The sequence below is a fragment of the Mesoplodon bidens genome (genome assembly GCF_964165515.1).
Source record: "Mesoplodon bidens genome assembly, chromosome: 3".
Taxonomy (NCBI): domain Eukaryota; kingdom Metazoa; phylum Chordata; class Mammalia; order Artiodactyla; family Ziphiidae; genus Mesoplodon; species Mesoplodon bidens.
In genome coordinates, this window is record NC_138178.1 from 24,649,514 (window position 1) to 24,721,602 (window position 72,089).

Sequence of the window (72,089 nt, forward strand, 5' to 3'; positions counted from 1 at the left end):
TGCCAGCTGTATGACACAGCTACTGGCAAAACAACCAGATAAGGAACTAGACTGCTCTCCCCCAAGAAGTTCCCTCTTTCAGAAAGACCTAGATAACTGACCACTTGAGTGACCCTACTTCTCCCTTCTCGCACCCTAATTCCGACTTTCATGCTTTAAATTAGCCAATAAAGAATGAACCCCCAAACCCAAGACACCCCACTTTTTGAGCCTAATAAAGGCAGAGTCCCAGGTCCACACTGTCTCTGCCTGTGACCTCACTGTGTGGTCTCTCCAGCATGACCTATACCCTCCAGGACCTGTGAGTAGTAAATCTTGTTGCTCAAAGCCCCCTAATAGTTTCTTGCTGAAGTGCATCCTTTGATCATAAAAACCTCAAGAGTTGGCCCAGCCATAAATAGTGGCCCCAGTGGAAGAAATGTCAGTGGAGCTCCCTATGTGTAACCTGTGCTGGGTGAGCACCATAGGCCTTCCTAGCAAGGGCACTACCATCAATAGGCTCAGGACAGATGGAAAAGTAGGTCTTTTAACAAATGGTGATGGAGCAATTGGGTATCCACATGGAATAAAATTTATCTTGATACCTACCTCACTCTGCACTCAAAGTTCACCCAAGGTGGATTAGAGAACTAACTGTAAAAATTACAACTCTAAAACTTCTAGAAGAGTCATTGGAGACTATCTCATGACCTGGGGATAAAGTAATATTTATTAGACAGGACCCAGAAATTACTAAGTATCAAAGAAAATATTGATTAATTATATTTCATCAAAATTTAAAACTTATTAAAAACACAGGTAAGAATATAAAAGGGCAAGTCACAGACTGGGAGTATTTGTAATACTTACATCTGGAAAAGAGCCTCTATCCAGAATATGTAAAGCATCCCTCTAATTCAATTATTAAAAGACCATCTCATAAAAACGTGGGCAAAGCAATGTGAAGGGACACCTCGCAAAGGAATTTGTATGAATAGCCAGTAAGCATATGAAAAATGCTCACCATGCTGTCATTGGGGAAGTGTAAATTAAAGTCATGAAGAGATATTACTAGACACCCACTGAAAATGGCTAAAATTCAATCTACCGGGCAATCAGAAACTGCATGTAGTGCTGGTAGGTGTGTAAAATGGTACAATTTCTTTGGAAAATGTTTAGCACTTTCTCGTCATGTTTCTACCCTATTACCCAGCAATTCTGCTCCTACGCATTTACTCAAGAGAAATGAAAACATATGCCCACACAAAGACTTGTAAACAAGTGTTTATAGAAGCTTTATTCATAATAGCCCCAAACTGGAAACACCCCAAATGTCCATCAGCTGAGGAGTAAATAAACCTCAGCACGATTAAAAGGTTAGTGCATTCAATCACACAAAGGACCCTTTCAAGAGACAAGGTGTGCTTCGATCAAACCAGAGGGCCTCTAGGATGCTTTAGTGGGATGTCCTTCTGCCGTCCCCCCAGCCACCTAAGAGACTGAGATGATTATCCTGAAAACATTGGTAGGTGTGGCTTTTATCCAACGGAATGAAATCCAGTAAAATTCATGGAAGATCCACAAACTTCTTGAGAAAATTGTTTCAGCAGAAATGTTGCCAGCTTGGGCTAAAAGGGACAAAGATAACAGGGAATAAAATGAGGCTGTTGCACTCCCCAGATTCTCTGGCAGGAAGCAGGCTAATAAAACTACTCAGCTGCAAACAGGAGCCACCTTTTGTAGAAAAAGGATAATTCAGGGGGTGGAACCAAGAGCCCAGAAGGTGGATGCATCGGGGAGAATTATTCCCAGGCCTTGAAATCTAATCAGGAAATTCCCATTTGCTCAGCTGGATTTTTACCTTCCATTTTCATATATATATATATATATATATATATATATATATATATATATATTTTTTTTTTTTTTTCGGTACGCGGGCCTCTCACTGTTGTGGCCTCTCCCGTTGCAGAGCACAGGCTCTGGACGCGCAGGCTTAGCGGCCATGGCTCACGGGCCCAGCCACTCCACGGCATGTGGGATCTTCCCAGACCGGGGCACGAACCCACGTCCCCTGCATCGGCAGGCAGACTCTCAACCACTGCGCCACCAGGGAAGCCCATTTTCCTATTTTTTGAACCTCGATACCTGCATCTGTTGTTCTATGCCTGCCCCACCATTGTATGTTGGGAGCAATTGGTTTGTGTCGTTGGTTTCGCGTGTCCACAGATGGCGAGACATTGTGGCCCAGCAGCTATGCTCAATGAATTTCATCTAGTAGCCTCATTCCTACCTGGCGCTGATTCAGATTCTGGATTTGAGCTGATGACATTTAGATGAGATTTTAGACTTTGAATTGTTGCTGTAGTGGGATGAGACTCTTGGGAAGCTTCGGAGGGTGTAGATATATTCATATTTTACATTTGGGAGGGACGTAAGTGATGGAGAGACAGAGGGCGGCTGTGGTTGGCAGAAATCTGACATGGTCCCCAAGATACCATCCCGTGTCGTACACACCTTGTATAACGCCCTCTCCTTGCTTGTGGGCTCGAACTGTGAATATGAGCTGATATGCTCCCATGATTAGGTTACAAATCAGCTCACCTTGAGTTCAACAAACAGGAGGGGCTAATCTAATCAGGGGCACTTACAGAGAAAGGAAGCAGCAGTAACTATGATCCTGCTGGCCTGGGGGGAAGCAAACAAATGTCCATGTTGTGAACTAGAGCTACCTCTGGGGGCCACGTGACAAGGAATTGTGGGTGGCCTCTGGGAGCTGAGAGTGGTCCCTGGTAACAGCTAGCAGGAAAGGGAGACCCCAGTCAAACCACCATAAGGCAAGGAATTTTCCCAACAACCAGTGAGCTGATAGGACGACTCTAAACCTCAAGTGAGAGTAGCAGCCCCAGCCAACACCTTCATTTCAGCCTGGTGGGACCCAAAGCAAAGAGCCCAGTTAAGTTGTACCCATCCTCCTGACCCAGGGACACTGTGAGACAACAAATTTGTGTTGTTTTAAGCTAGTAAGTTTTACAGCAATTTGTTATACAGCATAGAAAACTAAGATATTTTTCTTAAAGAGATGCTCTTTAAAAAATAAATATGGAACCGCTTCCTTCTTCCCTGAAATCACACAAAACATTGCAACTGAGACTCAGACTGAGACAGGGATGAATGAGGTTCTTTACAAGCATTGACTCATTACTGAGAACGGTGAACATGCAGAGCTGGTGTGCAGAGTAGCTTTTTACCAAATTTTGAAATTCTAATATTTTAAGATAAACAGATGGAGGAATGGACAGGTAAGGGAGGCACAAATGTCTGCCCAGAGCTTTCCCCCAGATTGAACTGACATGCTGCTACCCACAGTATTTTCGCCGTTGTTCTCTACTTCAGACATATCAGATTCTCCACTTCATTCTTTTCAAATTTTCCATTCGAAGTGATGCATTCTTTGACAATGTTCAGGGAATGGAAAAGGTGAAGTAATAATATTAAAAAGTGTCACTGCTGCGGCAACCCCATTTTTTATGATACATGTGGGTTCTGAATATTCTTCAGACCAAAATATCATCATTCTAATGCTTGGCTTCACCCACAGGGGCCACCCCCATGGGTTTATGATGCCTTGATTAAGAGATGACACCAGACACCAATATTTTAAGTGACCGTTTGATTGAAGGCATAGAAGATTTTAGACCCCAGGGGAACACATCATATTAAGATCCTAGGTGGGTGAGAGGTGTCTCTGATAAAGTAAGAGAAGGAGAATTGTGAAGGAGATAAGGCCAAGGAGAAGAGCTTCAGAAGTTGCCCCAAGAGCATTGTCATACAGATCATTTTTAGGAAAACAGATACATGGAAGTCAAATATCTGGAAGTTGATTTTTTAAAAACTACCTGGTCCATGTACCACCTGGAAAGTTTTCATGTAGCCCTTATTACTTAGTTTGGAAATTGCAAATTCAAATATTCCAAAATAAAATGTCTAGGAGTATGACTTCCAAAAGTATGGACCAGAGCAAAACAGGTCTTCTCCAGTTCTCTTGACTTGGAAGAGACATTTTTAAAAAAACAATTACTGGAAATTACTGCAAGAAAACTTGATTCAAAACAACCAAGGTCTCTTAGTTTCATTTTGGCTACACACCAGAAAGCCATATGCGGTGTGTGTGTGTGTGTATGCTTTCTTCAGTGAGTCTCTATAACACATATTCTGAAAACCTAGCAACTTGAACTGATAATATAATACAACTGTGAATATTTTTGCATTAGTCAAGTCTTATCTAATATGATAGCTAAACTGGGGCATCCAGGCACAAAGACCCCGCTCAGGGATGGTGTTCATTCAAAATATCCCATTGCCCCATAGTAAAAACCTGAGCATAAAGTTTCGTATTACTTTATCACTCAAAGTATCATCATCCAGAAGACAAATGAATCCAAGGAGATGACCTCTATTTTGATGAGGTCTTTAAAAGTAACAATTAACATCTTTGTCCATTTCATTTTGTTCTTTGACTTACAATGTGATTAAAGTCAGGTTTTGGTGCATGTCAGTAGGAAGGTAATATATTTTCAGGATCCAAAGTGAAGTTATACATCTACTCTTTGTGGTGGTGTGGATGGAAAGAAGGGTTTGCAGAGTTTCGCTGCACCACAACTCTGTGAGCAATTCATTAACCTTCAGGGAACTGCCATTTATTATACCCAAAGACAGAGAAAATCAAAACTTAATCCATCTCAGGGGCAGCCGAGGTAATGAAGACAGGTCAATAATATTTTCTTGATTCCAACATAACATTTCAGCTCTTTGATACAAGGACCATAGCTCACTGAGTGAAATGTAGCAAGGAATATCCTCTATATGTTATTGTGACTCTCCCCTGGCTTTGCTTGCCAGAGATGACCCACTTTCCAGCAAGCATCTGGCAAGTCTGTTTAATTTAGAAATTAAGAGCAAATTTCAAAAGCCATGTTGGGGAATGGAAATGAGCCCTTGGAAGATGTTTATCAGCCAGCATTTTATTATATTCCATTCAAATCTGTAAGCAGCTATTACACACCAGTTTACACTTAGCACCAGCAATAACAGTTATAGTAATAATAATACCTGCCATTTTTGACTGTTCTGCACCAAGAACTGTTAACATACATAATTTTGTGCAATTCTTACGGTAATCCTGTGAGACCAATTTTTTTGTATCCTATTTTATATACAGAGAAAGTGGTAGGAGAATTGTGTTATCACAAGGCATCAAGGTATATATACATGCTGAAACAAAAGAATTTGCATCATAGCATTAACATCTTCATATTGAAAACAATTTGGTTTCAGTAAAATACAAGTTTAATCTGTCACATTTTGTTAATGTTGCTATTTTTTATCAGTTTTACACTTTTGCTTATTTTTAAATTCCAAGTTGCATGTTTAAGAATCGTTAACATAAGGGCTTTATACCCATTTATATTTTTATATTTACATGGGTTTAAATTAAAACTAATTTAAGTCAACAGTATATAATGTATTGTGTTTTCTTTTAAGGGATCTGCATTTTCTCAAGTTTGTGAAGCACTGGAGTACATTTGAGAGCTGTAAGAAGATTAAAAAAAAAAGCAGAACTGATAATGTTTACCCTGGAGGGAAGAAAATTAAAGGTAAAGAATTAAAGAAACACATGAAAAGAATCTTAAATTATTTAAAAGATTTTTGTCCAAAATAGCGAATGTTTTTTTCTTCATACTCCCAAGTGCTAGAGCTGCAATTAATGGGTAGAAGCTACACAAACAAAAAATCAAAGTCATGGCAAGAAATAATGAGCTACCTTGTGTAGAAATTAATTTCCTTTCATTGGGGGCATTTCAACATAGAATGCTAGTTTGGGTCTTGGGTGTAGACAGGAAAGGTAGACCAGAAGACCTTTAATGTCTCTTCCTGATTTGACACTCTGATTCTTTTTTTTTTTAATATTTATTTATTTGGTTGCACTAGGTCTTAGTTGCAGCAGATGGGCTCCTTTAGTTGCTGCACATAGGCTCCTTAGTTGTGGCATGTGAACTGTTAGTTGAGGCATGCACATGGGATCTAGTTCCCTGACCAGGAATCGAACCCAGGCCCCCTGCATTGGGAGGGTGGAGTCTTAACCACTGCACCACCAGGGAAGTCCCGAGACTCTGATTCTTAAGGAAAGGGCATTGAAACTAGGAAGACAGAAGACAGACTTCACCTCATCACTATTTCACCAGGACTAGGTCTGTTTGTGATGAAATCTAAAAACAAGCAACGTCTCAAAGACCAGAGACACCAATCAGGAGAAGGAAACAAAGTCGAGTAGTTGTCATCCCCAAGAAACCTCCTTAAAAACTGAAGTGGATGAAGGGAAGAAAACAATGAGCAAGTAGAAGACTCCTCTTCTTGGCTTGTGGAAGACGACCTTTCCAGAACCTCTTTCATATGTGTATGCCTTTTGATTGGAGTTCTGTCTTCCCAGACTTCCCTTCCATGACCCACTGCACTCCTAAGAAAAACATAAAATTGGCTCATTCCTCACTCCAGAGACGTCCTGATAGGAGAAAAAGTCTTCATCGACAGGAAGATAGTAGGTGAAGGAAAAAGAAAATGCAACAGTCTGCTAGTTTAAGAAATAGACATTAAAGCTGGCAAAGAACTAGATGAGTTTGGTGGAAATGTTCCCATCCATTTCAAAGTCCAACATCCATAACTTTTAAAAAGGGTCAACTGGAGTTACAGTAAATAAACAAATAGAGATCAATGGAGTCTCTTCCTCCTTTTCTGTGGTATGAAACTTTGTTTGCAGTTTAAAATTTTTGTAAAATGTAGATAAATGAGAAACATGCTCAAAATTATTTTCCATTTCTGTAATAAACACAGGTAATATTTCTATAAAGCCATATTAATTCAACATACCCAACTTGACCTCCAGTATAAAATAAATAAAACAACCCAAATCTTATTTTACTCTGGTTCATAGATCATCAAAGAAAAATGAGTAAAATATCCTGAAATTATGCCTGAGTGGTCATATATTTCCCTTACCTAATGGTTCCATGCTCTTCTAACACAGCACATTCTTTCTCCATTTGTTTATTTATTTTTTGGCCGCACCGAGTGGCATGCAGGACCTTAGTTCACCAACCAGGGATCAAACCCCCACCCCCTGCACTGGAAGTGCTGAGTCTTAACCACTGGACCACCAGGGAAGTCCCTAGCACGTTCGCTTTCTCATCCAATTTAATAACACAATCCACCTTCTCACTGGTCTCAATCCTCTAACCCTGTCTACTTTTCCTTTTTTCTATAATTACCGTTGAAAAAAATCAATAGTATACTTCTTCATTTTATTATTTATTGTGTCTTCCCCTGCTGGAATGAGGACACCACGAGAGCAGAGATCTCTACTATTTTTTCACTAATATATTCCATGTCCAAAACAGGGACTGACACACATCAGGCATGCAATCCATATTTGTTAACTGAATAAATGCCACCTGTCTATTTCGTATCTGTTTTTTCACTACACCGTAAGTTCCTTGATGACAGGAACCATCTCTAATTTGCAATGATATCCCAGCAAACAACAAGCAACAATGTTGAATGAGTCGAGAAAGGAAAAAGAACAGCCCCTGACATTCAGAAGCTGGCCTGACACTTCTGAACATCTAGGCCGTGTTATTATCCTACTAAACATAAACAATCTTACAGAATACCAACCTCAAACAAGGCTACTCTGAGACCATGATAAAATCAGATCAGGCAACTTCATAATTTTGTCTAAGCACAGACAAAAACGAGGTCACTATGCCATTTACAAATACCAAAACACCCCGGCCCCATCTCTTGGTCAAAATGGGTGATGCTACTTCTTTACCAATTACAGCTTTATTCTCATTTCACTCTCCCATCCCTTTCTTCAAAGATTTATTGAGATACTCATAGATATTATTCAATCTAGAGAAAACCTCTACTTCCTTAGATCCTCCCCCAACTCATCCTAATCCTATAATTTGTTCTTTTTAATACCTTCTTACTGGAACACCCCATTTTCCTGCATAATGTGTGTCCTCACTTGATGCAATAAGTAATTAGTCCAACTTGTTTAACTACTGGTGTGTTTTTGGTAGCATTTAGCTGAAAAGCATTGACAGAATAAATGAATTAATTGATGCAAACATTTCATAAGTTACCTGCCTAGGGATTCCTTAATATCTTAAACTTTACAACTTCCTGAAGCCATTAAAAGGAAAAGAGTTTCACACCACTTCTTCTCCAGCAGAAAAGCCATTCTCCCATCTCCAGGAAAACTTCAGGAGATGTATTTCAATACGATTTGGTGATCTAAAAGTAAACCCATAAATCAAGGATGAGGGATGTGAAAGCCTTTATGGATCATTTTTAAGCGATCATTTTAAATTATAAAATCAGGTACGTTACACATATGTTGTGTATTTATTCACAACCACGGTGTCATGACTTATAAAACCAACAATTTCCAGTTATATCTCTGATCTGTAGCCAGTTACTTTTCCAAAGTACCAATAGACCTTAGCAATTCTTTGAAGTACAAAGTAATAAGTATCACTATAAAAATCTGTGTTACATAAACCCAGAGAAACTACAATAAAGGGAGGAGAGGGAAGGAGTAAGGATTTGGAAGTCATTCTTGAAGAACATGGCGTCCAAGATAAATGCCTGGACAGTACATAAAGGTGATGAAAACAAATTTTATTTGGTCTGTTGCAGTAGAGAAGCGAGTCCAGCATATACTGATGTTTATCTTCCATCTGTGCAGAGATGACTGGGCATTTTAAAGGAGAATGCAGGAGTAGAGGTGGGGAGGAATGGGGTTGGAGCAGTGTTAGGGAAGTGGAAATTTACAAAAAGAGGGAAGAGGGTTGGTCAATGTGATTGGTCAAGAAGAAGGCCTTTGTCAAGGGTAAGACTGATGGAGCTGGTCTGGAGCTCTGTGTCCCCACACAACTGTCATACATGGCTTTTGCCAACACGGTGAATAGGGTACTGGTGTGGACGGCAGGAGAGGCTGAACTTGTCTCCATGATTTCCACACGTCCCTCCCTCTATGTGTAGCATCCAGACGGTTTGAGTGTCTGACCCCATTCTCAGCTTATGGGGGCAGGAGAGTGGGTGATGGGGAGGTTGGTGGGTCTGAGCTGGTCAGGAAAGTCTCTGCACTCTTGGTTCCAGCACCCCAGGCCTTAACCAGAGGGCACACACCATGCCCATAGTCACATGGATTCACAAGTGTGGGCCAATTAGTGAGAGCCTCACTACTTCTGCTGGACAGTGGTGAGAAGTCACCACTATCTTTGCAGGAGTGATATTGAGACAGGAGGGAAGGGGGCAGGGTACAACCTTTAAAAGAATGACAGCCGTTGGATACAACATAAACTGGTTAGAACCAACTAAGTCCAAGATGGCAGAAGACTCAACTTCCAGTGGACCTTGAGCCTCATGATGCCCTCATTTTAATACATTAGCTAAATGGCACACCCTCAGGCACCATGACAGTTCCGAGGCTGATTATAAAAGGCCAAAAGGTGGGCAGTGGCCCAATTCCTGGAAATCCCCGCCCCATCCCCAAAACAGTTGGAGTAATCCTCCCACTTGTTAGCCTATGACATCACCCCGCCCATAAAAACTAACCACCCCAGATACTGGAGCCCCTCTCACTTTCTGAGAGGGTTCACATTCTCTCTATGGAATGTGTATCTCTCTAAATAAACCTACTTTCACTTTACTAGGGCTCGCTCTTGACTTCTTTCCTGCACAAAGCCTAGGACCCTCACTTGGAGGCCCGTCCCAGGAGCTCGCTGGAGACCTGGGACGTGACCATTCTCTCGGCCCCAGTCTCGGGCAACAGCGTGGCTCAGCTCTAATTGTTACCAGCTCCCTCCCGTGGAGAGATCAGGGCTGAGGATGAACTGATATACAGAGCAAGACAGAGTGGAGAGAAACATCTGGAACTAGAACCAGAGCTCTGATTGGACAGTTGAGCCTGCGCTGCCTCTAGCCGATAAATCTCCCTTTTAGTTTACGACACTCTGGGTTTTTGTTTTTCTATATACTACTTTCAACTAAAAGCATCCAAACTGAAATGTAAATTTGAATATGCTCTTTGGGGGAAAAAATAGTACAACCACAATCAGAGGATAAACTCTTCATTTGTGTTCAAAGGGCCTGCTACTAGAAATAATAAATTCAGAATTGTTTTTGCAATTCAATGGTTTGGTGTTTCATATGTAAGAAGAGGGAAATTTCCAAGCCTATTCTTCCACGGGGAAAGATGGTGTGTAAGTAGAGGCCAAGTAGTGATAATAGACCACATCCTTTGTACTCAGTGTTATTGCTCCCTGGGTACCTTTTATTATGCCCCTGGCATCAATAGTTGGTTATTCTTAAGTATACGTTAAAATACAGTTAGTTAGTGAATGATGATCCCTTTTAAAATTCATGTACCATAATGATGGCAATTTATTTGAATAGTTGGGCTTAAAAAGTCACCATATTGAACTAGGCATAAACACATTGACACACAAACACCTTTTATACCCTTGTTTTCTCCACACTCTTATCAGCTCCTAATTAAACAGCAAAGTTCCCTAGAAATGCCCCAGTTAGACATCATTACTAAGCATTTGCCGTCATTTTCTAGATTAATGTGAGTAATTCTACAACCTGCAGCAATGAGTCAATATCTTGGTGAAACACTTGAAATGAGGTGTACAAATCCCTTTGTAAATTGCTTGAAATCAAAGCAAGCTCATCCCTAATGACAGACTAGATCACGGTAAAAGTCTCTCTCTTTTTCCTCCTAGTGATTGCATGCTCTAAAAGGAGAGTGGATGACTCACAGCCCTTGGGAATTAACTCTCTGAGACAGCGTTGGATCCATTTTCAGCTTTACAGCAGTGAGCATTTGGACCAGGTCAGGACACTGGATATTATGTTACGTCTTCTCCCGGTATAGATTAGAAGAAGAGACATAAGCAAAATGTACCTCCCATGGTTGAGAACCATCCATGTCTAAAAGGATTAGAAAGAAGACTTTAGTGGTTTCAAAGGTAGGCGCTAAGGATAAATCACCAGGGTTCAGATCCTGGCCCTTCTCCTTCTTAGTTGTATAACCTTAGGGAAATTATTTGATCCTTTTTAAAACAATATTTCTTTTTCAATATTGAGGTATAGTTGACTTACAGTATAGTTTCAAGTATACAACATAGTGATTCAATATTTTCATAGATTATACTCCATTTAAAGTTGTTACCAAATAATAGCTATATTTCCCTGTGCTGTACAATATATCCGTGTTGCTTCTTTCTTTCTTTCTTTCTTTTTTTATTTGTGGTAGATGGGCCTCTCACTGTTGTGGCCTCTCCCATTGCGGAGCACAGGCTCCGGGGATGCACAGGCCCAGCGGCCATGGCTCACGCGCCCAGCCGCTCCACGGCATGTGGGATCTTCCCGGACCGGGGCACGAACCCATGTCCCCTGCATCGGCAGGTGGACTCTCAACCACTGAGCCACCAGGGAAGCCCGCTTATTTCTTTTATACATAGTAGTTGTGTCTCTTAATTCCATACCCCTATCTCACTGCTCCCCACTTCTCCCTACCAGTAACCACTAGTTTGTTCTCTAAACCTGTGTGTCTGTTCCTGTTCTGTTGTATACATGTGTTTGTTTTATTTTTTAGACTTCACATAGAAGTGATAACTTAGAGTATTTGTCTTTCTCTGTTTGATTTATTTCACTAAGTATAATACTCTCTAGGTTCATCTACGTTTTTGCAAATATTACTCAGCCATTTCATTCTTTGTGATGGCTGAGTAATATTCCATTGTATCACATCTTCTTTATCCATTTATCTGCATCAAAGGAAACTATCAACAAAAGGAAAAGACTACCTACTGAATGGGAAAAAATATTTTCAAATGATATGACCAATAAGGGGTTAATAGCTAAATTTTATAAATAGCTCATACAACTCAGTATCAAAAAAACAAAGAACCCAATTTAGGTCCTTGTTAAATGTTTCCTGCATTTTCTCTATTCTCTTTCCAAGATTTTGGATCATCTTTACTATCATTATTCTGAATTCTTTTTCAGGTAGACTGCCTATTTCCTCTTCATTTGTTAGGTCTGGGGGGTTTTTAACTTGCTCCTTCATCTGCTGTGTGTTTTTCTGTCTTCTCATTTTGCTTAACTTACTGTGTTTGGGGTCTCCTTTTTGCAGGCTGCAGGTTCGTAGTTCCCGTTGTTTTTGGTGTCTGTCCCCAGTGGCTAAGGTTGGTTCAGTGGGTTGTGTAGGCTTCCTGGTGGAGGGGACTAGTGCCTGTGCTCTGGTGAATGAGGCTGGATCTTGTCTTTCTGGTGGGCAGGACCACGTCTGGTGGTGTGTTCTGGGGTGTCTGTGGCCTTATTATGATTTTAGGCAGCCTCTCTGCTAATGGGTGGGGTTGTGTTCCTGTCTTGCTAGTTGTTTGGCATAGGGTGTGCAGCACTGTAGCTTGCTGGTCGTTGAGTGAAGCTGGGTGCTGGTGTTGAGATGGAGATCTCTGGGAGATTTTTGTCGTTTGATATTACATGGAGCTGGGTGGTCTCTTGTGGACCAGTGTCCTGAAGTTGGCTCTCCCGCCCCAGAGGCACAGCACTGATTCCTGGCTGCAGCACCAAGAGCCTTTCATCCACACGGCTCAGAATAAGAGGGAGAAAAAGTAGAAAGAAAGAAAGAAAGAGGATAAAATAAAATAAAATAAAGTAAAGTAAGATTAAAAATAAAGTTATTAAAATAAAAAATAATTATTAAGAAAAAAAAATTTTAAGTAAAAAAAAAAAAAATACGGACGGACAGAACCCTATAGGACAAATGGTGAAAGCAAAGCTATAAGACAAAATCTCACACAGAAGCATACACATACACACTCACAAAAAGAGGAAAAGGGGAAAAAGTAATCTATCTTGCTCCCAAAGTCCACCTCCTCAATTTGGGATGATTCGTTGTCTATTCAGGTATTCCACAGATGCAGGGTACATCAAGTTGATTGTGGAGATTTAATCCGCTGCTCCTGAGGCTGCTGGGAGAGATTTCCCTTTCTTTTCTTTGTTCGCACAGCTCCCGGGGTTCAGTTTTGGATTTGGCCCCGCCTCTGCGTGTAGGTCGCCTGAGGGCGTCTGTTCTTCGCTCAGACAGGACGGGGTTAAAGGAGCAGCCGCTTCGGGGGCTCTGGCTCACTCAGGCGGGGCGGGAGGGAGGGGTACGGATGCGGAGCGAGCCTGCGGCGGCAGAGGCCAGCGTGACGTTGCACCAGCCTGAGGCGCGCCTTGCGTAAAGAACCCAATTTAAAAATAGAGCTGAATAGACATTTTTCCAAAGAAGATAAATAGACGGCCAACAGGCATATGAAAAAATGTTCAGCATCACTAATCATCAGAGAAATACAAATCAAAACTACTGTGAGACATTGCCTCACACCTGCCAGAATGGCCATCATCAAAAAGACTACAAATAACGAATGCTGGTGAGGATGTGGAGAAAAGGAAACCCTCCTACACTGTTGGTGGGGATGTAAATTGGTGTAGCCACTATGGAAAACAGTACGGAGGTTCCTCAAAAAACTAAAAATAAAACTACCGTATGACCCAGCAATTCCACTCTTGGGTATATGGCCAAAGAAAATGAAAACACTAATTCAAAAAGATGCTTGTACCCCGATGTTCACAGCAGCATTATTCACAATAGCCAAAATATGGAAGCAACCTAAGTGCCCATCACCAGATGAATGGATATTTGATCCTTTTTTTTTTAACTTTTATTTTATATTGGAGTATAGTTGATTTTCATTGTTGTGTTAATTTCAGGGGTACAGCAAAGTGATTCAGTTATGTATATACATGTATCTATTCTTTTTCAAATTCTTTTTCCACTTAGGTTAATATAGAATATTGAGCAGGATTCCCTGTGCTATATAGTAGGTCCCTGTTGGTTATCTATTTTACATATTTGATCCTTTTAAGCCTCATCTTCCCATTCTGTAAAATGGGTATAGTAATAGTACCTATCACATAATGTTTTGAGAACTCAGTGCTTATAAAGTGCTCAGCCACTATGGTTACTAATGGCCAATAAAAGCTTATGGTTTTACAAAGAGGAAAATGATAATCTGACATAAAAAAGTGAATATTAATATAAATGTTTATACTTATATTTATTCTTACTACAGTCTTAGCATCTCAGAAGAGGCACTTGGGACATTTCTGAGATTTTGAAGTCTGAATGAAGGTAGATCTTTCAATGTGGGGCTTAATTAGGAGTAGGCAAAAACCAAGATATGATAGTCCAGGATTGGAGATTATAGCAATGCAAGAATTTCCAGGCAAGAGGTTCAAATAGTCTTGGGGTATAAACTGTAGTCCGATGTTTTCTAAGAGTAGTCTATGGAAATTCTTGAAATAAGCAATCAGTTTATTTCAACTTTTATTTTTCTGAGTGAGAGTTTCCCGGAATAGCAAAATTATGTAAATGAAAAGATTGGAATAATAAAGTCACATTAATGTGGATGATGACTGTGTGGATTTCCATTTTCAATGTAAAATAAAATAGAGTTAACCCCAAATTCATTTCCATGGAAACTTTCGTATGATTAATTTTGATAGCAAATATCAAATTTTATTTTCTAAAAAGTTCTGCTAAACATCTTTGTATTCACTTAGTACTTCCCACCTATGCACGGAAGAAAAGGAACCATAAGGGAAAAAATTGGCCTTAGGGCTTCCCTGGTGACACAGTGGTTGAGAGTCCTCCTGCAGATGCAGGGGACATGGGTTCGTGCCCCGGGTCCGGGAAGATCCCACATGCCGCGGAGCGGCTGGGCCCGTGAGCCACGGCCGCTGAGCCTGCACGTCCGAAGCCTGTGCTCCGCAACGGGAGAGGCCACAACAGTGAGAGGCCCGCGTACCGCAAAAAAAAAAAAAAAAAAAAAAAAAATTGGCCTTAGACTACAATTTCTTTACGGAGAATCCCTATTTGCAGGATGGATAAGCAAGTTACCATAATGAACAAGAAAGGATTACATCAAAGTTGGGTCCCTTTATATAGGACATTCTTGAGGTTTAATCTGGGGTCACACTACTGAAATTCTTTTTTTTTTTTTTCCGAATGGGAAAAGCATTAAAGAGAACATGGCACCAATTTTTTCTCCTTATCAATCACCTGATTCCACCGTATTTTCTCAGCAGGTAAGCACCCTCCTGGCTTCCCATCCCTCCTTTAATTTATATTCTTTAGATCCATAGCACAATCAGTCCCATTGCTAACACTTCAAATCTCATGGCCCTTTCTTCCTACACCCCACTGACCTTGCAAAACACCATCCGTTGATGAACTCAACTCTTGCAAATAGAGAGCCATGTCCACCTAAACTTAACTGTGCAAAATTGTTGGTTATTTTTGATAGTTAACAGTAGTAGGGAAAGTTTGAAGTGGGTGAGTGTTGGCTACTTCCTCCCAAATCTACCACTTGGTTATAATAAAATCAGGTCACAGATCAAAGACCTCGGCACATGCGGACATTCTGTATACAATCACTTATTAGCAAGCAAGTGGGAAGAGTTCTGTAAGTTCAGCTCTCTGACCTTTTAAAGGTCTGTCCGCATCTTGCATGAAACTAACTTGATGCAGACAAAACATTGCAGAAAGAGGATTCTGCCACCCTTACATTTGTCAGACAATCCGAAAACCTTTGACCGATGTCTAGGCCCAGATCCACTTAGAGATATATTTCGCCCCTGTAAGTGTTAGTGATGTCTCCAAAATATTTTAGGCCAACCATATATCTTGAATACCACTGATCTCACCACTGAGAGCCCATTTCCAACAATGATGTTAATTCATAAGCCTCTAAATTTACAAATAAAAATGTGTCCTTAACATTTATTATGCTAATTAGAGAAAAAGCCTAGTGATGATCAGGGATTAAAAAGAGTGAAATTTCTTGTGGTATTAATGTTATGAAATGTGGCCTTTTTGACACCCCTGAAAGGTGAACGTCTAAGATGACAACTGACTACCCACCCAGAGCAGACTTTGTCAATCTTTTGAATCTGGAGGAACCCTTTAAATGATTTCCAGGATACTAGATGTGAAAGAGGTATGATATATGTGTCATATGGTAAATGTACATGGAAATTTGTTTCCCTTGTTTAAAACTAAAAATGACTTTTTAACCAATCTTTGCTGGAAAAAAAGGTAAGACAGGCAAGTTATGCTTAGTATTTAACCTTTCTCAAAATGAAGCTCTTCCTTTCCTTTTCAAAAAAAATTAAACCCTCATAAAGCAAATCTAATGAATTAATCCAAAATAGAATTTAATTTTTCAAAATTTGATAGGTCGATAGATTTTATTCCAAGATTATCAATTTACTTTAGTAAGGGTTATCTATAGCATGAACATTTATTGACAAGCAATAAATAGCAAAGCTTCTGAAACCACAAACCAAAGCAATAGGAATAAAAAGTATAGCTCAAGAAATGATTTGAGTTAACACTTTGAAAAAAAGACTTTCTTACTGAGTGATACAGTCAGGCTCAAATACAGACCCAGCAGTTACAAAGTTATGTGTTGATTTTTTCTTCTCTTCGTTAGGCCTATACATGCATTTACAAAGTGTTATTTTTGAAACTGAAAATAAAGAATGAAATTTACTTCTTTAAAGTGAAACCTGTGTTTGTTTGGTGCTGCATGAAAATTCAATTCTGAGCTTAATCAGATTTCATTTTCAACTGAAATGCAATGATTTTTTGCCCTTGGTGCTTGTGATACAAAACAAAGCTTGCTCTTCTATGTGAGGAGTTGGAAACTGCAGCAAAATATCCATTGTTTCTCTGTGACACGCTTCTTACACAGAAAAGGAGAGATCAGGAAACCTCGCCTAGAATATGCAATCGGGCTGCAATGCACGGAATTCTTTCCTCCCTCAGAACTGTGTCCTCACCCCAGCAAGAGAGAAATGCTCCTTCACCTGGTCATGCACTTGTGTTTAAGACAGGGAAAATAGGGTTCAATTTTATTCTTCATTCTTCCAGGTCCTTTTCAGCAAGATTGACATTTGTTGATAGCCTTAGACCCAAGGAACAAGGAAAACATCTCAAGATTTTCTTTTACAACATTATTTTTCCAAAAATTCAGTTTTCTTCTAAATCCCAAAATTTGGGGTGAAAACATTATCTCCAGCGTTTTTCAAAGATTTGTTCAGCTGATTCACATGATGAAAAACACCTTCCAATTTGGCTAGTGTCAGTAACCATCCTTCATCTTTGAAGCATTCTGCAAAATCTGGTCTTCTGTATTCTTCAGTTACCCCTAAAACACACTTGTGAAATTTCTGTTTGTAGGAGATACATTTTTTATTGGAGTTTTCACTCATTTTTTTAAAAAAAATCTCCAATTGAATTGATCTTTGCTTAATCAAACTAATCATATTTGTATCATCATCCAAAACTTTTTCCATTTCCCCTCCAGTAGTTTTTGACCCAAGCACGTGTTTACCAAATCAATGTGTTATGACGATGTCAGGGCATTCTTGCTTTCCTAAAGAGGGAAGCCTCTCACAGGGTGAACCATGAATAAGGTACTTTCAGTACAGACTCTAACACAGTTCTTCCAAATTAGATGCTTTGCTTCAAGATATGAAGACAAAACAGAAAATATATCCTGGCCTTGGCTTGTTTTGAGCAGGTTTTTGTAGTTGACAAGGTTTCCTGAACTTCATCATTATTTACAAACCTTGTGAATGACACAATTGGTGTCAAGCTAGATGAAGATGCTGTTTTCATCAGTGTATTATACAAAACCTTTTCAGCATCCAGTAGCTTGTCACCAATATGTCAACCGCTCATACTGTCTGAGATTGGAAGCTTATCCATTTCTTACACCGTAAATTGTCCTAGCATTTAACTCAGTATAATTTTATGTGCTGGTTCTCACCAAAGGCATAATTCATCCTTTTGGGGGCATTAAGTTCTGCTTCTAACAAACTGCTTCCTGAGCCATCTTACTGAAAGAGACTCTTCTTGAATGTTTTACACTGCTTGTTTTGAGATTCTGAAGGCTATTTAAATAGTACCTTTACTTTTCAGATTTCACATAAAGTATTTTTCAATTTTGCTGGAGTCATTTCTGCCTTCATTAGTTCTTTGCCACAGAGAACACAAAATGGGCCGGGGCACCTTGGATGACCCATAAAATCCATTGATAAGCAGTTTTCATTGTTCACACGAACAGACAGACTTCCTCTGTGCCCTTTGATGCGATGAAATGACTCAGAAGTTTGTAATTCATCACTTCATCACTTTATCGGAATTGTCTAAGTCTAGATCTGGAAATCCCTTCCATCTCACATGTCATTTTCAAAAATCACCACATGATACCTCAGACGTGTTTGAAAATATACATGCAATAAATTATAACCCAGGGTGCATGATGAAAAGCTGAACAAAACTTGCAAAAAATACAAAAATGTCACAATAAAATTCTCTTCTAACCCGTATAATCCACATCTCACAGTGTTTACAACAGCAAGACGGCAGGAGGGGTAGCTGGGTGGCAACACATAACAATTCCTTCTTTGCAGTGAAAAGTCCATCCAATTTCCTGTTTCTACACTGGGTACAATTTGTTTGCTCCAGTACATCAGTTGGGAGTAGGAGAGGTGATTCCTGAGGGAGAGGCTGATATCCCCAGTATAGGGTCCTCCACTACATGCAATATGGCACTAACCAATTAGCAACAGCCTCTCCAATTTGCATAGAAAATAAGAATGGATGCAAGCGAATAAACACAACCCCACTGTTACTGCTGTACAATAGGGCTAGCCATCACTCCCTAATCTCCCCAGCCCTCCTCCCAACCTGAGGCAGCCAATAATCTACTTCCTGTCTCCATAGATTTATCTATTCCAGACAGGTCATTTAAATAAAATTATACAATATGTGATCTTTTGTGACTAGCTTCTTTTGCATAGCATGATTTCAAAGTTTATCCATGCTGTAGCTTATATCAGTATTTCATTCCTTTTTATTGCCAAATAATATTCCATTGAGTGGACTTACCGTGTTTTATTTATCTTTTCATTTCTATTGGGTATATACCTAGGTGTGAAATTACTGGGTCAAATGCTAACTCTATGTTTTACCTTTTGAGGAACTGCCAGACTGTTTTCCAAAGTGGTTGTACCATTTTACGTCCCCACTGGCAATGAATAAAGGTTCCAGTTTCTCCACATCCCCACTAGCACTTGTCATTTTCCATCTTTTTGTTTATAGCCATCCTCCTGGATATGAAGTTATATGTCATTGTGGTTTTGATTGGCATTTCCATGATGACAAATAAGCATTTTTCATGCATTTATAGGTCAAGTTTAGATCTACTTTGGAGAAATGTCTATTGAAATCCTTTGCCCATTTTTTAAAGTGAGTTACTTGTCTTTTTAAACCTGATTTTGTGTGTGTGTGTGTCTGTGTGTTACGCGGGCCTCTCACTGCCGTGGCCTCTCCCGTTGCGGAGCACAGGCTCCAGACGCGCAGGCTCAGCGGCCATGGCTCACAGGCCCAGCCACTCCGCGGCATGTGGGATCTTCCCGGAACGGGGCACGAACCCGTGTCCCCTGCATCAGCAGGCGGACTCTCAACCACTGAGCCACCAGGGAAGCCCTACTTGTTTTTTTATGATTGAGTTGTGTTATTTATATATTCTAGATACAAGTCCTTAATAGGTATATGATTTGCAAATATTTTCTTGTGGGTTATTTTCTCACTTTCTTCATGGTGTCCTTTCAAATACAAAAGTTGTTAATTCTGATGAAGTTCAATTTATTTTTTTCTTTTGTTGCCTATACTTTTGGTGTCATATTTAAGAAACCATTGCCTAATCCAAAGTCACAAAGATTTACTCCTGTGTTTTCTTCTAAGAGTTTTAAGTCTTAACTCTTGCATTTAGGTCCATTTTGAGTTAATTAGTATATATGGTGTGAGATAGAGGTCCAACTCCATTTTTTTGCAGGTAAATATCCAGTAGTCCCATCATTATTTGTTGAAAAGCCTATTATTTCCCCATTGAGTTAATAGTTTTGGCAATCTTGTTAAAAACCAACTGACCATAAATGTGAGAGTTTATTTCTGGGTTCCCAAATCTATTCTGTTAATCTTTTTCTCATAACACCTTGTTCTCTTGGCTTCCAGACCATAACAATTTCCTGGTTTTTCTCCAAACTATCTGTCTCCCATGTAGGTTCATCTGCTTCTACCGGCCATACATCCAGGATTTAAATTTGTCTATTCACCTGCTAATGTGACATGTTCACTTAGGTGTCTCTGAGGCATTTCACACTTCATATGTCCAAAACTGAACCTTTGCTTTTCCCAGGTACCAAAGTTTTCTTATGCAAGTCTTCCCATCATAATAAATGGCATTTTCATTCACCCAGCTTAAGTTAGAAAGATGAAAATCATTCTTGTCTCCTTTTCCTAACTTCATCTGTGTCAGTTAGGATCTAGTCAAAAGACAGAAACCACATTAGTTATTTTAACAGAAAGAATTTAATATAAAAGATATTAATGAAATGTTAGATAATCTGGAAAGGAAACATAGAGTTATCACGAAGATTGTAAGTGAAGGAAACAGCTACTGCTCTAGGACTAAGTACAGGGATATGGGTGGAATTACTAGAAGTTTCAGATTATGAGAAGCTTGGATGGGATATTCCATGGAGCAGGGACTTAGACCTCTAAGGAGGAGTCCCCAGCTAGCTGCTGCTGGTATCTCAGGCGGGGGGTGAGGTGGAAATGACACTGAAATTCACGGTCACAAACTAGATGTAGAACCTTTGCTAAATTAATGCTGGCAGGAACAAGAAGGAACAGGTCTCTTCTTACCCTCCAGCTTTCCAATATTTCTTTAATGTCTCTTTTGGCCAGAGCCTAACAGGTTGGGAGCTGACAAAGCAGAAATGTGGTTTTGAAGAGTCTCCATCTTAGCATCAAAAAAAAAAAAAAAATCAAGTGTGTAAGGGTGGCTTTGGAGCTAAGAAACAATAGCTTAATAACCGGCACAGTCCACTATTTTGATTACTCAGCACCCATACATCCTATTGTTTCCACCTATGTTCTCTGGACCCTACTTGCCTCTCTAAATTTGATCCCCAGTTCTCAGTGCTTTGGCCATTCTAACTTTCTCTCAGATCCTCCGATTCACAAAATAAATTTGTGCCTTGGGATCATCACACTTTGCCCGGACCACTCTTTATTCCCATGCCAGATTTTTGCCTAGCTAGTTCCTTCTATTTTTAAGTCTTGGCTAAATTATCTCCTCTAAATAATGGGCTTCCTAGACCATGCAGTCAAAGTGTCAACTGACCTTTGTTCACAGCGCCTTGTTCTTTTCTCTCATTGCACATTGTATATTTTCATTATATGTTTATTCCTGTGGCTATTTGTTTTACATCTGTCGCCATCAATAGAATGTAAGTTTCAAACTTCCTTTGTGCATCACTTCTTATATAACACCTAGCACATCTCCTGACATTTAATAATGCCGAATAACTGCGGGCTGGATGGATACCATACTGAACCAATTCACTGTGTTACCAGAGCGATCATATTCACCCAGAAAATAATAAATTTTGGGTTGGTTAAGTGTTGGGTCAGTAAAGAGGGTGGGTGGGTGTGAAAAGCCTAGTAGGGAGGATGGTTTTCTCACCCCCATAGTAAGCATAGGGCACCAAAACCAAAGTTGCATTAAAAAAACAAATTCAAGAAACAGAGTCATAATCCCCTCGGGTGGGGACAAAATGCACACCTGGAAGAACTGGAAATTGGGAAAGGTAAGTTCAGATGATGAACACTGAAAACCAAGCACAATGTACGTAGCTATTTGACTTCCTCTAAGAACCAGGCAAAAAGGATTCACCTTCTGTTGCAATGGCACTAGTCTAGTTTAGCCATTAGGAAGTTCTTCCAATAAAAGCTGTGTGTGATTGGAATGGATTAACAAAGGGGCTGGTAACATATCTACTTAGTAGAGGGAAGGGAAAATTTGCAACCTGATAGTAAAGAAGAGGAATGAGGGAGTGAGGTTTCTCAAATTCCCATGCAGGTTCCCCCTTTTCTTCTTGTTTTTCACTGGCCCATCCTAACTGCCTCCAAACAAATCATTTTCACTACAAGGATTAGTGTCTGCCAACACCCTTCACCAGATTACGCGGGAAACTGATAATTTATAGTGGGAATGGCTTCATGGACCCCAGGCTCAGAAGGACAACACACGTGATGGAATGTTCTTCTGTCTCTATCTTGAAAGTCAAATAATTTTTGAACAAGGGATCCTGCATTTTTATTTTGCATTAGACCCTGCAAATTATGAAGCCAGTCTTACTCCCAGTATAAGTTCCGGGCCATGTTATGCTGAAACAATATCCATTTCTTCCCAACCCTGGGTTTCATTTGAAAACCTCATTTTATTAATATGAATTCAGAAGGTGCTGTGTCCAATCACCCTTCCAATTCCTGAGATTTCCACCCCTACCCCTCACTACGGGTGATGTCAGTACTGCTACACAATAAGCACAGATGGGAAATCACACTAGCTTGAATGCCCCAAGATAAAGCTCACAAACAAATAAATCCTCTAGAGATGATTTTGCATGTAAGTAAATGAGAGCAGAGGCAGCCTCTGCTTTGGGGACATTTAAGAAGTTGTACTTTAATGGAAGCTGCCTCTTTCCTTTCTCTATTACCTCAGACCCCTGGCCTCAAACCAGCTGCAAACAGTGTGAATTATCAGTGCATTATTACCAATCCTAGTTTTCTTCTTAAAGGTTTGTATAGTTCTAGTTCTCCAAGTGTTTTCACCCACCGTGTATCATCTGAACGTCACAATATCTGTGCGGTAGGCGGGGTGGACCTTATAATCCGTGTGGCAACAGTGTAAAGAGCAGACACGGGAAGGCAGGCAAATCAGGGTCAAATCTTGTCTAAACCACTTCCTTTTCTATAAAATGGAGTTTTGTAGAAATTTAACATGAATATGTGTAAACTGAAAGTACAATGCCCGGCATGTAACATACATATTATGTTACATATACAGGATAGGAGCTTTTATTGTATGCATGCTTCCCTGGGGGAATTAAGGACAAGCATGGTCCTGATTAGGACCCATCTCACACCATCCTGGCTGAGACCTGGCTCTGGACGTTCCCAGAATGCACTTTGCTCTCTCCCAGCCCTTTGGCTTCCCACCTGCTGCTCTATCAAAAATTGCTGCTGCTGTGTTCCATCTGGCTAACTCCCACTTCTCCTGCAGATTCATCTCATGTGGCCCTTTTTCTGAAACTTTCCCAGAACAGCCCTTCTATGTCAGGTGATCCTTCTTGGGCTCCCATCTTCCTCTCTTCTTATCTCCATGGTTGCACAATGTTGAGCTATAGCTGGCTGGTCCCTACTTTGTCATCTCTGTTGTCTATACTGACCTATAGGGCAGGAGCTGTGTCTTTAATCTCTGTTTCTGTGGTCTCTGCGTAGTTACTCAACAAATATTTGCTCCTTAAATGAATGAATAAACAAATGAGTTTAAAAAGGTAAGGGGGAATTAATTAATTTGCTATGTCTGTGTATGTGCCCCCTGGTAACAGAAGTGAGATGCAAACCAGCCTTTATAATATCCTGGAGATATTCCAGCATTCCTTTTTAACACTGAAATCAACAGGACACAATTTCTCTAAATAAAAAGGTTTTTTGAGTTTCCAGGAATCTGGCCTGTGGCCACAGGTATAAAAATGGTAGAGGGCTAAATCTGGGTTGGGGGAAGGAGCATCACTCGATTGCAAAGATCATTTTTCTTGGCACTAGTCAAAGAAGAGGTCAGAGACATCTGCGTGTCCCAATGACATCACTTGGCCCTGCCTTGCACAATAGAGGAAAAAACTGTCAGGGCAAATTTCCCGTTTTTCTAGACATAGCTGGGTCACGGCCAAGATTTTCCTCCCCTCTCCCCACCCCTACTGGTCCCGACATTGAAAATGGCTCTTGGAACCCTGGATAAAATTGTCCAGAAAAAGCCAGACTCTTCATCAGATTTGCAGCCATGATTTCAAGGCACTGTTATATCCATCTTTCCCCTTTACGCTTCCATTCCTCCAATCAGCTTCCACCCAAGAGAACCACCCTCTCTTCGAGTTGAGGGTTTTCATCTCTAGGCATTTCTTTTTTTTTTTCTTTCTGCAGTACGCGGGCCTCTCACTGTTGGGGCCTCTCCCGTTGCGGAGCACGGGCTCCGGACGTGCAGGCTCAGCGGCCATGGCTCACGGGCCCAGCTGCTCCACGGCATGTGGGATCTTCCCGGACAGGGGCACGAACCCATGTCCCCTGCACCGGCAGGCGGACTCCCAACCACTGCGCCACCAGGGAAGCCCTCTAGGCATTTCTTTATGCTTAAATTATAGATGCACAGATTCTTAGAGCTATATAGTGTTGCTTTACATTTTTCAACTTTATATGTTATATCATGTTGTATGGATTCATCTTTAACCTACCTGTGTTTTTTCAATATGATATTGTCAAACTTACGCACATGGATATTTGCAGCTCTAGCGAGCATCAGCTCCCTCAGGTGAGTGTCACATGGCACAGCTGCTGGTTCACACGTGTGAGCCTGGTGGATGGGAAAGCAGAGGACACATCACACACAGGTCTTTGCTGCTTCTCATCTCAGGGTAAACTTGTAACCGGATGTCACAGGGCTGGGGGTATCTGTGGTCTGTTTTATCACATGTAGACGAGGCTGATCTCATTTCCTAAGCTTTGTTCACATGTGAGTCTATAATCCAATAGTCTATTATTGCCAGAAGAACAGTAGACTAGCAGTCAGAAACCTCGATTCTGGTCCCTGTTATGACATAAAAGCCCATAGGACCCCTGGCAAGTTACTCACCTTCCCAAACCCCAGTTCCCACATAGAGCCTAACTTGATTTCCATAAGCTGTACAGGTCTGGGGGAAACGTTTATAAGGTAGAATGTGGTGAAATGGTTGAACTTTGTACAGAAGGACCAAGTGATAGTCACTTCCCAATTGGGGGTAATCAGGCAAAGCATTTAACTTTTCTAAGCCTCATTTACCTCCTCCCCACAAATTGGGAAAATAACGATTCAATTATATAATGCATGTAAAGGGCTTAGTCCAGGCTGGCACGTGAAGAGTGATCGACGTCACATAGTGTTGGTAATATTTCTCTGGGGATGATCTTTTCTCATTCTTTAACGTAATCTCAGTCCTTCTGAAAGTCTGCCCCGTACCTACTTCTGTGAGCCTTCAGAGGATGTCTTCCATCTCCTGCTACAGATTAAGCACCTGAATCCATCAATGTGACCATGATGGCACTGAGACCTCCACCTGCCACAGCTGGAGCTCTGCTGGTTCTGACACCATGGACAGGCAGCCCCCAGTGCCTGGACCACCAGCAGTGTGTGCACTACCTTTCTTATCACATTTCCCTGCATTAAAAACAAACAAACAAACAAACAAAAACCTCTCCCAGTCCTTATCGTTTCCTTTTGGCTTTTCAATCAATTGTTGATGTTTATTTTCAACCCCCTTTTTTCTGAACACTCATGGAAGTCGGGCTGGGCAACGAGTTGGAGTGACAGAACTTTGCCCCTCCATCTCCCAGCAAAGTTTAGTTTTGTTTGTAGATGGCATGTTCCTTACTCTCACCTCTTAAGATGAGTTCTTTCCCAGGAAGCTGCTGGGTTCTTCAGAAAACCTGGTAGCCACGCCCACCTTGGCTCTGGCCAGTTAGGAGCTGCCTCTAGCCTCTATCTGCTGCTCCAGATTCCAGGGAGCCCTTTTCAGAAGAGCATTTGCACCTCCAGCCTATAGAGGCCTGACCTTCAGCGTTTTTTTAAAGACACTTACCTTTCCCTCATGTACATACTTCTCAATGCCTTGGGGAAGGACAAACCCTCTGGCCTCTCTTAGGGGACATAGTTAGGAAGTATGGTAGACAGAATCTTTGCCAACAAAGATGTCCACATCCGAATCCCCAGACTGTGAACCTGTTAACTCACCTGGCAAAAGGTACTTTGCAGGGGCAATCAAGTTAAGGATTTTGAGATGGGGAGATGATTCTGAATTGTCAGGTGGGCCCAATGTAATCACAGGAGCCCTTGTAAGCGGGAAACAGACTAGTCAGCGTTAGGAAAGGAGCTGTGAGGATGAGAGCAGAGGTATGGGTGTGTGTGAGGCAGATTTGAAAATGCAACCCTGCTGGCTCTTAAGGTGGAGGAAGGAGCCATAAATCAAGGAATACGGTAGAAAAGGTAAGAACACGGTGCCCCCCTCCAACCCCCGGGGCTTCCAAAGGAAACACAGCCTGCCAACACCTTGATTTTAGGACCCCTGACTTCCAGAACTGCGATCAGATACCTTTGTGTTGTTTTCGACTGCTAAGTTCATGGTGATATGTTAACAGTAGCAAAGGGTAACTAATACAGGGGGTGAGTGAGCACATTCAACATCATAAATCCACTGCAGCATTTCTATCTCCGTAAATCTTTTGATTCCTTCGTCTGCCTTAAGCCAAGGCGTTCTGGCCTCTCAAAGTCCTTTCGTCTGAGTCTGTGTTTCAGCCATTCCTCCAAGCAAATATCGAGAACCATTTTCAGCTATGTGAGCTCACACACTGCATCCACAACCTGCAGTAAGTGCCCTATTTGATAAATTCAGCCTAATCTAAAATGGCGTTCCCGGGCTTCCCTGGTGGCGCAGTGGTTGAGAGTCCACCTGCCAATGCAGGGGACACGGGTTCGTGCCCCAGTTCGGGAAGATCCCACATGCCGCGGAGCGGCTGGGCCCGTGAGCCATGGCCGCTGAGCCTGCACGTCCGGAGCCTGTGCTCCGCAACGGGAGAGGCCACAACAGTGAGAGGCCCACGTACCGCAATAAAAAAAAAAAAAAAATGATGTTAAACCCTGAACTGATCTTATATTTTTTTCATTAAGCTTTCTGGCAGAGTAAAAAACAGAGCTCATATTCTCTAGGTAGGATATCCCTGTTGCTTTCAAATCCAACCAGATAAGACCACCATCTCCAAATTCCCCACTTTTCTGGGAGTACTGATACTAATTATTACTAGGGTAAAAGTTCAGTTGTGGAGAATAGACTCCACGCTAGCTGGTTTAAGTAAGAAAAGACCTTTATCACGGGCTATTAAGCACATTCCAGAATCATTAGGAAAGCTGCAGAAACAAACTCCGGGCTGTACTTCTAAGAACAACTTTCAAATTACACTACAGTATCTGGCAGCTCTTGCCTCTGCCACAGTCCGATGTCAGGAGGCTGCCAGCCCAGGGATGAAGGCTGCCTGCACGCTCACTGGTCCCAGAACCACACTAGGACCCAAACAGACAGAAAGGAGGCTCGTTGTCCATATCACATTCAAGTCCCAAGCAAATGTTTATGCTCAGCAGGCCTACATCACATCAAGAAAACCTAAGTGCAAGGGAGTTCTAAGAGATGTAATCTTTAGCATCCCAGCCTCCACTCTAGGAAGGCAGGTGAAGAAACCAATCCATAGCATTTGCTCACTTTCCTTGAGGATTCCTAGGTGAAGTACCATCAAAAACCATCAAGGAGGGACTTCCCTGATGGTCCAGTGATTAAGACTTCGCCTTCCAGTGCAGGGGGTGCGGGTTTGATCCCTGGTCTAGTCGGGGAGCTAAGATCCCACATGCCCCACGGCCAAAACAACCAAAGCATATAATAGAAACAAGATTGTAACAAATTCAATAAAGACTTTAAAAATGGTCCACATAAAAAAAAATCTTAAAAAAAAAAAAGAACCATCAAGGAAAATTGTGCGATGCCAATAACCTGAGGCAAGTGGCTGCACTGAGTTTGGGACATGCCAAGAATATCTTCTTGGCAAAGGAGCTGGGAGTCAGAGCAAGGAAGGGGAACCAGTTGTCTTGCAAGTGAGGAAGGCAATTCAGTCTCAGTGCAAGTAATCTTGGTTCAGAAATTTGAACTCTGAATTGTGTTCCATTGCTATCTTTTTGTGTTTTGGATTTCTCTTCATAGTTACTTTTTTTTTCTTTTCATAGTTACTTTTATCTTATTTTTTTAAGTTCTCTAGTTTTATTTCAGAAAGAAAGAGAAAAAAGATTATTCAAGATATATAGCCAGAGCAATAGTGAGAGAGGAATGGTTCCTACCAGAGGGGAATTCCCTCTGACAAGCTTCTCTCTTTAACACTTCTCAGCTTATGTTGAATTTGGCAAATGGGACCCAAAGATGTGTGGTTTTTATTTTGAAATTTGGATCTATACAATTAACTAAGTGAAAGCTAGCATGTTGTATGAATGCTAATTAATCACTCCTCATTTAAATAACAACAATTAAGACATTGTTCAAGCTGTACTGGTTTGCATATGCAAATGGTGTTTTTCTCCACTACGCGAGAAACTCACTGATCACAGCTGCATGAAAAATGTCTGCTTTATGAAGTTTCCGTCAATCTTCACATGATAATGCTTAGTTATGCAGAATTGATTAGCATCTGCAAATTAAGAGATCTGACTTTCATTTATGTCTACCTTTAACTCCTAGAATTGCCCAGTTAATCCTTAAGAGGTCTTATGAAGAATAATCATTTAATGGGGAATCAAATAATAAAACGTTTAAGCTGGGATGCACATATGTGAACGAGCTTGAGAATGTGTGTGCTTCTAATAAATGGAGTTTATGGAGCCTTTTGATTTATATAAGAGCAATAATCCCTGAGAACCCTGAGCAGCTCACATTGGCAAGAGTCTCCTCCGTGAATAAGAGTGTCCTTGTTTTCTCTGCACCTTTTTCCACTTTCCCATAAGCATTTTTAAACTGTACTGTTTTTCTACACTGAAGTCATTAAATTACCTCAGAATTTCGCAATAAAGTCAGAGAAAGGCCATTATTTAATCACAGCTGAAACAGCTGCATAAGCTGTTTTAACATCTCCCACACTCTGCCACCAGAAATCATTGGCTCCACTTGCAAGTTTTTCTCAGCTCACACCAAGACTGGTTTGCTGTCATTTATTTGAATGTATATTGGAGGTTTGCACATCTTAAAAGAGAAACTGGCTCTAAGCCTCCAAACCCAAATCCATGGTAAGAAACCATCTCCCTTTTTTACCCAATTACTCGGTCTGGAAGCCAAATATGCTCTGAAAGTAAACTTGGGCGTTGGTAGAAATCCAACATGGATAATTCCGTTAAACAAAAATGTATCCAACTTTCCTCTCAATTATGCAGGTCCAGCCACAACCACATTGTTCCTCTGGGTCTTAAACAATGGGTGATTGACCTGAGACTTCCTGAGAATTACAAGATTAGCATCTGTGGCTGAATATGTAACTGTCTCCAATTAAAGGCTTTCTTCTTCAGTGCTGTGCTATTGATTAATTTTTAATCTGTTAGCATATTTTCTTATGTTTACTACCTAAGACACAGTCCCAGAGAGGAACTCTCCATGAAACACCTCGTCGATGATAATTTAAAGTACAATGGTACATCTTAACTATTTTTTTGAGAACAGATGTGATGCTGAATAATCAGTTTTATTATTCATCTGCTTCTCTCTTCTCATATCTTTCACAGACAATATTTATCAACTGGATAATTTCTCTTATATGATCAAGGAATTAGTCACATATGCTTGTAGTATGTAATTGGGGGAAAAATTTCCTAAGGGGAGTTGATATATATTGTAACTGACTAAACTAAATATTTTATTGATTCTTATAAACTATTCAAATTCATTCTCATGTTCTCAGACGGTTAGCAGTCAGTGCCTCCCTGAAAATATATCAAGGGGCTCCTGGGGGCATCAGCACCTTCAGTTGCAAATAGCATCTATCTCCATAACAAGAACACCTTCCTTGGCCTGGCTTCCTTACCTGGCAGGAAGGCAGTGCCAGGTAAGGAGGGCAGTGTTTCTCTATCTTCCCAGAATAAGAACTGACTCCAGTGAGAAAGCACGTAGGAAATCTACACGTTCTTAAGGACCAGCTTAATCAACCATGTTTGGTAGCTTTCATATAGGCACATGGGAAAACTCGCTCCCACGCTGTTTTTTTTTTTAAAGATGTTGGGGGTAGGAGTTTATTTATTTATTTTTGCTGTGTTGGGTCTTCGTTTCTGTGCGAGGGCTTTCTCTAGTTGTGGCAAGCGGGGGCCACTCTTCATCACGGTACGTGGGCCTCTCACTATCGCAGCCTCTCCTGTTGCGGAGCACAGGCTCCAGACGCGCAGGCTCAGTAGTCGTGGCTCACGGGCCTCGTTGCTCCGTGGCATGTGGGATCCTCCCAGACCAGGGCTTGAACCCGTGTCCCCTGCATTAGCAGGCAGATTCTCAACCACTGCGCCACCAGGCAAGCCCCTCCCACGCTGTTTTTGATCATGTATTCTGGAGAGGACACGATGGTTCATTTCATATGCCATCTCCAATGAACTAACAGTAGCTCCCTGGAGCACTGGGTTGAGAGGATTCTGAGGTCGTGTATGAGCTTACTAGGAAAGAACCTGTGTGTCAGACATCATCTCTGCCTCATCTTGCTCACGTCTTTTACTCTGGCCAGTGCCTCAGCAGCACCTGTGCACAGGTGAGGGCTGATAGGACCTCACTTCAGCTGCCTTGTGCACCTTTTGTCTTTTGTCCAGGGACACCTTTGCCCATTTCGTGAGGGATGTCTGCAGGGACTGGGATGGCCCTTCTGCCAGTGGGCAAGTTGCTGGGACTACCCTTGACCTTGGGCTGGGAGCCAGTGACTAAGTACTCCATCTCTGTCTTGGACAGGCAACTCCGAGGAGAGTTCTACACCATTGCTCAGGTGGTCCTTAGGGCTGAGCCTCAGCTGCCCACAGCAGTAACCAGCACCGTGGGGCATCCATAGGTTGGCTTCCCCGCCTTCCCTCTCGCTCTCTCCTCAACTCCCCACTGCTATCCTCTGAAACCACTTCTCAAAGTAAATTATTTCCATAAGAATTCTTTTTTTTTTTTTTTTCGGTACGCGGGCCTCTCACTGTTGTGGCCTCTCCTGTTGCGGAGCACAGGCTCCGGACGCGCAGGCCTAGCGGCCATGGCTCACGGGCCTATCCACTCCGCGGCACGTGGGATCTTCCCGGACCTGGGCACAAACCCGTGTCCCCTGCATCGACAGGTGGACTCTAAACCACTGCGCCACCAGGGAAGCCCTCCATAAGAATTCTTATTTCTAGTTCTGCTTTGGGGGGGAAATCCAAGCTGAGGAAAAATGCCATACTAAATTATTGAGGTTAGCCCTGAGTAAAGGGTTCTTAGGGAGCTAAGCTCTAAGCTACATAGTTGCCACACCTGGTCTCTTCCACCCTTTATTATGATTGAAACTCTAATCAATAACAGAGCAACTCCACTGAGATGATTGGTCAGTTGAAAATTGTTGTCATCATGTAAAGTTTGAAACCAACCTTGTGTTTTACCTTGAAGTTCAATCTTTGGTTCATTATCTCTAAAAATCAAGACAAATTGTTCATTCTCATCATCATCCACAACATCAACAACCTTATCTGAGTGTTTCTTCTACGTGTGTACATTTTTAAAATATGATCTAAGTGTTGGTGGGGAATCAAGCTTGCAAGACTAAAATATAAATAAGAAAAGACCCAAGGGCAAAAGTGCATACTATGAAATAGCATGTTCTAAAAACTAAATAAATGGCACAAAGAATAGATTGTTAGCTTTAGAGTGACTCCTCAGGGAAGAGGTGGAACTTGATTGAGTTGGATGTCCAAAGGTCTGAACAGGCAGAGAAGTAGATGGAGAATTCCAGGCTGATGACTGGTTTGAGCAAGTGTGCAGCATGGGATGTCCATGGCATGGTCAAGAAACAATTAGTCAACTACTGTAGGGGAGAGGACATTTATGGAAATGAAGAAATCTGGAGAGTTAGGTTGGTACTAGACTATGGAGAAGCATAAAGACCAGAATAAGAAATCTGGTTGCTTATTCCACAAGCACTAGAGTCTTCTTGACGATTTGTTGATTCAAACAGCTGCCAATTATGCTTGAACCTTTTAGACCAGGAGCAAGAAGAAAATATCTGAGGCCACATGGTAGAACACAAAGAAGGAGACCACAGTCTGCTCTTGAACCACACAGCTGCTCCCCCCAAATCTTGGGAAGAGTAAGAAGTGAATGTGAAAATTTTGAATAATGCTTGAACACAGGGGAGGCAAGAGGCAAGACCTCAGAGTTTGAGCCTGAAGCTTCCAACCTTGATACCAGTGGTTTTTCTGAACAAAGTCACTGATTTTTACAGAAATCATCACCTCCAGATTCTAAGATTTAGAAGATGCTTCTAAGAAAGAATGTTTACAAGGCATTAAAATTTTAACCACCAAATATACTCAAAGACTTTAAACGATAAAATAATTAGGCAGGATGGAGCAGGAAAAAGGCTTTAAGATCCGCAGTGAGAGGATGGACTCAGCTGCCTCCTTGTAAATTTAATTTTATTTATTTTATCTTATTATTTATTTTATATTTTTAATTCTACTAAAAATTCATTCACTCAACAAATATTCTTTGCTTATTATGTACCCTGGAAGGTTATCAGAACACAGTCAAAGCTGCATCTAAACTCATTTTCTGACCATGGGATTTTGGCAAATTGTGTCTAATTTCTGGCCCTCAATTTTTCTTTATGTAAAATGGGAGAAATAATACCCACCTAATAGTCTACTATAAGAATTACATCTCTAAAATGCCTATAGTAATTGAACAATTAAAGGCAGCTTAAAATTTTTGAAGTTTCATTTTCCATATTATCCAAAAAATATTAAAGGATTAGTACCATATGATAGGACATTAGCTAATCTCCTAGCTATAATTTCAGCAATTGTGATGGGCTCTGCCTATAGAAGTAACTGGTTATAATTTAAATGTCTCCCTTAAATCTTTAAACTTCTGTAGGAAACATAAATTCTAACTTATAATTCATTTAGGGATGGCCAAATCAATCTCCATGGATTTAGTTTCGCTTCTCCCTTCTGACTCTAAAAGAAAATAAGCTGAAAGTTATTTGTTTCATGTGATTCTACTCAAATCACTTGGGACGTCTGCTTTCCAGTTTCTCAATGATTTAAAAATTCTTTCAAGCATTTTGGAATATACAATAACTTTTTTTAATGATTTTTAAATTTTTATTTATTTTTAATTTTAATTTTTTGGCTGTGTCGGGTCTTAGTTGTGGCACACAGGAGTGCAGGCTTCTCTCTAGTTGTGGCATGTGGGTTATCTCTTCTCTAGTTGTGGCACACAGGCTCCAGGGCGCGTGGGCTCTGTAGTTTGTGGCATGCGGGCTTAGTTGCCCCGTAGCACGTAGGCTCTTAGTTCCCCGGCCAGGGATCGAACCCACATCCCCTGCATTGGAAGGCGGATTCTTTACCACTGGACCACAAGGGAAGTCCCTGAAATATACAGTAACTTTTATCTTGCTCTTCCCATTCTTTGAGATTCGGTTATTTAAGCTTTTAGTAAATGATTGATATGATTCTATTACATCAACAACTCATCCTAAAATTTTCTACAACTAATCATTGAAAAAAGCATTTTAATACTTAGATTTCCTTAGGCAGAGATAATGCAATTGATAAAAATTCCAGAAATTAGTAAAATCCCCAATACCTGTTAATAAGCCTGTTATCTTTCATAGTATTGTGGTGATATATCTATTGAGTAAAAAGCTTTGTGCAAGTTGGAAAAATACTTAAAAGTGATATTATCAGGTGTCATTTTTTTAACCAAAAAACCCCCAGAAAAACAAGAAAGCACATCAGAAACATGATAGCCTTAGTTTCAAGAGTTGTTTCTGTCTGGAGATGGAAGAAATTCTACCATATTTACCCATAGTTGACGTGTCTCCATCAGTTAGAAACGAGGGCAAGGTACATAGCAAAATGTGATTTCAGTCAGTAGCTTGAGTCATCCAGCAAAAAGATTTTGGCCTTATAGAGTCTCCTTCCAAGGATGCTGTGCAAGCAGGTATTTTCTTCACAAAGATGAAAGCAGTCACTATTCAAAACCAACATGGCTAGGTTGAAAATAACAGCAACATCTGTGAATTTCTCTGCAAACCCATCAGCAGGAGACAGGCGGTAATTTAACAGCCAAGTAAACAAAGTAAATGACTCTACAGAGAACTCCTCTATATAGGATGGGCTATGGATGCTGACGCGATCAAATCGCTCAGGCTGTCCCACTGAGTTTGCAGTTTCTTCCCCAAATCTAGTGACAAGTATTGTGGCTGCCGCTGTTACCCCCTGGGTCTGAATGTCCCCTACTTCCAACCACCCATCTGCTACTCCATTCACAGAGAACATCTCCACGTTTCCCAAGCACATTATAAACTTTCCCAGCTTTGTATCTTTGCTCGTGTCATTACCTCTTCCTGGAATGACTTGTGTTTATTTCTCCCCTTGGAGAAAGCCTACTTATTCTCCGAGATCTCGTTCATAGCATTATCACCTCCCCTCGGAAGGCTTTCTACTCAGCCTTTCTCCCAGAGGCACGTTATAGAACAGTAATTTACCTTGTGTTATAGGCTTAATTGTGTCTCCCCTCTCCATAATTCATATGCTGAAGTCCTAACCCCCAGTGCCTCAGAATGTAATTGCATTTGGAGACAGTCTTTAAAAAGGTGATTCAGGGGCTTCCCTTCCCAGTGGCGCAGTGGTTGAGAGTCCGCCTGCCGATGCAGGGGACACGGATTCGGGCCCCGGTCCGGGAAGATCCCACATGCCGCGAAGGGGCTGGCCCCGTGAGCCATGGCCGCTGGGCCTGCGGGTCTGGAGCCTGTGCTCCGCAACGGGAGAGGCCACAACAGTGAGAGGCCCGCGTACCGCAAAAAAAAAGGTGATTCAGGTTAAATGAGGTCAGTGAAGTAGGCTCTACCCCCATATGACTGGTGTCCTTATAAAAAGAGGGGATTAGGATAGGCACACACAGACCATGTGAAGAAACAGGGAGAAAGTGGCTGTGTGCAAGCCAAGGAGAGAAACCAGCCTTACTGACACCATGATCTTGGACTTTCAGTCTCCAGAACTGTGACTGTAGTTTAAGGTGCCCCATGTGTGATACTTTAATACGCCCAGCAAGCTACTACTTTCTAGTTCCTCCCACTAGAATTTAAGTTCCCAAGGTCAGGGACTATGCCTCATCCCCACAATATATACTCTATAAGTATTGGTAATTTTAGTTAAAGTTCATTATAGCGAAAACTGACAGGTGGTATAGTTGGATGGGAAGTTAGGCTTGGATTGTGAAGGCTACTAACTGCTGAGGGAATCACAGGAGGCTTTACCTGAGATATGATCAGATTTTGGTTTAGACCAATAAGTCACTTAAGGGCAAAATTAAGGGTGGAGCCAAAGAGCTGGGAGGCTTTTGCCATTGTCTGGTCAAAGGATGAAGAGGCTGAGCCGGAGCAGCACAAGAGGAAAGGAAAAGAAGGAATGCATGTGCGTGTGAAAGACAGCCAGAGGCAGAACCCACAGAACTCGACCCTGAATAGAAGGAGTGAAGGAGAGAAAAAGAAACAGGGGAACCAAAAAGTACTCTGATGTTTCCAGCTTGGAAGCCTGAGTGGGTGGTGAGTCAACTAATCAAGATAGATGTACAGGAGGAGAGTCAGACTTGCAGGCAGGAGGTACAAGGACACTGAGATCTTCGTAAGTGTGTTAGATTTCAGGTGCCTACAGGTGTTCAGATGGGCCAGTCCAGTTAAGAGCTAGACATTTAGAAACCAATAATGTGCTTTTGCAAACTCTATGGCATCTAGAGGACAAGAGGCTATGCATCAGGGAGATCAGCTCGGTGCTTTGTGTCCACCTAGAGGGGTGGGATAGGGAGGGTGGGAGGGAGACTCAAGAGGGAGGGGATATGGGGATATATGTATACTATAGCTGTTTCACTTTGTTATACAGCAGAAACTAACACACCATTGTAAAGCAATTATACTCCAATAAAGATGTTAAAAAGAAAAAGAAGCTATGCATCAGACGCTGCTGCAGGACACTTAGATTTTCAAGAAAGAGAAAAAAAAAAAAAGCACCTCGCAGAATCTGCTCTGGCAGGAGTGGTAGCTCAGGGACTTCCCTGGTGGTCCAGTGGTTAAGACTCCGCACTTCCACTGCATCCACTGCAGGGAACATGGGTTTGATTCCTGGTCAGGGAGCTAAGATCCCTCATGCTTCAGAGTGCAGCCAAAACAAACAAAAAAAACTGACCAAAAAAAAAAAAAGTGTGGTAGTACCAGTTGTACGGTGCATATAATTGATGGGGGGGCGGGGATCATGTATTTCCTGCTCCTTATGTATCTTTCCAAGTGTGATTAATATCACACTTCTGGCTTCTCTCTGCTCCTTGACTGCCTCTATCCTAGGGAGGTGGAATGTCTATTCTGACTGTTAAATTGGTGAAGGATAAAGTAGGCAAGCTGACTGAGTTCCTCCTTCCCTCTTGGAATTGAGCCTGTCCACGGGTCCCGTGAGTTCTGTGGGCATCACCTTGGGGAGACTGCCCCTGTTGGGGAGGTCTGCGCTGGCTCAATGACTGGCTATGAGGTGGGTAAATCTTCCCAATTCTGAGGTTTAATTAGCAAGCTCGTTTGACTCTAATACTAACCTTAGTATTTTAACTTAGCTGTCATTAGGAATAAAGATATTTGTTCTCCAGTTGCCACTGCCGACTAAAAAAATTATTCACAACCTAAAAGTTGTGAGTTGTGTTTTATTTGGTGGGAATTTTTAGGACTTCAAGCCCGGAAGACAGCATCTCAAGTAACCCTGAGAAAACTGCTCCGAGGAGGCAAGCGTAGGGCGGGGGTGGGGGTGGGGCGAGCTGGGATATATGAGTTTTACAACAAAGGGCAGGTAGTCTGCACGTCAAAAGATTTTTGTTATTAAAGAAAACCAGATATCTCAAGTTAAGGAATTGAGTGCTTTTCTATGTGTGGGAAGATGCAAGAGTCTGGGCACACTGAAATCATTCCTTTGCTATGCACCTTAGCTATCTGGAGCCAGTGTCCTGTATTTTCACATCCTGAGTTTCCTCAGGGCTCACCTTAGGGAGTGGCTGCAGTCTGATGGCTGCTAGATGGCAGGTATTCTGTTTCCTTCCTGAGTTCCCTCAGGGCTCACCAGCTCACTATAGGCTGTGGCCGCAATCGCTGATGACTGTGACATCCTTTGTTTACTGATGTGGCAGGAAATATTCCATTTCTCACCACTTATTTGTCTTATTTGTTCAGAACTCAGATGGGAAAAGGCAATAATATTTATCAGGCCACCTTAAGACTCCCTCAGCAGAGTCCTGGGCACAGGGTAAGCTGTGGGTTTGTATACCAGGAGTAACAATAACAGGGTCTCAAGTCATGAAGGGTAATGTGTGCATTTGTTCCTGGCTGCATGGTCTCCATGCTTGATTCCATGGCCTTCCTGGAAAATACGTGAGCTAAAAAATATCCTTCAACAAATGTCTTTTCTGCTTAAATTAGCTCTAGTTAGTTTTGTAATTGAGAGCCCTCACCAATACCCTGTAAGATGATATGATGATCTGGAGTTGCAAAAGTATGGTCACTCTAGCTAGAACAGATGAATGGTGAGTAACACTGATTCTAGAAAAAATCATGGAGGATTTTAGGGGGAAAAGACAGAGCTCAAGGGTAGTCAAGTATCTTAGGGAGAGAGTGCCTGCAATAACAATAGAAGGCATCCAGTGGTCTTGAGAGGCATATGGGCTTGTAAAGAATGGGTATAGCAGTTACCATCATTGTGGTACAGTTTTATGAATTCTTTTCCAAAGCTCTTGTCGACTTAAAAAAATGCACAACGTGAAAGTTCTGAGTTAAGTTTTATTTGGGGCAAAATGAGGACTGCAGCCCGGGAGACAGCATTACAGATAGCTTTGAGAAACTGCTCCAAGAGATAAGGGGGAAGGTCAGTATATATGTGATTTTGGTGAAGGTGGAGTACATACAATCGAGCACATATTTTTTTTTGCAGAAGGTTTCTGCTAGTCACAAGAAGCAGTCGTCACCATGAAGGATTTTAGTGCTTTTCTAGATATGAGCAGATACAAGAATTGGGCTCGTAAAATTGGCTCCTGAAAAAAATCTAATTATCTGAAGACCTGTTCTGCCAGTTTTTCCCAGAGCACAGAGTGCCTCATTCCTGATCTCCACCTGAACTCCTTTCAGAGGGTGTTAGAAGTCAGCAGTTGCAGCAGCACATGATTTAATCCTTGTAGCGGGAAATGGCAAGTGCCATGGAAAATGCCAATTTGTAGTTGACACTGTTCAGACAGATACTTCAGAATCCACATTTTCTTCGTTTATTTTAGAAAGCTAGTATGGTGCATATGCCACGTATACTGTGCCTACCGTGAGGTCTGGGGCAAAATTCTATAATTGAATATTCACACTAAATGGAATAAAGATTACAAATAGACTCATGTCCGTTTACTGAATGAGTTTCGGCCTCAAACTGATGAAAAATCCTTGCAGTTTTCTGAGGTTTGGGGATGATACCGAGCAGGGCCCTGTGGGGCTCCTGGCACAAAGCCTTTCTGTGTCCCCCATTTCTTTGATTACAGGAAATAGGCTTCATTCAGCCTCCATGACCTTCCCTGAGTTCTAATGGACAGATTCAAGCAGTTGCTAATTAGGGAAGGGAGGGGATGTGAGACCAGGGAGAAACAAACAGTCAAGAGAAACAATAGTGCATCCTTAGGGCAGGGTCCTGGTTCCCCATCAACAGATACACACAACACTGTCTTTGAGCTGTTTTACAGATACTGAAGCCCCAACCAGGTGGGAGAAGTTAACTGTGTGCTGCCCGCAAGCATGTAGACCCCAGACCGGTTAGAACCAGAAGGTCGATGATACTGACTCCCACTTACCACCCCACCAACCAATCAAAAGAATGTCCACCAGCTGATCACGCCCTCTTTGAACCATTACTATAGAACTTCTCTACCTTCTCCAACTGGGGGCACATAGTTTTTCAAGGCTGGAGCCCGCTGTGTCCCGCCTTTGAATGGCAAGTAATAAAGCTATCCTTTTCTACTTCACCCAAAACTCTGTCTCCAGGATTTGATTCGGCACAGGTGTACAGACAAGCTGAGCTTTCGGCATCAGGGTTTTTTTAAGCTGCGGTTAAGGAATTGTATGCCTGTGCTGAATGTACGGTCACCTCCATTCACTGAGTAAATAGCTGACCTTGGTTGCATTTCCCAAGACACTTTCCTACTGGTAAGAGGATGAGATAACCAGCTAATGACCCTAATCCTAATGGTCTTGGCAATCATATTTCCCAGAGTAAGTTTATATTCTTAAACTTTGCCTTGACATTAAGGAATAAATCTCTGCAACTGCCCACTTGACAACTACAACTGTATATCTAAGGCTTCTCCAATGTAACGTGACCACGACAGAGCTCTGAATTTCATTCCCATCACAGTCAAGGGGCACCATCATTCATCCAGTTGCAGAACAAAGCCTACAAGACTCACCTTGGTCCTCTCGTTCACTCACTCCCTACATCAAATGCATCAGCCCCACGTGTGGGTTTGAGTCTTACTTTGGAATGTTTTTCTTTTTCCAAGATTATTTTTAAACCTCCCCCATGCCAAGGCTTGCCTAGTTGTGTCCACTGGAACTCCAGTCAATCATGAGAAAATTCCCCTCACTCTTTGACCACTTCTGGGCATGTGTTTTTCACCTCCCTGGCTCTCTTCCGAGGACCTGCCTTACTGGAAGCCTTCTCGAGCAGTTGCTGTGTTATCTTTGATCCCTTCATGCCACGGGGTCTGGAGGCTGGGGCGTGCTCTCTTACTCCTCACGTTTGCTTCCTGAGACTTCTGCCTTCCTGAAACTGCCTCCATTTGAATTTTATGGCAGCAGATTAATACCCTGACCCAGTTTCTCTTCCTTGTTGCCTTTACCCATTTTCCCAGGGACACTCTCCCAAACCCCTTGGATTTTTTATCTCCTCTCTTGCGGTCATTTCTGTGACACTATTTCCATCATAATTCCAGATACACACAAGTGATCCTTCTAATGGGCCCTCAGTTCCTTGACCTTCTCCTCCTATTTTCTCGTCCTTTAAAGGAACTCACTCCCATGGTCCTTCCCTTGACCTTGTCATTACAAATAACTGCAAACCTTGCATTCCTTGACCACCATCTTCTGTCTTTCTAGATCGCTCCTTCTAGTATTCTTGCTCCAACCAACCTTTCCAACCCTGCCAACACTGGACCTTCAATCCACCTATCATACCACCATCTTTACTGTCCTTCATCCCTTCATATCCCCACATTGACTTATTACTCGTTTTTATGGAGGTGATTGGATTCCAACTTTCTGAGGGCAGATGATCCCTTTAAAGTAAAGAAGTTGCTCTTTGTTTTTATTTGTAAACATATTAAATCCTTCTTATGATGTGAGAGGACTAATTAAATCCAGTATTTCAATATCTAGTGTAATCAACAATGTGACTATAGTTAACAATATGGTGTTGTATACATATATCAAACCGTCATATTGTATACCTTACATGCGCACAGTTTTGTTTTGTGTTGTTTTTCAATTAATTTATTTTTGGTGCGTTGGGTCTCCGTTGCTGTGCAGGCTTTTTCTACTCTTTATTACTGTGTGCGGGCTTCTCATTGCCATGGCTTCTCTTGTTGTGGAGCACGGGCTCTAAGAGCGTGGGCTTCAGTAGTTGTGGTTTGCGGGCTCTAGAGCACAGGCTCAGTAGTTTACACACAGTTTTTAATTGTCAACACTACCCCAATAAAGTCAGAGGGAAAAGAAAACACATAAATAAAAAATAAAACGCTTGCTCTTTGTTTTTTTGTAAGTGGATTAACCACTTATGATATGAAAGGATTCATTAAATCTGCAGCCATTCACTTCTTTCATAGAAATATATAGACGAATGTATTTCACATGTGTAAGCGTATTGTGATTAGCTACTTTTAATTACTTCATCTAGATACAAATCTTGTTTGAGTGATTTCTATGTACCATTTTGTTGCGGATGTGATAGAACACAAAACAGGAAAAAAAGGATCCCTGCTGCCATGGAGTTCATGTTCCAGAAAAATGAAACTAACTGGGAAGGGGGCTAGGGAGGGGTGCGGGGCAGGGGGACACATAGGGAATAGTGGGTATGGATGGATGGCGGGGGGTGCTCTTAGGGGCTGCAATTTTAAATAGAGTGATCAGGGAAATACTCACTGAGAAACTGATGTCGAGACCCAGACCCGAAGGAGGTCTTGTGCAAATGTCCGGAGCAGAGGCTTGTCTGGTATGCAAGGGAGCGTGAGGAAGCCGCCACGCGCCGGTGTGGCTGGTGCTGAGTGAGGAAGATGACTCAGAGGGGTGCTGGGGAGCGGGGCTGGGGCAGACGTCAGAGAAGGGAACCCCTGGAGGGCCAGGGCAGAGGAGCATTGCATGTGACGTGGGCATTAACAGGGTCCTCGGGCGGCGTGCAGAGGACAGGCTGCAGGGGAGGGTCTCCCCAACGCTGTCCTGCATTGACACAGATGCCACAGACATCTGTGCTTGTGTATAAACATGAACACGCTGATAGCATCTTGCTCGGTGGCAGATAAGAGCCTGACCGCTGTAGAACAGCCCACTCTGCCTTTCTTGTTCTACTATGTTGCTCTTCCCTCCAAGGCTAAACCCACATGTGAAAATCAATTGTATCTGTTCCTCTTGACACACTACAGAGTTTTACGTACCACATTCTTATTTGACTGTGATGGGTAAGGCAACCAGAAGAAAAAATGTAAGCTATCGTGTATTTCTTTCTCCACTTATACAGCTTTCCCTGGCAGATTTATCAGATGGCTTCTTGAACCAGTGCATAAGATTTAGTCAAGGGTGGTTTTCCCCTCACTGCTAGGTAACCCAAACATCTGAAGAGAGGATTTCCAAGGTCAAAATAACAGTGTCTTATGAAAATAGAATCTACATAAAACTTACTTGGCATCTCTAATAGTTTTTGATGGTTCCATTTCAGAAATTTCAGAGTTTGTTTTTTGGTTTTGGGGGTTTTTTTTGTTTGTTTGTTTCTGTTATTTCTATTTGATTTGGTTTGTTGCTTGCATTTCCTTCTGATTCACTGTGAAATTCAGACATGGGCTCACATCATGAACTTAGCTGGTGCTTTTTGCATGTTTACTAAATAATTCATTAATTTCAGATACAGAGTAAACTCAACTGATCACAGTGGAAGACAGAACCCTTGTTGAAAATAACCATGAAGATAAAATGCTGGATAGAGGAAGAGCTACTGTGAGGCCAACTTGCTTCAAGACGGGGCTCTGATAACGGACACTTAGAGCTACTTGGGAAATGGGAAGGGTCACCTAGAGAGACATTTTCTCCAAATTTCCCAGAATTTGAATTAAAAGAGTGGCTGCTTGAAAATATACTGGAGGATGGAAAATGTCCAAGACACTGACACCTCCGTAGTTGTGTGTCCACAACTATATTCTCATGGTGACAACAGATGCAGTTAGGCTCCATTTTCCAACAACTTTTGAAATGTGCAATAACTAACAGTGTTCATCTCAAGAAAAATCTTATAACACGGCTTTTCACGGTTAAACACTCTTACTGAGCTACACTTTTTCTATTTTCTAGTGGAAATTATAACCACAGGTTACCATGTTTTCTTTCCTGTGTTTGAAAACCACGTGTTTGAGTGAAAACATGAAGGTGAATAATGAAATGGAAGACTTTAAAATACTAGATACCTGTCGCTGGACATGAAAATGTCTTTTCACTGACGGCTTCCTCTGCTGCAAGAAATCCTAGTACGTTGAAAACGGAGCTTTGAGTCCATCAATCTCAGCTGAATACAAATTACATTTGATTATCCAGAATAAAGAAAAAGTACTATTACTTGTCAGAATTAGGTTATTTTGTACCTCATAGATTTTTTAAATTGAAAGGAGCGTTATCTAGTCCATCACTGCATTTTACAGCTGGGGAAGCTGAGGCCCAGAGAGATGGTGGGACTCCCCCTTATCCACTGGCTTGCCAACGGCGAAGCCCAGGCGTGAATCTGGAGTTTTATTTCTCTGAACTCCGTAAGCTTTACACACACCACCCTGTCTCTCTTCATAATATAACAGATACTATTAGAAAGGTTTGGGAAGATATTGAGTGCTTACAGTGGAATTTCCACAGGCTTTATTGAAATGAACTCATCCCTACAAGGTAGGTAAGTGGAAGCAGAGAAGTGTTTAAAATGTATTGAATACCTACTATATGAGCAGGAACTTTCAGTGTCCTAGAAAGACTTTGATAATCAGGATTTAGCTGCTATTGAAGGTAAAGAAAAAGGTGATGATGCTTCTTTAAGGCTGAGAGTCAGAAACCAAATATGTCGACATTTATACTTTTCTAAGTGCGTGGCTTGAAAATTCCATCTATTCCTCTGGCTTCCTCAGCAACACCAGAAATACCCACAGGACCACGCTGACCCTCTGTCACAGGACGCATCCTAAGGCTCACAGGTTTGCATGAGGGGTGAAAGCTGAGGGTAGGCTGGTTGGCCGGGAGCATGCAGGCCATTTGAACCTGGATCACATGGACCTTTTTCATACCACACCCCTCTCTGCCTCTCAGCCCAGATGGTGCCTCAGTGTGGCTGCTCCTTAAAAGATTGCATTCCCACACCTGGTCCTGGATTTGGCAGTTGCAGAAACAACTTTGTAACCCATACCTGATGAAAGAGCATGCACTATCCATCATGGAGGGTCCACCCCACAAGATAACTAGTATTCAGTTAATCAGGAGATTAAACCACAGATCAAATCAGTTCTTCACGAGCAAAGAAATATTCGAAAAAACGATAATATAGGAAAGTAGGTGTTTTCAAAAGGAGATAAAACGTATCCTTCTGCAGTTTAGCAACATTATCTTTTGAAATGAACGTTTTCAGCTCCTTAAGATTTCAGTTTAGCAACATATCGTTTGAAATAAACATTTTCAGCTCCTTAAGTGTATGATTAAGTACGACTGAACAATTCAGAAGACAGACAAATTTTTATCCGCCAGCCCTCCTTTTTCATATTCTTATCAACTCTCAGGATCTCTGTCATTATAAACCTTATCTTTAATTACCTCAGGTAAAAATCTTCCAGATGATTCTTTATTGTCTTTATATTTTTGTCTGTATTTATATTTTATGCCAGTTATTTCATGATGCTTTAATCTCATAGACATGTTACCACCCAAAAAGCAACACTGATGGGTCATAACTACTCCCATTTGTACTTTACATTCGTGATTAAAGTCCATTTAGAAATTAGCACGAACTGCCTTTCACCCAAGTTGGGAAATATTCTAATTTAAAAAAAATTTTTTTTGGCATTTACCCACTGACTATAGTGTGGACTTCAAACTATTTTTTACTGAATTTTTGCCTTTATAGGACAAACATTGTGTATTATTTACTCTGTACAAGGTGCAGTGGTAGGAAACTGGTCAGGGGCGGTGGGGGGAACAAAGACAGACACAAGCACAAATCTGAGGCTGAGATGTCAGTGTGCTACCCTGGAGAGGGGCAGCAGGTGGATTTCAGAGAGAGAAAGAGAGAGAGGGAGGGAGGGAGAGAGACTACTGTGAAATAAGAGGTCGGGGAAGCCTCACAGAGGAAAAGGAGCCTAGAATCACAGCAGTGAGGGTCCAAAAGGACTGGAAGCACCATCTTGTCTAACTCCCTCATCATCAAACAAGGAAAAAGGACTCAGAAGGTATCAGTGACTTGTTTGAGGTCACGATGTCATTGAGCTTAACTCGTGGCATATTGAGTAAGAGAGAGAGAGAAAGAGAGGTGGGAACAGAGAGGGATAGAGAGAGAGACAGAGTGACAGACCCAGAGAAATAGAGAGAGACAAAGAAAAACAGAGACAGAGGCAGAGATAGAGCAAGGAGAGAACTCACACATCTGCGCTGCAGTTGCACTCACTGAGTTTGTGAACTCACCGTTACCTGGGACCCCAATCCTGTTTCAGGCTACAGAGAAAGGGCTTTATGAATATGATAATATTATATTCCATTCGCAAATAACCCTTTTTAAGTCAGTTTTTCTAAACTGAAACAAACAAAAAAAACAGTTTACCCATTTCTCCTTCCACACCCTGCAAATGTCAATCTGTTCTCTATTTTGCGGCTTAGTATTTTTTGTTTTTTAGGTTCCATATATGAGGGATCATATGGTATTTGTCTTTGACTTATTTCACTTAGCTTAATGCCTTTGAGGCCCATCCATGTTGTCACAAATGGCAAGACTTCATTCTTTTTTATGGCTGAATAATAGTTCATATTATTCCATTATATATATATATAAAACATTATATCTATCTATCACAATTTCTTTATTCATTTATCCATTGATGGGCACTTTGGTTGTTCCCATATCTTGGCTATTGTAAATAATGCTGCAATGAACATGCAGGTACATGTATCTTTTTGAATTAGTGTTTTCATTTTCTTTGGATAAATATCCAGAAGTGGAACTGCTGGATCATATGGTAATTCTATTTTTAATTCTTCTGAGGAACTTCTGTTTTCCATAGCACCAATTTACGTTCCCACCAGAGTGTGCAAGTGTTCCCTTTTCTCCATACCCTTGCGAACACTTATTTCTAGTCTCTTTCAGATAGTAACCTTTTTATTGGGGTTGACACATAGAGAAAAGTACATAAGCCATATATGTGCCATGAGATGAATTTATGCAAGGTGGACATATCTATGTAACCAGCTCCCACATCAAGTGATAAAATATCACCAAGCCATAAGCCATTCTAATAGCATAAGCCATTCTAATGCCCGTTTCCAGAAACTACATCATCCACATCTTTAAATGTAATAACTAATATCTTGACTTTTCATGGAATAAATTCATTATACCCATTTTTGAGCTTTATGTAAATGAAATCACACAGTATGTATTCTTTTAGGCCTGGCTTCTTTCACTCAGCATGACAATTTCTGAGATTTGTTCATGCTATAGCAGTAGTTTGTTAAACTTCATTGCTGCATCATGAAATGTGGCACATCAGGATTGTACACATGATGCAAATATGTTGTTCACATCTTTTAGTGCGTGTATGTATACGTGTCTATGGGTTATATACTTAAGAAATGCCTGGGTCACGGAGTCTGCATATGCTCAGCTTTAGTTAATACTGCCAAACAGTTTCCCCTAGTTGTACTAATTTGCATGAGAATTCCACTTTCTCCACATCTTCCCCATAATGTACATAATGGAGTCACTATGTCCAGAGTTACAAAGTAGATCATAGAATTTTTGGAATTTTCTTTCTTAGCTGAGAAATAAAAGGAAGAATTTAAGCTTGGAACCATGGAAGAGGTCTCCATTCTATCTGAATGAAATCACAAGGAAAAGAGAAACTATGAATCTGCAAAAGGTAAGTAAATAGAGGTTTGGAAAAACAAATACGTGTACAATAGTTATTTCAAAACTCTTTTCAATGCTTTGATACTCTATGGAATGTGAAAAAAGGCCATAATAACCTCAAGAACCTATGTTTAAAGACTTTCCGTTGATTAACTGTTTGGTTTCCTTTGCTCTGGTCCTCACTACCTTCCCAGGAGAAGTGAAAACTTGGTAATAATATTGTAGCAGCTGGAATGTGGGGCACCTTTTGCTGTTTCACTCAGAATGCTTTTTAAGTTCTTAGGTTTTTAAGTCTTTTTAAGTTTGCTTGCCACGTCAGGTCACATGACAGGTTCTCAAGCAACAGCTTTCTTGTTTTTTGCTTGGAGAGAAACTTTCTTAGTGTGATTACAATTTAATCCGAATTTCTGCAGCCCTCTCCAATTTATGTAACACTCAAAGTTATTTACTTAATCTGGAAATTCAGTATTAATTGCTTTCGCCTGACCAGAAGCCTTTCCCTCTGGTTAAAAGTGCATGATCCAATTAGTAAACAGGGAGTTGCTGGTTTTCTTTCCTGCACGGTAGAAACTACTTAAAACAAGTGACATTTGAGGAAAAAAATTTAAGCCATTCTGTGGAGTTATAAGGGCAGGTTTAAACAGTATCATTATTCATTCTTTAAGATATTTGTGTGTGGGGAGAGTAATTTTTGTTGTTTAGGAAAAAGCCAAGTAGCTGGTCCTGTTTAGAGCAACCAAAGCATTCCAATCATCTGCCTAAAAATCACATTTGCAATTTCTTGACAAATAAAACATTAACAAATCAAGTAAAAATCAAACAAACAAATTTTTAAATAGGTATTGTGAACCATAAACTACAAATTGTGTGATGCAGACAGTTTCAGTCTCAAGATTTGTGCTGTCAGCTGTGACTAGGATAAGATACCAAAGGATTAACAGTCATCTTTATACTTTGAGTATACGAGGGTTTTACAACTTCTTTTATATATATTTTAATACTTTTCAAGCTTTCTATAATGAATATTCATTACTTTACAATTAGGCAACACAAAAGTTATTTTTAAAATAAAATAATCCCCAAAATTATAGATAAAAGCATGTAAGGAAATATATCAAAATGTTTATTGTCTTTGGTTGTGCAACTATGGGTAATCTTTTTTCTCTTTTTTCTTTTCTCTAATTTCTAGACGTGTGTGTATGCAAATAAATGCATAACTTTTATCATGGGAAAAATAATAAACATTTTTCAAAATCTGCATGCAGACTATAACCCCTATTTTTAGCCTCTTTAGTTGGTGGCTAGAATTCTCTAGACACAGTTTGGCATAGGTCCAAATGATCCCTTCCTGTGTTCTGAGTCTGGCTCTGCCACTCACTTGCTGTGTGATCTTGGATAAGTTCCTTACCCTCTCTGAGCCTTAGTGGTCTCATTGGTAAATTATAAATAACACCACCCATATTATAGGTTTGTTATGCAGGCTAAACAAGATAATACATGTAAAATACCATGGTACAAATGCTTTATAAAGGGTAGTTGATCATTCAAAGTACAACATTCTCTTCTTTTATTTATTTATTTATTTTTTTTGCGGTACGCGGGCCTCTCACTGTTGTGGCCTCTCCCGTTGTGGAGCACAGGCTCCGGATGCGCAGGCTCAACAGCCATGGCTCACAGGGCCAGCGACTCCGCGGCATACGGGATCCTCCCGGACCGGGGCACGAACCCGCGTCCCCTGCATCGGCAGGCGGACTCTCAACAACTGTGCCACCAGGGAAGCCCAATGCATGATATTTGTAATCTATTTAGAAAAAAAGCTTATCTTCCAACTTAAGATACTGCATATATTTGAGTTGGGGGCATATCTCCATCAAGTTCTAGTATGAGGTGTAGAAAGATTAATTTATTTTTCATTATTTTTAATGTTGCATAAAATGGACAAATATAACCTATTGATATGATTACTTAAGTATTACAGATTTTTCTTTTATCATCAGAGTACATTTTATTCAAGTCCTGGGCAATCCAGGTTTATGGTTTGTGTGTGTGGTATGTGTGTGTATGTGTGTTTTATGTGTAAAATGGAGATAAAGCATCTGCTCTCTGAGTGATATGCTGAATCCCAAAGGTAGGGCTTTACTTCTTTTGTTTGCTGACTCTGCCTAGTATACAAGCAGAAAAAGAAAAGACAGGAAAAAACAAAAGAAAAAGAAAGGAAGGGAGGGAGGGAGAGTGGGGAAAGAAAGAGAAAGAGGGAAAGAAAGAGAGAAAGAGAGAAGGAAAGAAAGAAGGAAAGAAGGGAGGAAGGAAGGAAAGAAGGAAGGAAAGGAAAGGAAGCAAAGGAAAGAAGGAAAGGAAGGAAGGAAGGAAATATCAGCTTGGATCTACTTACAACATATGAGCCAATGTAAGTTTAAAGAAATAACCGGTCTTCACTTAGAGGGGTGGGATAGGGAGGGTAGGAGGGAGGGAGACGCAAGAGGGAAGAGATATGGGAACATATGTATATGTATAACTGATTCACTTTGTTATAAAGCAGAAACTAACACACCATTGTAAAACAATTATACTCCAATAAAGATGTTAAAAAAAAAAGAAAAGAAAAGAAATAACTGGTCTTGAGCATCACCATTTGGGGCTAAAAACAAACATTTCAGGGGTGAGATGCTGGGGTTGGGGCATGAAGTGGGAGCATGCAACAGAGCACCTCTGACTCACAGCCAGCCAAATATGGTCAATTTAGCCTCATTAGGCCACTATTCTAACCATTGAGAAAAAAAGAAATTACTTATATTTTCATTTCATAAAATATTTAAAGTGAATGGTTGAAACTATCGTGTAGTCAGGAAAGCTGAACACAAAGAAGAAATTCTTGATTGTCAGCGTTTTCCTGTGCCATCAGTGTATGACTTCCTTGAGAATATGTGAATTTTTTATACCAATGACTATATTAAATCAGCAATGAGTACTAAAAGCAAATTATATTACATTCCCCATCACTAACAATTAGAACTTCCTTTTAATTGGCATTTATTCTTGGCCTTTTATAGCTCAAAGAAACCTGACAGAATAACCCCATGTAGTCCAACATAAATCCCCTCTCCATCTGTGTGTGTGTGTGTGTGTGTGTGTGTGTGTGTGTTTTAATGACAGAATAAAACCATAAACAATGTGTTTGAGAGGTGTGGATTGAAGAAAAAGGGAGTAATGAGGGGCAGGTGTGTTATTTGCTTTTTCAAGAAGGAGACTGAGAAACAAAGTGCTTTACTCTAAAGTGCCTTCACTGATTTCCAGATCTAAGGGTAATTGTGCTGTGTCAAATTGTAGAATTGCAATAATCAAATTTATAAAGATGACCAAAGTTTCATGTTAATTTCTTCCTCCAGAATTCACAATTAATTCTCAGATTTATTAATCCTCCCTGGGGAGGATTTCTCATCAAAATGTACGGTCTTTTGCACTTTCAGTTTGCTGTTGTTTTTCCAGTGGTGGAAGAGAATCACTAAAAAACGTGCTCTGTATAGATGACTCTATGTAGTCAATCTCCCTTTAATTTCAGACAAAGTTTTATATCCATTTGGGCTATACTCATTTTGCTGATATACCTGGACTCACCAAATCCAAAACGTATCTGTGGATCCTCAGAGATACTGGACCTTTCCTTTCCCCCTGATTCTATCCTTAGGCCTTACAAACACACCAGAAGTTTATTGTGTTAAATGTATCCATATTAAAACATTGAAAACGTTACCATTCACTATCGGATTCAGATACTTATGTTACAATTGGAGTCTCTTTAGGGGCAGGGATGACTTTTAAAAAATGGTGCCTAAGGACTTCAGAAGCCACAACTAAAACAAGATAGCACGTACAGAGTGAAGTAAGTCAGAAAGAGAAAAACAAATACCGTATGCTAACACATATATATGGAATCTAAAAGAAAAAAAAAGGTTATGAAGAACCTAGGGGCACGACAGGAATAAAGACACAGACATAGAGATGGACTTGAGGACACGGGGAGGGGGAAGGGTAAGCTGGGATGAAGTGAGAGAGTAACATTGACATATATACATTACCAAATGTAAAATGGATGGCTAGTGGGAAGCAGCCGCATAGCACAAGATCAGCTCAGTGCTTTGTGACCACCTAGAGGGGTGGGATAGGGAGGGTGGGAGGGAGATGCTAGAGGGAGGAGAAATGGGGATATATGTATATGTATAGCTGATTCATTTTGTTGTAAAGCAGAAACTAACACACCATTGTAAAGCAATTATACTCCAATAAAGATGTAAAAAAAAAAGAGCAATATTGTTTGTTTGTTTTTACATCTTTATTGGAGTATAATTGCTTTACAATGGTGTGTTAGTTTCTGCTTTATAACAAAGTGAATCAGCTATACATATACTATGTTCCCATATCTCTTCCCTCTTGTGTCTCCCTCCCTCCCACCCTCCCTATCCCACTCCTCTAGGTGGTCAAAAAGCACCGAGCTGATCTTTCTACCTTAAAAAAAAAAAAGAAACACTTTCATGCTCAATTTCTTTATAATGTAACAATATTTGATGCTCAGGAAAAATGATTTACTCTAAGCGTTCTGCATCATTAAAGATTAAAATTTTTATTTGTTTTATTTTCTATGGCTGTATTAAGTGGGCATTTTGATACATTCTTATTTACAATTGGCCATCTACATATGTGTTAATTCTTCTTAGAATACTGTATTCATCAGGACATCTGTAAACATACATGATTCGTTTATTGTTTCGAGAATCAGGCTATAATTTCAGCTCTTGTCTCTGTGCATGATGGCAAAAATCATGCCTTTGGGGGTCAACAGACTGGAGTCAAGCCGTACCCCACACTTACTGGCTCAATGAACCTGGCAAATCATTTATTTGACCTCTGAAGCTCAGCTGTCCTATCTGGAAAATGAAGAGGATATTACTCATCTCAAGGGACTTGTTGTAAGAATTAAATTAAATAACTTAAAGTGCTGGGCACCATGCCTGGACACACGCCATAAATGCACAATAAGTTTTAGCTTATGTTAGGTGCACTCATCATCTCTTTCTTAAATGGAGATGTAACACCTACCTCCCCTACCTTGTCTAAGATTTTAAAATTAGTTTAAAATTTAGTTATACTAAGCATGTATAATTACAGCAGAACTCTCAAACATACCAGATTATGAACATTGTTCCTTTTTTATCTCAGGATAAAATTTGCATTCACCTTTCACCATTCCCCTCATGGTTTGGAAGAGTTGATATCAATCTTACTATCAACAGTAATCAAGGTTTACTTACTCCCTAAGGGGAGGACCAATTTTTGCTTCCAGGTTTAGAGCTCTCTTCCGGCAATAAAAATTTCTAATTTCTAATTATCCTTTTTTCCCATTTGAATGTCTATAAAGTTGGAGGGAAAGGGGAAAAAAATCTCCCTTTCCCTTGTCCAAGCTGTGGATTTAAAATACCTGTTTTTATTAGAGGCAGTGGTATTTTTATTGAGATATAGTTGATTGATAATATGTTATTTTCAGGTGTACAACACAGTGATTCTAAATTTTTATAGGTTATACTCCATTTATAATTATTATAGAATAATGGCTATATTCCCTGTGTTGTACAAGAAAATATCTGTTTTTTGTCTGTGCCTCTTTCACCCATAGCTCCTAGAATAATTTTGACATTTTCTGAATAAATTTACACTAGTCACAACATGTTTATCAAATCTTCAGTCAGGGTAGATCATTGTCTTCCAATTCCATGCCAATTCTTCTGGGTATTGAGGTGGACCACTTTATAAACTCCTCATGAAATTGTCTGAACTGGTTTCCTCCGAGTGGTGACTTTCTGCACAGACAGAAGGGTCCTTGTGAAATTATCCTTTGTTCAAACTGTCCGTGGGATCATATCCTACTTCTCCCTAATACCGTCTTTCCCCAAATTGAGACTCCTAATAGGAATGTTTTCTTTTTAATTTCAATCCCAAGGTCAGTTTCACAGAAGGGTGCCAGAGCTGGCCTTTTTGGGAGATAGAGCTTAATCATCCACCAGGTCCAAATTAAAAGCAAAGAGATGTCTTCAGCTCCCTTTTGCAAATCCCAAGTAGAAGGAAGATGGATTGAGATGTCCCCAGAGATAAGATTCAAGAGAGTCATTTATTCCTTAGCTCTGGATCCAGAGCAGGAATCATGTCTTTCCCAGCTAAAGGAAACTGAAAAAGCTGCCCCACAGTCTTATTCTCAGCACGATTCCAGGAAAGTTCAGGGCAGAAGGTGAAGCGGGCAAAGAAGTACAGAACTGAAAGTTCGGGTGTGTTTAACGTAATGAGTGGAACCTCACCACCCACATGTAAGCCCCGCCAGGAAATGCAGTTTCCTCTTCCAGGAAATAAAGGTGTGGAGAACTTCTGAGCAGCAGCCATGTTTATAAAACAATGAGACAAAGTCTGACACAAAACAGAAATGCCTTGTAGTCTGGGGAAGGGAAGGCTGGCTATACAGGATGCTGGGGTCAGAAAGGTCTACAGGTATCCCTAACGCCTACATGGAACAAGAACAAATAGGGATTTTTTTTTCTTTTAGATGAGATTCAACACAACGACAACAACACCTTTCTAGACATTTGTTGAATATTGTTTTAAAAGATCCAGTCTTCAGATTAATGGGTTTCCAATCGTAGGACTATATGGTTATATAGTAGAGTAGCACGGGTCTCCAGGGACCATTGTCCAAAAGAGAGAGAAGCAGAAAAAGGAGGGTATGGCTGTAGAATGGAGGCAGTATTCAACAGTGCCTAAGGGAGCTGTTTCAGACTGGCCTGAGTTTGAATCCTGGTTGTGGTACTTTATGAACTGTACGCTTGTGGGCAAGCTGCATAATCCTTCTAAGCTGCATTATTCTCATCTCTAAAATAGAGATGATAACGGTGATGATAGTGATGATAATGAGGATATAATATCCACCTCTTAAGATTGTTGTGAGGATTAAATGAATAGTGCATCAAAAGTGCTCATCACGGGCTTCCCTGGTGGCGCAGTGGTTGAGAGTCCGCCTGCCGATATAGAGGACACGGGTTCGTGCCCGGTCAGGGAGGATCCCACATGCCGCGGAGCAGCTGGGCCCGTGAGCCATGGCCGCTGAGCCTGCGCGTCCGGAGCCTGTGCTCCTCAACGGGAGAGGCCACAACAGTGAGAGGCCTGCGTACCGCAAAAAAAAAAAAAAAAAAAAAGTGCTCATCACAAAAATAACTAATTAAAAAAATGAAAAGTGCTCATTACAGCCACTGGTAGATACTCAGTATATGATGATGATCATCATCATCATTTGAAACTTTTTGTGTGTGTGTGTGTGTGTGGTACACGGGCTTCTCACTGTTGTGGCCTCTCCCGTTGCGGAGCACAGGCTCCGGACGCGCAGGCTCAGCGGCCATGGCTCACGGGCCCAGCCGCTCCGCGGCATGTGGGATCTTCCCGGACCGGGGCACGAACCCGTGTCCCCTGCATCGGCAGGCGGACTCTCAACCACTGCGCCACCAGGGAAGCCCCTACTTGAAACTTTTTAAAAGCCACTGACTACTGACTAAATTAAAAGGACATATGACTTTTCCTTGAGCCCCTACATGTGATTAATATTTAACCTCCTTCTCAAATAGTCATTGAAAACCCCAGCACTGAGGAATGGGTGGGCTTGCTGTCTCCCGGGCCCTGCAGCCTCTGGCAGTCTGCCATCTCTTTTCCGTGTGACAGGCTCTGTTCAAGGATGGCTGTGGAGAGCCAGGAAGAAGGCATCTTGAACCAGGAGGTTTCCCAGAGAGAAGCTGGGCCTCTTAGTGGGGGTCGTTTCTCCAGCTCTGCCACCTTGTTCTCAGCCATAGATGCATTTTCCCACCAAATCTCAATAGCAAATATACAGTGAGCGCCTACTGTGTGCCAGGCTCTGGTGATGTCACAGTGAGCCCACACAGCCAATGTTTGTCCACCCTCACAGCTCCTGGCTACGATCTTCCAAGAGGTGGCAGCCTCTGTTGGATGATCCTGGCCCCAGGGTCCATGCAGTGCTGTTACATATTGATAAATGTGAGAGACAGCATAGTTTTCAGGGAATATATTTTTATCTGTAAAAGGTGTGTGCGTTTGCTTTGCTGAATTCATACAGATTAGGGGGAAAAGTCAGCATATCTGGTTTCCCAGCACAGGCCTGCCACAAGGCAGCTATGTGAATTAAGTCAGTAAACCCTTCTGGGCCTCAGTTTTTCATCTTTAGAAGTTTGGGACTAGCTGTAGTCTGAGCTGTAGTCAGCTAACGGTCTATACTTCCATGATCGGAAGCGCGCTGATCCAAGGTTAGGCTCTTCCATACATTTTTAACCTCCCTCTCAAAAAAAAAAAAAAGAAAAAAAAAAAAACAAAGGACTATTGTTTTATTTCTTAAACTAACCTGGGCTTAGTATATTATAGCAACAAAAGCCTACACCAAGTACATTTTAATCATTTCGTGGCCTAATTGAGAGGGAACGGCCCTGCAGTACTGGTAACCAGTATATAGATTTTCTAACCTGAATGAAAAGTTAAGTCTACAGAGCACAGGAAAAAGCACCCAAACTATCCTCATCACGATCATCAGTACCACAAACCAGGCGTAAAATCTTCCAATGACAAATACACTGATAAGACACTGCACTGCAGCTTCAAGGGCTGTCAAGTTCAAAGCAATGCAACTTGGAAATGATATATAAAAAGACTGTGCAGAAACAGAGGTAGGACACAACCGAGGAAAGATTATCTAGCGAACAGAACGGCACCAAATCCTCCTCAGGTGGGTTGTTTTCAAAGAATAGGGTTCTAGTCCTTTCTAGTGGTAAAGCTGGCAAAACAGCTGAAGTTCTTTTTACCTAATGACCTTGAGCCTTCCCGTAGGAAGGCTCGTTTCGCTTTTCGGTTTGGTTGGATGGAGAGTCACGTGGACTCGGGGCTCCTCTGGCTGCGCCCGGCGCCTGGCTCAGTATCCCCAGCGCGGGGATGGGTCCTGGTCTCAGGGCCGAAGCCGCCGCGAGCGGAAGCGCGGGGAGGAGCGCGGGGCGGACCCTAGGGGAGAGCGGCGCGCGGCGGGTGGTGCGCGGGCCGCGGCTCCGGGGAGGGCGTCGAGGGAGCAGGCTCGGCGGCGGGGCCGCGGGGTGACTAGCGCCCCCTGGCCGGCGCCGACCGCGGGCGCACCCACTGCGCCGGCAGCCCGCTCCCGCGCCGCCACCGCCGCCACCGCCGCCGCCGCCGCCCAGCCGCGCGCTCGGGCCGCCGTCGCCCACAGGTAGGTCCCTGCGCCGGGCGCCGACCGGGAGGGCAGGAGCCGCGGGGCCGGGGCCGTGCGCCCTGCTGGGGGCGGGGGGTGGCCACCCAGCTAGGGCTCCGGTTCCTTGCCGGTCCAGGAAGGGGCGAGTAGGCTGATGGTGAACTCGGAAACGGCCACTCGAGCCGCAAACTTTGGGTCTAGTTTCCGTGGTTTCTCGCGCGCGGGGTGCCCGGGATGCGCGGACCTTGGCCGGGCGGAGGCCACTGGGGAAGGGGCCGGGCCGCCTCCTCTTGCTTCTGGGGTTTTCTCTCACCTGAACGAACGGCTTGGGTGGGAGGGAGGGAGGGAGCAGGGCGGCGGAAAGTTTTGTGTTCTCGGCACGTATTGGGAAGGAGAGGTGTTTGATGCAGTGGCAACCTGTCCGCAGAGGAAAATAACCAGTTTTCTTGGCATTTGTTAGAGGATCGGATAGGGCTGCTAACACTCGCTTCTAAACAAACTTGGTTTGTTTCCAGGGGCCGTCGTCAGGGCGAGGCCGGTTTTGATAGATACAAAGAAAAAATAAGTGGTGCTTCATGCCGTAATTGTGGGTGAGAGTGGTTTTTTTTCCTGGTGCTCAATCTTGTAACCTTGGTGAGAATGTTTTTCAGCTTTGAGGGCCACATGTTAAGAAAGTAGAGTCAGTGTTTATTTTATTGGGTTTTTAAGAGACCCAGTTATCTGTGAAATAGACCTTTCATGCTAACGGGTCGGCACTCCCCACGGAGTCAATGAAGAGAGGCCCGAGGCGGCCTCACCTGGGAGATGCTGGGGTTTCTGCAGGGACAGCACTGCTGAGCTGCCTTGTTCTTCGGGGTTGTCCTGATCAGAGTGGTGCTAAGAAAAGATGATTCAGTGATGGACCAAGCTGACAGGGAAGGGGGTGGTGACACGGGGAGAAGAAGGAGAGGACACCGCTCTGTGTCCGTGGAGAGAATGACCCAGACCAAGGATGATCCATCCCTAGGTAGCAGTAACGTGCGGGTCCTGCAGGTGCCCTGCCCTTTCTGAACACGAGTCTGGTTGTTGCTCTCCTTACATTGTTCTCTAGAAGCTGTGACCACCACCGTCCTTTCCTGGTGGGGATACTTGATAGACAAGCCCTGTTCGTAAGGTGGGGGTCCCCCCCACTCCTACCCCATACCCAAACTTGTGAATCACCATCTTCATTTCCCCCCTAACTTAGCTGTGTTAACTCTTGTAAAATGGCAGTCTCACCGTGGATGCTTAATGTCTTTTAAAAAATGCTGTGTCTGGTGGGAAGGAGATTGACATTTATTAATTTGGTTGCAAATTACTTTTGAAGTTTATGCACAGCTGTTTAAAATCCCTCGGAGATCAGTGCCATTGTTTGAGGCAGGTGTCTGCCACAGGCTTATCTGGTTAGTCTTTCTTGTGCTGATTGAACGTATATATATTTAAAGAGGCAACATGGGAAGAGCTTCTAAAACCTTCATAAGCCCCAGCTGTGGAACTCCTCCAAGTTAGCAATTAAGTCGAAATTATGTTGGTTTGTTTTGGGCTTCCCCCCTCCCCCTCCCCGTAAACTTTTCTCTGATTTCAAGCGTAACCTGTCGGCATCACCAGCCTTTGTTTCAGCCCCTGTGATTTTTCTTGTAAACTTCCAGGGAGGACTCTTGTCACCCCCTCCGCCTTATCACTTGTTCACTTCCGCCACTGTCTTCTGTGATGGTTGCTCAGGATGGCAGGTGGCTCTCAGACGAGCTTGAGCTGCTTTCCTTCTCCCGGACCCTCCTCCCTGCAACAGACACTCCCTATTGAGTCTGTTTGGAAGATACATAGGTCAACACTGGAACTTTCTTTTGCCGATGTGTCACTTGTCTTTTGGGTATGCAGGGATATTGTTCAGTAAGTCACACCGTGGTCCTTCAAATCTCAAAGATCCCTCTCAACGCCGAGATGAAATTTCTCTTGTTCACAGCAGGTCCTGGAGGCTCCCTCGGATAGCCCATTTGTCTTTGGCCATTTCTATAAAGGTCCCTCATGCCATTGTAATATATTGTCTCCTGTGGAAAAGACGAAATTCTTTTGTGTCATGAATTTGGTGTTTTATCTAAAATTCCATGTGGACTGGGTTCAGGATTTTCTTTTGAGAGTGTGGGCTTCTGGTAGAAATCTACCAGGAGATTCAGGATCAAACTCCACAAATCTCCTTATAATGCAGAATTTGAGGATAGGACATTTGCCTTCCTTTAAAATAGGAATTGGAATTTGTACTTCCTGTTCTTAGTGCATTTCATGTTTTAGAGTTACTGATTATGTTGTTGGCCTTTGAAAGTATTGCTGATATAGTACTCAAATGTGACTGTTAATAAGGGTATTTTTGATTTCAGGTGGCTTCCATTTTAGAGGGTTCAATCTTTTGTCTGTTTTTCAAGTAATTTTCACAAATCATTTCATAAAAATAAAAAATGGTTATAAGTCCCAGAGAATACGATGTATAATGTGGTTTCATATTTACGTAATTTTGTTGCCCCAAATCAGATTGTAATTAAAAAGTAGGGAAATTAGTCTTGTGGTGACATGACATAGCATTAAACTCATTCTTTCTGTTTCTGTCTATTTTAAAACTTTGTGTCTCGTTTTCAAGCAGCAAATCATTCAGGTTTGCTTTGTAATATTTATTTTAACTGTTAAGGCAGAAATTAGGAGAAACTCAGGAGAACATGATGTCGAGGCAAAAAAGATAAAAGGTTTTTCCTTGCAGTAATGGAAATAGCTTTCATTGTTTTAACCTGTCAAGCACTTATACATAAATTCACATTGCTCTGTCATCTAAAGATATCTTTGGTGCAAGATGAGACCCAGAGGTTTCTGAAATTAGGAATAGCACATCCTACGCCTGCAATCATAGATTTCTGCTCTAGGATTAAATTAGCAGATATTCAAAGCCACTCACTCTGGCAGCACATACTTCTACAGATTGATGTTAACTTTTGTTTTTTCAGTTTCATTGGAGCGTAGTTGATTTACAATGTTAGTTTCAGGTGTACAGCAAAAGTGGTTCAGTTATACATATACATATATCCTTTTTCAGATTCTTCCCATATAGATTATTACAGAATATTGAGTAGAGTTCCCTGTGCTATACAGTAGGTCCTTGTTGGTTTTTTATTTTATATTTAGTAGTGTGTGTATATTAATCCCAAGCTCCTAATTTATTCCCCCTCCACACACATTTCCCCTTTGGTAACCATAGGTTTGTTTTCAAAATCTGTGAGTCTGTTTCATAAGTGAGTTCATTTATATCATTAAAAAAAATTATGTTAACTTTTGAATTAAGCTAATACTATTGATGGTAATCAGAGCCAATAAAAGCAATACGGCATGGTTTTATTGATGTATTATTATTTATAATTTATGTGCCAGATATTATACTCCGTTTTATTTGTATTTGACAGACATTACTGTCTGTAATGTTTAATCTTCACGAAGCTTATATAAATTTGATATCACCACCACCAGCACCACCACCATCACCATCCGAATTCTGCAGATGGGGAAACGGAGGCTCAGGGAGGTTGAGTCGCTTGCCCAGCTCTTCCAGCTGGTAACTGTTAGAATCAGGTGTGTGGGATCGCCAAGCATTGCCATAAACCACAGAGCTAGACGACCTACCAATTAAATATTTTAAATTGTGATCAAATACACATAACAAAATTTCCCATCGTAATCATTTTTAAATGTGCAGTTCAGCGGCATTAAGTACATTCACGTTGTCGTGCAACTATCACCACCATCCATCTACAGAGCTCTTTTCATCTTGCAAAACTGAAACTATGTACCCATTAAACAATAACTCCCCATCCATCCCTTCCTCCAGCCCCTTAAAACCTCCCTTCTACTTTCTGTCTCTGAATTTGACCACTCTAGGGACCTCATATAAATGGAATCCGACAGTTATTTGTCTTTTTGTGATTGCTTATTTCACTTAGCTTAATGTCCTTCAGGTTCCTCTATGTTGTAGCCAGTGTCAGAAGTTCCTTCCTTTTTAAAGGCTGAATAATATTCCATTGTATGTATCTACCACATTTTGTTTATCCATTCATCTGTTCATGGACGCTTGGGCTGCTTCCACATTTTGGCTTACGAGTAGTGCTGCTATGAATATGGGTGTATCTCTTCAAATTTCTGCTTTAAATTCTTTTGGCTGTATACCCAGAAGTGGAATTGCTGGATTAAATGATAATTTCGGTTTAGTTTTTTGAGGAGCCATCACACTGTTTTCTATGGCGGCTGCACCATGTTACGCTCCCACCAACAGCACACGAGGGTGTCAATGTCTCCTGTCCTTGCCAATACTCGACACCCGTTATATTCTGTTTTTTTGACAGTTGGCATCCTAATGGGTGTAAGGTTAACCAATTAACCAGTTAGTTTTTTACCAAATCATTTGGTGCCCGATGTGCGGCTTCTCTGGGCCGATGCTGCTCCTGAATTTGTTTTTTCCTATCTCACCTTGTGCCTACGTCCCTTTTTCTAGCGAAGAATAATTGGAGGACTTATTACTCCAGCACCTCCTGGAGGACTAGGGAGCCCATGGGCAGGAGGGCTCCTGACAGATAAACACCGGGTCTCTGTAGGGAGGGCTGCCCCTGCTTATGTGAAGGACCTCGTGGTTTAGCAATGAACAGTTGTCGAGAATCAAGTTAAGCGTGGCGTTAGTATTAATGACACTAAATTGCAGAACAGACCCTTTGCAGAAGATTAGGTAGAGGTTGAGTTATCTCTTATATGTGACCAAAACAAGACAAATTCTTAGGACAGTGGAGAGGACCAAAAAGTTGATGGCTGTGGTTTCATCCGTCAAGCTGTCGTTGGGAGGCTCAGAGCCGCACGCTGTGCTGTGTAACCCACCCCGGGGCGGGGGGCGGGGAGATGCAGCCAGATGAAGGGGAAATTATAAGTGTGATGATTTCATCATGTATTGGGTTGGCCAGAGAGTTCGTTTGGGGTTTTTTTTTTATAACATCTTATGGAAAAACCCAATGAACTTTTTGGCCACAGCCCAATATTTGTATTGTTATACGTCAGTTTATAATATTACGGTGCTTGACAATGTTATATGCTTATTTTGTCTGTTTCTTTCTCTAGCGTATAAACTCCCTGAGGGCTGGCGTTTGTCCGTAGCCGTATTCCCAGCTCCTACAGTAGTGCTGGCATGTAGTGAGCAAATGAGTGCAGAACGAGTGTGTAAGTGCTGTACTAGGGACATACGTGGTGTCCTGGGAGCACTAGATCTGGGGTGTCTGAGAGGATGTCCCGGAGAAAGCAACGGCTCAGCTGAGACCTGAAGGGTAGATGAGGATGTTCTGGAAGGTGGGAATGGCATTTTAGGATTGCTGTGAGCATGACATCCTCGTGAGGGAAAGGAAGACAGTCTGGTTCGAGCACAGCGGGTGAGTGAGTAGGGGGGCTGAGCTCAGAGTTCCCCCTCGAAGTGTGCTCCTGGCATCAACTACACTCTTTAGTTGAAAGTACAAAGAGCAGACCCTTAGTTGCCCTTGGCTATCTTACCCTCTTTCCCATCTCAGCCCTCTGAGTTGTTCACACTGAGTAGCTGCTAAAATAAGCATCTAGCAAGTAGAGTGTTGCCAAGGTATGGGTGAGTTTCCAAAGCAAGTCAGGTGCTGTGAGTTCATGGTCAGCTAAGACAACTCTTCTCAGCCCAGGTGAGCAAGAAGCCAAGTCTTTCATGCAAGTCAGCTGACCTGTCTTTCTTTCAGTTTGGGGAGAAATTCACGTCAGCTGCTTGTGTTGCGCTTTTAGTGCAGTAGTCTTCAGCATTTTCCATTCTGTGGTCCGTTAATGTTTTCAGTGATACAGAAACAGGCCTCTCACCCAGTGTTATTTAAACTGCAAGACACACTCCATTATTGGATTATGAAATTAACTTATTGTGTTGGAACAAGCATATCTTTAAATATGAAATCGAATAGAACAGAAAAGACCAGCAGGCATTTCATGTAGCAAGAGTAATTCATGAAATTTGGGGTCCTGGAGTTTGGGACATGTGTCTTACCCAAAAGCTTGAAAATGATACACCCATGGCATTTAGTTTTCTATTATGTTCCTTTTAAGTTATAGAATCACACAAGCGCAGGCCTGGAGGGAGGGCAGGAGAAAGTGATAGTAGTTGAGGGATCATCATGCAGGTGCCTGGATACATGGGATTATTTACTCCTACAGTGCTGCTCTTTGGGTGGATCATCCACAGTTTACAGAGGAGACGCGGAGGCTTGTAGAGGTCAAGAAACTTGATCAAGGGTTACATGACACATGACTAGCTGTGAACCCTGATCTCTTGGCTCACAATGTAATGTTCCTTTCAGGCCTCCATAGATGGTTTTCCCAAAATTTGGAGACATCTTCTCAGGGAATGTGTTATAACCATATTCCACATTAGTTAAGAGGAATAGGGACTTTGGGATATACCCCATCAGCTTCTTAAGGAACTAAGTCACATAGGAAGAAGTAGTATTGATTAAACAGACCAGGGCTGTTGACAGAGGTAAAAAGGGCCACTCTTTCCTCACCCTGAAGCTTCCTCCCTGCTGCTGGGTGAAGCAGCCTCAGTGGAGCCGTGTGAGGTGACGTGCTTTCCTTTCTAAAGCTGGGATCCCTGGGGCCATAGCTGAGTCCCACTGTCTACTTTTCCCAGTGTGTATCCAGAGGCTGATGAGTTGATGAGTTTCTACTGGACAAAATTATGCAATTATGCAAATTCCTGGTGTGTGATTCCATGATTTCCAGCATCTGCCAGGCTTGCAGACTTTGCCTGGCCAACTCTCTTTCCCTTTCTACAGCAGCTATTTCAGACCGTCTCCTGACACCGTCACCCCCTCAGCCTGCCTCGCTGAGAAAATGGAAGTTTTCCTGATGAAAACCACCTTACCCTGAGATCACAGGGCTACAAGCCCAACTCTGTCTGGATCCACCCTCCCACCCTTCCTGTCTTTTACAATGAGAAAAAAAAAAAAAGCCTCACCTGTCTAATGTTCATCCTCCATTGAAGCTCTGGAATCCATTTCTTCTTCCTCCTTGAGAATCTCATTCTCTTGATTATGTCCTCTTGCACCTGTATTTTCCTTCCCTCCCTCATGCCTGGCCCCATTCTCACTGTACAGACATGCTGAAATCCCTCCCTCCTTTGAAGAGAAAGGCCATCCTTCTGTGCCTTCCTCCAGCTACTTCTCTCTTTCCTCCTCTTCACAACCAGACTCCTTAAATTGTCCTCTGCACCTGCTGCTCTGTGTTCTCCCTCCTTGTCTTGGCCACAGATATCTGGCATTGCCTCTGCTGCCTCTGGGAATGTATCACTTTCCTGTCCCCTTTTGCTGATTCTTGCTAAATTCCTCTCCCATCTTCCTCGACTTCTCTGCAGCAGACGGCTACTGAGCACCTCTGGATTCTCTGAGCAGCGTCTTCCTCCCATCCCCCCTTCCTGTTCTCCTTCCTTCCTCTCTTGTGCTTTTCAAGCTACTCCTCTCCTTTCTGTCCCCTGGAAGGTTGACGTTCCTCAGTCTTCTCACCCCATGGGTAACCTCATCCCTCACTGACCTTAACAGCCACCTCCTGGCTGACCACTGCCCAACCATGACCTATCCAGAGTCCTCTTTTGCTGCTGCTTGATGGGCGCATCCAATACCCCATGCCCCAAACTGCAGGTGTCGTCTTCCCCTTTCCCTTTCCACAGACCCGCCTCCCGTTCTTTTCTGTGTCTGGCGCTGGCATCAGCTGTCCTTGCACAAGCAGAAATCTGGATGTTTTCCTTGACTCGTCACCTCCGCAGCTCGGCCCAAACCAAGTTCTGTTAGTTGCACCCCCTGCTTATGTTTTTACTCCATCCACCTTCTCCAGCCCCCACGCTATTTGCAGGTCACACCATTTCTCTTCTGGATTACTGCCAGAACCTCCTCACTGGTCTCTGTTACTGTGGACTGTCCTCCGTGCTGCAGCTGGGAGGATCCTTCTAGAACCCAGATCTGAGCTTGCCACTCCTTGCTTTAAACTCTCCAATGGCTACCCAGTGTACTTGGAATGAAAGCTGGACCCTTTAACATGAATTAGAAGGTTCTAGTTGGTCTGCACTCCCCTGTCCTCTCCAGCCTCATCTCTCCAGCACCACACACATCACTTTCCTCCAAGTCCAAGCCTCTTTGGGTTCCGTAGTGGTCCCATGCATCCCATGGCCTCATGGAAATTTCTGCCCTACCTCTAACCCCTCCTTCCTTTGTCTATTCTCTACATTTTCAGTGCCTAACTTCTCTGGAAAACTCTTCCTCCAAATTAGGATTTTGTTTCCTCCCCCATGTCCTTAAAGCATGTACGAGATCATCTATATACAGCACTTAGCCCCACGCGTGGCAACCAGTCAATACACGTTAGCTGGCACGGCACTTAGTATATACTGGTTTCTTTACCTTTAGATGTTCCAAATAGATTGTAAACTCTCTGAGGGCAGAAGGCACATTCTCTTATTCTTGATTGAATCCCTGGTATCTAGCACTGTTTCTGATGCATAGTAGGTGCTCAATAAATATTAGTGGAATAAATAAATGAGCCACACATTTTAGAACCTTTATTGTCTAAGGGACTGTGTGCTAATCCCAATCTAGTAGTTTAAATGTCTACACAAATAGAATCATTATCATCTTCAGCAGTTTTTGCCTGTGGGTCTCTGGAATTATCTAGATACATTCTACTACAAAGTCAGAGTTGAAGGTGATGGGAAACATTTAAAAATGCAAAGACGCATCTTGCTACAAGGGAAAAACTCCATCTCCTCATCTCTGTGGTATGATTTTCTCCCTCTGTCATCCTCATAGTTTCTCACTTTGCTGGGAGATGCCAATAATAAAAGGAAAAAAGATTAGGAATGATCAGGAAATAAAAAGTAATATTGAAATATTCTGAAATATCCTGAAATAATATCCTACAAGGTTGAGGCAGTAGGTAAACAGTAAATGCAAAAAGACACAAACCCAAAATTGTTTTAATAAAAAGAAATTATCAAGGGGTCAAAGAGGTTAAAACATTTAATGAAACGATAAAAGATTTTAAGGATTCTTCAGAACAAAATCATCATCATCTTAAACTTCATTAAGGTAAAAAGTAAAAGACTAAATTTGAGAATCAGGACAATAAAGGTGTGCCAAAGATTAAATAATTGAGAGTATTCAAAGAAAAATATCTTAAAGAGTAATAAATTATTTAGGGGACTCACTGAAAGTGTAATCAAGAATATGAAACCAGGGGCTTCCCTGGTGGCGCAGTGGCTGAGAGTCCGCCTGCCGATGCAAGGGACACGGGTTCGTGTCCCGGTCCGGGAAGATCCCACGTGCCGTGGAGTGGCTAGACCCGTGAGCCATGGCCGCTGAGCCTGCGCATTTGGAGCCTGTGCTCCACAACGGGAGAGGCCACAACAGTGAGAGGCCCGCGTACCGCAAAAAAAAAAAAAAAAAAAAAAATGGAACCAGAAGGGGGGAATACATAATCTTTTAAAGAAGATTAAAAATAAATCCCAGCAATAATAAAATGAGCACTAGCTTGGGTTCCTAATGGCAAGTTAAGCCACAGCTAAAACAATGTTAAAACTGGAGCTTAGGGTTTTAACCTCAAAAGCCTGTGTCACCCCAATGGGATTTCAGAGGCAGTTTTTAGTATACTTGCTGTGTGAATGCCATCATGTTTCAGGGGAAATGCTCTGCGAGTTCCATTGTGACATTTCCCATTGGGGGGTGGGGTGGGGGATCACACAAGGGCAACCAAAGAGTTATGCTCAGCAAGGGAGACACTTCTCACTGTGTGAGACTCAGCATCCCTTCCTTCCAGAGCCTAATGGCTTCTCCATCCCATGTATCCTGCTTTCCTTTGGGAAATAAGAAAATCAGGTGGCCCCCTAAGTGCATTCCGCACCTTGTTCATGGAGCCTCTTCTCAACCAGAGTCCCTTTGGCAGTTACCCAAGAAAGTGTCTTTGTGTGTTGTACCTTTTCTGTGTAGCTTGTAATGTGGTACCCTCCCTCTTATGCTTTCTCATGTCTCCGGGGACTTGAGATTCTGTCTAGCTCATAAGCAGAGCTCAATAATGATATTCTAATTCAATTAGTATTTCCTAAGGAAGCTCACCTATTCCAGGTCTTCTATTTCCTTTCTCTTTCTTAAACTCTCGGCACAGAGCTCAGACCGCATCTTGATTTGAGGAAGCTCATGAAACCTCTCCTAGTCTGGGAATAGATTTTATTTTTCTCTCATCGCTAACAAGAAGGATTCTGACTTTGAATGTCACATTTTTCAGGGCCTAATCATTAGTGCTAAGACCCCTAAGCACTGCAATGTTGGCCTGTCTGCTTAAGGTGAACGTTAAGGGTCTGGCTGAGAAGTGGTGCATAGGGCCAAGTACATCGTTACGGTTTGGTGCATTGACGTCTGTTTGGCCAGACTCTATACCCTGTCACCTGTTGCCTTCCTCCCCTCCGCTGCCCAGTTCCATTGTGCCAGTCCCTCCACCTTGCTTTCCAGGTCCTTTGCAATAAATGAAGACATATGGGAGTTGGCACACAAGGGTATTAATCCAGATTAGATTGTCTTTTTCAGTAGCAGAGACTGGAGAGAGGCTATAGGATCTTGGGGCATCCTTCCCCCCGCCTTTGTCCAGCTTTTCCATGGCCTTGCCAGTCTTCCCAAGCCATCCAACAGTGAAGGCAGATGGAAAAGTCACAGAAATGGGGGCTAGGAGACCCATATTCTCATTCCTGCTTTGTCATATTGACCATAAGATGAGTGAGTCAGTGAGAGGTCTGTAGGATCCCTCCTGATCCTAATATTTTGTAGCTGTTTGGGGGGCGGGGGGTTCTTTCGATATCAACACATTCTAGTCACACCGGGATTTCACCCAGGCACCTGGTGTGGTGCGGTAGTGGATACATTTCACGGCTCCCGGTCTGTAGTTAGCCTGCTTGTAAGCACGGGTGTAGAATAGGGAATACAACCAGTAGTGTAACCCTTCACCAGGAAATGGGAGTGCAGTCACCCAAACACTGAAATCATTCCACTGTCGTTTAGATTTTGCAAATGAAAACTTCACGTGATAACAACAACACATGTTTTCTTCTACTGTGTCAGTGAGGCCAGTAGCACAAGAAATCTAATAACAACCAGGTTTTCTCAAAATGCAAATTCTCCAAAAAAGAACAACGTGATTTCCTCAGTGGACTTTGTTTCTGGAAGGTAGGATCGTGAGGAATAGCAGCCAGATAGCATCTTCTTTCCTCTAAGAATGGGAACTCTTTTCATTCTTCTGCATCAGTCATTGGAAAAGAAAAATAAATTAGCATGTATTTTTAAGGACATATTTAGGCTGTACAGATGGAGTGATATTCACAGTAGCCATAAATAAACTCTTTCATCAGAGTAATTCTTACATGCAGCTGAGCCAGTCCTAGATAGATTTGTAAAAATCCTTTTAATGTTGAAATAATTCAGGGAGAAATAAATTGCATAATTCCAAGTTCTGGAGCAGAGGCAGCCTGAATATTTGCCAAAGGTTCAGCACAAAATACTTTAACCTTCCTCCATTCCAATAAAAAGAAGGATTTTACAACAGGGATTCTTTCCTAGTTCCTGGGCATTGAGATTTGTTATTATTTATAGTGCACTTGGGAACTTTGATGAAAAGTGCTTTAGGAAAGAAAGCCACGTGAGCAGTGGGAAAGGCTTTGCATTACTTATTAAAGTAAAATGCAACTTACTTGACCCCAAATGGCCAATATTGCTGAGCATAAACTAGCACATAATTTTAGAAATTAATGAAGGCAAAGTTATCCGTTAACGGTTTCCCACAGGTGGAGCTTGTAGAGAGGAATGTCATCACATAACATCATATTTGAATTTTATTATTTCAGTTGAAAGGAAGAAGGGCAAGCCTTTCTCTTTCGAGAACAGACTAGAGGTATTCAGAACAGAGAGAATATGTCTTCCTTTAAATATACAAAATCAGTTTTCTCCTGAGAAAATATTGTAGATATTTTCTCACGGAAAAATAGTCGAGATCTCTAGGTCTAAATATCTAGACCCAGAGAGAGATCACACCATTTATTCTAGTACTGGTCTATCTCAAGACATTTAGCAATATAGCTAAGAAAGCAAATTATAAAGAACCAACAGACATTCTGAAGGTCCAAAAAGTGAGACACATGTTTGGATATTTGTCTGAAAACTACCATTAGGAAAGTTCAGACTGAATTCCAGAGAATTTTAATCCACACACTGCGTTTTCTTAACCTTTTTGCAAGATGGAATCAGAGGATTACAGTTTCTAAGAACCATTTTTTTTAAAAGCTTGAGCACTCATCAGTTAAGTGTGACATAGGCTTGAAATAAGAGTTGGTGATAAGTAATTAAGTGAAGTACAACTTAGCACATGTTGACAGTGGACCAATGCGATTGTCCTGAACTCGTCAAGGCTGTGGTGTACTATTTATTTGACCTAGACTACTGCTTTGGATATCAGTCACTGTGTAACAAACTTCCCTGACACTTAGTGGCTTAAAACAACACCATTTTCTTTGCTCATGATTCTGTGGCTCAGGAATGTGGGCTGGTTCTGCGCCTGATGGAGTCACCTGGCATCTCTCGTGAGGTTGTGCACAGATCTGAGATGGGACCACTCATATATTATATGGCACTGGGTAGGTATGGCTCAAAGACTGGGACATCCCGCTCCCTCTCTTTCTCTCTGTGCGGCTACCTTGGGCTTCCTTTCATGGTAATTAGATCCTCAGAGTGAGGGTTCCCAACACACAAAGGCTCACATCTCTTAAGGGCCAAACTAAGAAGACACAGAGCATCAAGGAGTTCTACTGGTCCAAGCAAGTCCCAGGCCAGCCAAGATCACAGGGAGGGGCCCGGCCAAGTGGCATTGCAGAAGAGCTTTGGAATGGGAGATGCTCTTGCAGCCATCTTTGGAGACACAGTCTAGCACAAATATTTAGGCTGTGATAGGATAACATTTCATAAAAGTGACCTCACGTTTATTTTCTGAGATGGAGCCTCTTCATTCTGACAGAGGGACCTGACGAAAACAAAAATCTGATTGCCATTCTCCGCCTTGCTCTGTGTCACCTACAAAATAAGATCCAGAGCCTTCACATGCTCGCCAGGTCCTTCCCTGTCTGTCCCCTGCCTGCCTCTCAGCCTCGCTCTCACCAGGCCCTGAGCACCAGTCGTTCGTCAACCGCCACTTGGTTAGCACAGCTCCACGTGGGACCACGTGCTTGGGATGCACTTCTTCCCGTCGCATCCTCACTTGGCTGGCCCCTCAGCCACCACTGCTTCTGCGAAGGCGCCCTCACCCCCTGCTGTATGAAAGCGTCCTTCCCCCCGGGGGAGTGCCCTGTGAGGAAGCCACCGCAGCAGTAATACCCCCTCCTCCCCAACCACACCGTGAGCTCCTTGAGGGCAGGGATCCGAGTCTCTCACTCCAGTCCAGCCCTGGCCTTGTCCCCCACAGAGCAAGCGCTCAGGCATTAAAGTCAGCGTAGGCTACACACAGGGTAGAGTGGCGGGGTGCCTGGAGGGAAGACCAGAAAACCCCAAACAGGAAGAAGGCGGTGTGAGGAGGAGGTCAGAGCCGTGAAGAGTGAGCCGAGCAACGGAACCAAAGGTGGATGCAGAACCGCCAACGTGCAGAGAGAGAAAGGGAACACGCTAGACACACAGAGGACGCGAGACGAGCTGAAACAGAGTATTCAATGAGAGCGTAGTGTCAGGGGTAAGAAGGAAGAAACAGAAGGCTGACATCGGACCCAGCCATGTGCATCCACAGAGATGCGGGAACCGCACCCCGTCGGGGCATCCCGGACGTGCAGTTAAAAGGCGGGGCACCCCGATGCCAAACAATACACAGCCTCACTCCTCTGCACACCTTCTCAACAGGTGACTGCCCGACCAAGGGGGCGGGAGAGAAGTTGGGCAAAGGGAAGAAGAGTCGCTGCTTCCGGGAAAACCTGTGGGACCATCACTCCTCAGTCTACGGTGGTGCTTATTTCGCTTGGCTGAACAGCTTTCCTCCTGAGCCAAATTGACTGAATCACATCAAAGTGAAACTGTTGTACTTGACGCTGGTGACAAGGCCCAGGGGAAGTGGTGTGACTCAGGGGAGGGAGGATGTAGCTCATCCCCAGCGAGGAAGACCCACCTTGAAAGAGCAGGAGCCGCCTTTTGACAAAACAACTGTAAAGGAAGTAATCGTCGTGAGAAAATATGTTTTCTGCTAAATGGTGGAAGAAGAAAATATGACCATCTTTCCTTTGACTCTGTTGAGTGTACAAACTCAGTACTAATACTTATAACTAACTTGGCTTGAGCTTTTTCTGCATCCAGGAGCTGCTCTGATCTGTTTACATCTATTAAGTCACTTGAGGTGGGTCCTGGTATTGTCCCCATTTTACAGATGAGGAAACCGGTTAAACAGCTTGTTCAGAGTCACCGAGCTGCTAAACTGCAGAGCTGGGATTTGAACGCAGGCAGTTTGATGCCGTAGTCCATCTTCCTAATGCTCTACTTGGCTTAGGCTGAATATGGCAATATACTGTATCTACTGACTCATTTAAAAAAAATACTACCTGACAGTGGTATTAATTCTAAGAAATGAGTTTTTGAGACCTCTTTCCCTCTTTATATCTCAATTACGGTTTGGGGCACATTTTAAAATGGCAAATTGTATCAGCTCTGGACACGCGTGCGCGCGCACACACACACATACACATACTGACTGCTGTAATTTGCAAAGAGCTGTTCAGAAGAAAGTGTGTTTAATTAGAAATTAGTGCGAAATGCAGCCAGATTAAACTTTTTAGGTGATAACTTTGAAGTTTGAACTTCGACTTTATAAGGCAGTTCTGGAAATGAGAAGAATGACATATTATGCTGTGAGATATACTTAAATTGTTTCTCAGCATATACCTGAGGTAACTTTGTAATTTGCCCTTTAGTCAGTATATCTACAAAATCACTATATATATATATCTAAGATTATATATCTAAGGTATCTATATATATCTATATATATATATCTAAGATTCAAATTAGTTTTCTGATCCCTTTTATGTCTATTACTTATTAATTGTTGTTATTTGACAAGTTCCTGAAGCACAGGATTCCAAAAAGTTCAAAGTGATATCCTTATTCAAGAAAACATTTCTTTTGCCAATATTTTCCAAAGAATAATTTTTTAAAATCTTAAGAACTCTGTACTTTATTATTTTTCTGGTTTTACTTTATTCTTTTTCTATTTTTCTGGTTATTTATTATTTTTCTGGTTGGTTTGCAAAATAACAACTAGAAATATCATAGATATTTCATATTTGAGCAAATGGACAATTTTCAGAGGTTGAATATAAATATTAGTCCTCTGAAAATGCATAAGTCGGAAAATTATAGTAGCCACCGAGGCACATAACATCCGTGATGCATCGTCTTGGGGGTAGAAATATAGCGTATCTATGCTTTCTGTGGCTTCTGTTTTAACCTTATCCTTCTGACCTTCGTGGACCCCTGCTGTGCAGCCCTCCCCAACCAGCACTTTTAGAGGATTTATGGGTTTGGCCATAGAGGGAGGGAGAAAGCTGTGACCAATACAGAGGAATTTGTTTTTTCTTAGAACAGACGTCCCAGCAAATCAAAGGGTGACCGCCTTTGGAATGCTACTTCCCACCTGATCTCAAAATACCCTCCAGTACACCGCCTGAAAGTCCTCACTTCACTTTATTCCAGTACCTGAAATTCTGCCAACTAGAAGTTTAAGAAACACAGATCCTCTTAAAAATGCGAGTACTGCTGAGATTTCCTTCACATGTTAGAGTGGCTTAATCAGTAACTTAGAGAAAATGGGAACTTTTACAAGATGGAGCAGGCGGGGATTTATTCAGTCCACAAGCATTAATTGACCAAGCTCTTCACTGATCGTTATCAGCAATTGATCCAGGTGTTGGGAATACAGTGGAGAAAAGAGGGCCAAGGTCTCAGCCCTCACAGAGGAGTAAGATAAAAAATAAACAGTATGTAAATAAGATAAGTAGATCATGGCAGTGCTGTGAAATTACAGTAAAGAGAGTGAAGAACTAAAGAGACGAATTTCTGGAACCTGGCCTGTTCTTA